Source organism: Pyrus communis, chromosome 10 (assembly GCF_041283825.1).
Source record: "Pyrus communis isolate YQ-2024b chromosome 10, ASM4128382v1, whole genome shotgun sequence".
NCBI classification, from domain to species: domain Eukaryota; kingdom Viridiplantae; phylum Streptophyta; class Magnoliopsida; order Rosales; family Rosaceae; genus Pyrus; species Pyrus communis.
The window spans coordinates 22207515-22272734 of NC_142574.1; the positions used below are offsets into that span (position 1 = coordinate 22207515).

The 65220-nt window shown below is 36.7% G+C and overlaps 6 protein-coding genes across 17 annotated transcripts; 4 read left to right on the plus strand and 2 right to left on the minus strand.

Annotated features, from left to right (window-relative positions):
• Positions 1–301: 301 nt before the first annotated feature.
• On the minus strand, positions 302–2622 carry LOC137727762 (uncharacterized). The gene is made up of 3 exons (XM_068466578.2): positions 1792–2622; positions 913–999; positions 302–773 (listed from the first exon to the last, which is right to left on the minus strand). The coding sequence occupies exons 1-3, from the start codon at positions 2416–2418 to the stop codon at positions 645–647; spliced, it is 843 nt and encodes a 280-aa protein (XP_068322679.2). The 5' UTR covers positions 2419–2622; the 3' UTR covers positions 302–644.
• Positions 2623–6962: 4340 nt separating this feature from the next.
• On the plus strand, positions 6963–15054 carry LOC137728963 (uncharacterized). 8 transcript variants are annotated; one of them, XR_015952310.1, is made up of 19 exons: positions 6963–7160; positions 7456–8145; positions 8514–8714; positions 8814–8897; positions 8998–9057; positions 10085–10129; positions 10246–10445; positions 10563–11057; positions 11298–11394; positions 11496–11675; positions 11789–11878; positions 12335–12397; positions 12491–12565; positions 12694–12744; positions 13328–13405; positions 13722–13840; positions 14076–14183; positions 14304–14369; positions 14463–15054. XR_015952310.1 is itself a non-coding variant. In XM_088677809.1 (19 exons), the coding sequence occupies exons 2-19, from the start codon at positions 7798–7800 to the stop codon at positions 14535–14537; spliced, it is 2451 nt and encodes an 816-aa protein (XP_088533935.1). In that variant the 5' UTR covers positions 6963–7160; positions 7456–7797; the 3' UTR covers positions 14538–15054. The 8 variants fall into 8 exon arrangements, 6 of the variants coding, with proteins under 6 accessions (XP_088533935.1, XP_088533939.1, XP_088533938.1 ...); XM_088677809.1 differs by having other exon boundaries at positions 13722–13856; XM_088677813.1 differs by having other exon boundaries at positions 13722–13856; positions 14516–15054.
• A 2059-nt stretch (positions 15055–17113) lies between these two features.
• Positions 17114–20549, minus strand: LOC137728775 (Transducin/WD40 repeat-like superfamily protein). The gene is made up of 7 exons (XM_068467533.2): positions 19633–20549; positions 19296–19496; positions 18959–19066; positions 18656–18793; positions 18287–18538; positions 17769–18089; positions 17114–17672 (listed from the first exon to the last, which is right to left on the minus strand). The coding sequence occupies exons 1-7, from the start codon at positions 20329–20331 to the stop codon at positions 17505–17507; spliced, it is 1887 nt and encodes a 628-aa protein (XP_068323634.2). The 5' UTR covers positions 20332–20549; the 3' UTR covers positions 17114–17504.
• Positions 20550–25926: 5377 nt separating this feature from the next.
• Positions 25927–32750, plus strand: LOC137727704 (pleiotropic drug resistance protein 1-like). 5 transcript variants are annotated; one of them, XM_068466524.2, is made up of 24 exons: positions 25927–26402; positions 26494–26614; positions 26733–26821; positions 26914–26998; positions 27101–27260; positions 27345–27421; positions 27569–27622; positions 27709–27799; positions 27884–28185; positions 28280–28561; positions 28651–28967; positions 29048–29208; positions 29303–29406; positions 29493–29649; positions 29727–29789; positions 29892–30046; positions 30142–30474; positions 30601–30891; positions 30994–31077; positions 31159–31292; positions 31397–31624; positions 31715–31886; positions 31995–32249; positions 32377–32750. In XM_068466524.2, exons 1-24 carry the CDS (start codon positions 26074–26076, stop codon positions 32632–32634), a joined length of 4302 nt encoding a protein of 1433 aa, XP_068322625.2. In that variant the 5' UTR covers positions 25927–26073; the 3' UTR covers positions 32635–32750. The 5 variants fall into 5 exon arrangements, with proteins under 5 accessions (XP_068322625.2, XP_068322624.2, XP_088533934.1 ...); XM_068466523.2 differs by having other exon boundaries at positions 25941–26402; positions 29727–30046; XM_088677808.1 differs by having other exon boundaries at positions 25941–26402; positions 30601–31077.
• Positions 32751–35153: 2403 nt separating this feature from the next.
• AAS (Pyridoxal phosphate (PLP)-dependent transferases superfamily protein) lies at positions 35154–39679 on the plus strand. Its single transcript, XM_068466525.2, has 12 exons — positions 35154–35536; positions 35938–36010; positions 36169–36399; positions 36545–36708; positions 36826–36966; positions 37151–37210; positions 37345–37509; positions 37888–37944; positions 38078–38142; positions 38931–39054; positions 39169–39306; positions 39392–39679. The coding sequence occupies exons 1-12, from the start codon at positions 35417–35419 to the stop codon at positions 39512–39514; spliced, it is 1461 nt and encodes a 486-aa protein (XP_068322626.2). The 5' UTR covers positions 35154–35416; the 3' UTR covers positions 39515–39679.
• A 16921-nt stretch (positions 39680–56600) lies between these two features.
• Positions 56601–64826, plus strand: LOC137729134 (ABC transporter C family member 5-like). Its single transcript, XM_088678751.1, has 12 exons — positions 56601–56977; positions 57163–59421; positions 59554–59874; positions 59981–60067; positions 60387–61076; positions 61188–61352; positions 61797–62091; positions 62597–62811; positions 63026–63331; positions 63495–63558; positions 63667–63906; positions 64160–64826. Exons 2-12 carry the CDS (start codon positions 57295–57297, stop codon positions 64270–64272), a joined length of 4623 nt encoding a protein of 1540 aa, XP_088534877.1. The 5' UTR covers positions 56601–56977; positions 57163–57294; the 3' UTR covers positions 64273–64826.
• Positions 64827–65220: the final 394 nt, after the last annotated feature.

Sequence of the window (65220 nt, forward strand, 5' to 3'; positions counted from 1 at the left end):
AGCGGGCTGGGTTGCTCGATTTTGCAGGGCTGTTGCGGGCGGGGGGAGGCTCGGGTGATCTGCATTTTTCAAGTGCAGTGACGGCTGAAGCTGCGGCCATTTGGGAAGCGATGGAATTTTGCATTGAGAGCCTGAAGAAGCATCTACTCTCCATAAAGGGCTTCCAACATTTTGATTGTCAGAAAACAGTTAGTCATTTCCATGAACAAACCCAAGCAACAACTTCCTATTAGAAAGAAAAAACTTGTCATTTTCGATTTTCTTTGGGAACCCAAAAGAGCAGGAAAAAAAAAAGACAGTATGCAGGAATGAGGTACCCCGTGATTTCAAGCATATGGGAAACCCAGAAATAATAATTAACCAGTAGAGACTTGGGAAACAACATGCCTCTATACTGCATCTCCACGCAGGGATACCTTGTACACTACTTCAAACACCTATATACTACCAACGCTCCTCACAACCAGCATTTTGCCGAATTACAAGTCAATCACAAGTCGTGTCAAACAGATTTTTTTCGTTTCAAAAGCGAGGGGGGTTCATAACCAGCAACACTGGATAGGAGATGGTTGCTGAAACTGAGGTTGCTGAATGGGAGGTTGCTGAAAAGGAGGCTGTTGCTGACTAACTTTCCGGCTAGAATTCTAACCAACTTTCCGTGTCTTGAATATTTTTCTCCATATTCTATATATCTCTTCTTCATCCGTGGCATAACAATGATTAAAGGTCCAATGTACACATGGTGCCAGCGAGTCACAGACATAACAATGACACTGCATTTTAGAAGGAAGGAAAAAAAAAAAAAAAAAAAAAAAAAACAAAGACATCCGTGGTGGTATATTGTCAAACTCAGGCAATAAAATAGTATTTGATGGAAATTCTATAAGCAACAGCTTGTAAGAGTCAACTCACAAGATTACAGTGGTTCTGGGGCTGGGTAGTTTTGAAAGGGAATTTGGCACAAAGATGTCGTGGATGAGGGTAGTCTCTACATGCTACCTGCAACCAAAGAAACAATATAAGATCAATTAAAGCTGGAAAAGCAAACGGTGCGTCCATTATCCAACTAATACGAAAATTAAGGGGTTAGACAATGTATGGTGCTACGGTCCCGTATTATGAGAAACAAGTTTAACATAAGAAAATAACAACAGCCTGAGAAAGATGAAGTGGCCAAGCAAGCAAACAACACCAAACATTCAAAGGGAACTTCTTCAAACCCATTGAACTGCAATATCAAGGTCACCAAAAAGCAAGAAACAGGTTTTCACTTTTACTATAAAACAAGAATATAAAGATAACTATGTCTGAGAAACAATATAATCCAGAAAGACCAAAACTTGAAATATGTGTAAATCATTCCGATGCATCCACAATCAACTCTCCGTTACGAGAAAGTTAGTCGCGAAAGTTTGAAATATGTGTAAATCATTCCGATGCATCCACAATCAACTCTCCATTACAAGAAAGTTAGTCGCGAAAAGTAGAAAAACAAGTCTTGGATTGTTCCTCTTTCATATGACAGCAATATCATTAGCCTAACCCAAAACTTAATGCCACAACTAATCAGCTTGCTATGTTTTCAAAACTTAAGCACAAGTCGAAAAATTAAGATGCGATAACCGCAACCCCTTCAGTTGAAATTAAATTTCTTTAAATTCTCTAATCAAATCAACAATAAAAAAACTTCCAAAGCATTTAGTTATCTTTCTCTAACTTTCAATTCAGAGTAAATTAAACCAACCAAACAATGCAAATCGTAATTAAACCTAAATCAGGTCGAATTTATACCTGCCCCGTTTCCCCAACTACAAGCAACTCGTCGGAGCCGCTACCCGAATCCTCCACCACCGAAACCGGCTTATCCGGGTCGCCGTCCAAGACCACACAATCATCGTCATCATCCGCCACCGTCCGTTTCGAAGACTTTTGGCTAGGCTTTGAGTTGACCTCACTGATCACCACAATGTCATCGGAATCATCGTCGTCGGTTACCTTGTCGACGGATTCCAGAAGCTCCGATACACAATCAAAGTTGTCCTCCTCATCCAGGTCGATCCGAGGCAGTTGGTCGTCGGAGAGATGCGATCGGGCTCCTTCAGCACAGATTGGGCTCCGAGGTAGCTGGATCGGATCAATTGCAGGAGAAGCATGATGATCGCCGGCAAGAGGGGCAGAGATGCCTTCCCCGGCACCTCGAGAGAGCATTTCCCGACGAAATTTTTCAAGAGAGGCATCGAAGGCCTTGGCGAAGGCCTTTTCAAGGGCATTGTCGATCGCAGTGGCGATGAGGGAAGGTAAAGAGGCGATGATAGCCTCCAAGGAAGCAACGCGAGTTTCCATGGCAGAGTCACAAGTGGCAGCGGATTGGCGGGCGCGCACAGAAGGGAATCCAGGAGTCGATATGGGGGATGCCATTGATGAAACCCTAATCTCAACCTTAACTATTACACATGCAAGAGAGAAGGAAAGAAGACGAAGGAAAGTCACTTTGGTTTATGAGAATCTTTCCCGTAAAGTCACATTCCTTCTTTTAATCTTTACACCATTCATAAGAAATCTAATAATTTAAAACTAGCATGTGGGCACACTCTGAAATTTTTTTATTTTTGTTTTTGAAGTAGAAGGAGAGTGGAAGAGAGTGATAGAGAATGTGAGAGTAGAAATTTTTTATATTTTTTAATTAGAAATATGGTAGGATTATATGTAGATGAGATTTTGAAAAAAAAAAAAAAAAACAAAATTTGATTATGTGAAATTACATTTTTGTCCATATTTCTTATTCTTGTTCTGTTTTAATTAGAATGTTAAATTTGTAATTTCATAAAATTTTAGTTGATAATAAGTATTTTATCTATTAATTAGTAGAGATTATGTCACATATTTAATGAACTTTATTTTATTATTTTATTTCTTTTATTCAAACCCAATTGAACCACCAAACCATGAATATTTTTCCATCAAAAGCCTGAACCTTTTCTTACCGAGGAAGATAGAAGATGGCTAACTACGGTTGGCGTGTGAAAAGAGGATGAGGGTGTGGTGGAAAAGAGGAAAGGTTGTCGAGCAAAAACAATAAAAAAAGTAAAGCTCACTAAATTCGTGTTACAACTCTAAATCAATAAAAAAACATTTAACGATAATATCATAGAGATTAAGATTTTTAAATCAAAATTACAAATCTAATAATTTAGTCGTTAATTATTAGATTATTACTTAAACGTTAATTAATGTGTTTATTTATTATCGATGACACATATTTAATTTACAAATTTAATTTAAAATTTTGGTATTCCGTATTACCTTTTGTTTAACAAACAATATTATTTATGCTAAGTAAGGGGAGTTGGCTTACCTTGACTACTAACAATAATATGATAAGTAAGGGGAGTTGGCTTACCTTGACTACTAACAATAATATGATTCAAATTATTTTTTACGAAAATTGAATTTAACAACTTTCACTTATAAATAAATATAAATATCAGATATTTTTTAAAACGATTTAGACTAAAGGGAGTAGAGAATCCGTATACGTAAGCAACGAGTCCAGAATCGGCGTCAAAAGTCGGTTTTAATAAATAAGAACCGAGAAAAAGGCACGTGCTGATCTGTAAAACCTAGGAGGATTTCCCGCGACTAATTATTAATTATATTTAATTCGGTGCAAATTTGACGGTCAGGATCGTTGGACTTACAACACGACAGCATCGCAACGGCATTTACAGTTTTGTCCGGTGGAAGTGGGGTACTTTCTGCACGCGACACGTCGGATGTTAAAGCCGAAAACATTTCTAGTTAGTGGAAGTTAGTACATGTTTTTAACTTTTTTATAATTGCGTTTTAGGCCTTGAGGTTTTTTATAATGACGTAATTCCACCCATTACTCTCTTATACATAATGGGGAGCCCCCCCCCCCCTTCCTTTTTTTTTTTTTTTTTTTTTTTTTAAGTTATTATTATGCAGTTAGGAATACATCATGGAAATATACATATTACCCATTACTTTCTAATACATCATGGAAAGTATTCATTCTACATTCTTTTATGCAGATAGGAATAGTCGAAGTGGTGACAATGAGCGGAAAAATGAGTTATGATTAAGTTAGAGGCAACTTTTAGAGAAGGGAGGGGAGAGCGACAGTTACAATCGTATAGGATCTCAAATTTGTTTTGAAAGTTATTGCTTTGTAATATTAATATATTGTCATTTTTTTTTGCAGAAAACTATCTTAAGGAGGGGCTCTTTCAATTCCAAAAAAGTTAAGGGGAAATTGGTTAATCTCGCAATCAGCGTCAGAGCATACCTACAATTTCGAACTAGAAGTAGTTACTTGTGTCACCTAACTATCAACTGCCACATGTATATATGGATTTACGTAAAAATTTATATATCACGCACCAACTAAAATTATTGACAATGAAACTCGAACCTTGGTGGGCAACACACAAGGTAGGAAACCAACTAAGCCAACCCTCGTTGACCTCAGCCACTTCCCTTTAATATTAAGCTTCACATAATTTGTAGGAGGTGATTCCATTTAGCAACATACATTTTTTCGTTTTATAGGAATAAGTTGTTTTATTTTATCAAGAACAAAAACATAATCTTAATTAAAATACTCATTATGTAAAAATAATTACAGAGTACAAATAAAAAGGAAACAAAAGAGAACATCAAACAGTCTCTTACAAAATAACTTTCTTTTTTAGTATATCGATATTTTTATACTAGGGAGAGTGAGTTTGGCTAAGTCATACAATGGACAACCTAATTTGGTATCAAATTCGTCATCCACAAGATTCGAACTAAGACCTTTCACTTTCAAACCAAACCGTAATACTGAGCAGCTCTTAAAAAATAACTTAAAAAGTTGCTCCTTCCATTTTAGCAACATACTAAGGATCCAATCATGCGACATTTCTTCTATTAGAAACTGGATAATATATAACAATCCTAATTAACTGAAAATTTGATATTACCCCTTGAAACTATATTTTCCTCTACTAAAACTCATTTCCTTTTGTTTTCTTGAATAAAGCTCATTGACTAGCCTTCAACTAAACAAATTCTTTAATTAAGTTTGACTTTTCAAATTGTGTATTTTTCGAATGCCTAAACTACTCCTATTAATACTTGGATGAGATTTTTGAATCAATTACTTGTTATATCCATTTAATTAATTTTATATATTTTACAAAATAATTCATGTCATTTATTGTATATTCAATGTATTAACTTTCAAATTGTTATAACGTGCCAATTGAAAAATAATAATACTAATTTCATAATTTTGTGCATTACATATATAAGTTAATTTACCTACCAACACAACAATAAACCTAAAACAGCTTCGGCAAATATTCCAATCCCTAATACACAAAACAAAAGCTATATGTTCCGCACAATTCTTACCTACAAAATAGTCTAATTTACCTATTACATCAAACCAAAATTTAAAGGGTCTAGTTTACTTTCAAAATGATCTAATTTACCTACATGATTTATGTGCATTAGATTAGAAGCTTATTTAATTGCCTACAAGCACAAACCCACAATATTCGAACATTATCTAATATCACTAATTTTTTTTTTTTTTTGGAATAGGTAAATTAATTTAAATGTAGGTAAATTAGTATAATATTTTATGAGTAGGTAAATTAATTTAAATGTAGGTAAATTAGTATAATATTTGTATGTAGGTAATTACATGATTCAAAATGCAGGTTTATTAGTATAATATTTTATAAGTAGGTAAATTAATTTGTATGTAGGTAATTACATAATTCAAACAATATTATTTTTTCCGTACAAGATTGTCTTTCTCTTTTAAATTTGGTAAATTAATTTATATATGTTGTTAATATTTATGATACAAGAAAGGTAAAATATCCATATGGATTTAATTGCTCATCATAATTAGGATGAGTAATAACATTTATTGACCAAATTAGGATTCTATGGCATAAGTTGTAATTGTATTGTAATAGTTGGTCATATATTTGTCTATATGGTAGGCTATTTGAAATTTGGATTTTATTTGAATGTTTAAATTTAGATGATTTTTTATTTGGAAAATAGGAGTTTCAAGGGCCTATATCCAAAGAACCCATTAATTAATTATAATATTGTTCGTAATTTCAATTTTGTTAGAAATGCTTCAAAACGGGCAGTATAAATGCTAGTTCTCTTAGACGCTTTACTTTCTTTTTGTAATGTACAACTGAGAGGGGGAAAATCCTAAATCAAATATAAAATTTCTTGCGTAAATTAAACGTTCTTAATCACTTAAATTATAAGTTTCTAAGGAGTAATATCCAATTATATATAATCAATCGGGTGCATCCACGTCTAAGTAAATTTTATTTTCGTATAGAATAACCAATATATATATATATATATATTGTTTTTTTTTTTTTTTTTTTTTTTGTAACGGCATATCGTTTAAAAAAGGCTAAATAGTTAAAATGATCCCTGAGATTTGCATAACATATCACTTTTGTCCCTGAAATTGTCCACCATCCATCATTTTGGTCATTCCATTAACAACACCGTTAAGTGTCCCGGAGCTCTTGACCGGAAGTTTGGGCAATTTTCAAAGCTTAGTAACTCGTTTCTTAACTAAATTCGACCCATAATATTGTAGAACAAAATTATACCATTTGAAAGCCCAATGGTTACCGAAGATGGCTGGAAAATAGCCTTAAAGTTGATTGGTTCGCGAAAAAACTGGAAAACTCACTAGAAATTAGGTAAAATTTAAACGTTCATAAATTCGTCAATACTCAACGAAATCGAGTGATTCTAAAACAAAAATCATACTTCTCGACGAGACGAAGAAAATGGTACCTTTATCGATGGCTAATTCACTGTAGTTTGGCCGGAAAATAGCTCGAAAGTGATTAATTATTTTTTGAGTTAGCCACTTTCAAACCGTTTTCCGATCAAAATACAGTGAATTAGCTGTCGCCACATCCTTGTCCCTTGGGTTTGTCTAACTTCCGCCCCCTGCTTTCACAGACCACCTCGTCCTAAAACATACCTTCCTCTCCTCTCTCTTTATACAACCTCATTCCAAATTTAGCAACTTTCTCTCCTCTCTCTCTCTCTCTCTCTCTCTCTCTCTCTGAAGGACAATCCATTTGAAACCAAACAAAGAGGTACTAATATTTCTCAAATCCCAGCCTAATATGAATTTTTATTTGTTTTATTTATTCATTTTTTCTTATTAATCTGCATTATGATATTTAATTTCCTCATGCGGTTACCATCTGAATTATGCCCCTTCATCTTCTGTTTCTGTTATAAATCAATGCAATCATGATAGCATTCACAAATTTTGAAATTTATTTGAAATTCATAAATGCTTGATTTTTTGCTCTTTCATTTCTCTGCATTATTATTGTGTTTGTATTGAATTTTGTGCTTTGCTTCACATTCTATGGGTACTTTCAGGGTGCAACTTGTTTGCCTGATTAAAAAGTTCAAAACTTGTGTGCAAAACAGTGGAGTTCATGTGGAAAGGACATAATTTTGTGGATTTTGTGAGTAGATTGAATGCTTCTGTGATGTGGATTTTTGCGAAATCGAGGATCAAACACATTTAAGGAGAGAATCCTTTCGGATTTCGTGTTTTTTTGCATCTGGGTCTTGTTATTGTGGGTCGGAATGTTGGAGTGATAAGAAGTAGTAAAATGGGTTGAATGTATGCTGGTTTTGGGATTTTTTAAGCAATGGAGCAACGCGTATTAATTCGGTGAAATGAGCAATTTATAAAGATTAGATTAGGGTTTTAAAATGGAGGGTAAAGAAGATGGGGAAGCATACGAAGAGCGGCCTTCGTTGCCTACTCAGGTTTTGCAGGAAATATCTGAGGAGGCATTTAAAGTGGCAGGGGAAACATTGCAAAATGTGATCTCAAGTAATTCGAGCATGCCACCATTGGCACCGGGGCATACGCGCTCCCAAAGTGAAGTTGTAAGTACGACACACAAACGGAGCAATAGCTTTCAAAAATTGAAAACTCAGATGCAGAAGGCTTGGAGATGGGGTGGAAGTTCACGGGATGGTTTGCGGTTGTCTTTCAATCCTGAGGTTTTGGCAAACCAAAAACGCCAGTGGTATCAGCGTCACTCGAAATCAAAGGTATCCTTTTCTATGGCATTGCTTGATACATTGTTACTACACAAAAATGGAAACACAGAAAACAGAACTTGATTACTCGAGAATTTCATGCTATCGAGTAATAGTAAATTAAGAGGGTTTAAACTTAATCTATTGTGTAAGAAAGTTACCTTTTTCCCACTACTTTGTTTATGAATATAGGTATAGGATTTTTGATTGCATAATCAGACATCAAAACTAGAAAAAGTAAATGATTAAATGTAGCGATTATAAAAATCTTGGAACCAGTTTCACCCGCGATGCTTGAATGTTATTGCTTAAAAATCTCTTTTATTTACCTGGTTGATTGTCTGTCTAATTGCTAAAGTTTTATGATTATGCCGTTCTAGGGCCATATAAAATATACCGAGCCAAGTTCACTCTTTGAGCATTTTATTATTGCGGGGCTTCATCCTGATGCTAACCTTGACACTGCGGAGGATGCATTTATTAAAAGAAAGAAATGGGAGATGGAGATGATAAACTGTGGAATTGTTGACCTTAAATTGCTAGAGCAGCGGGGACCTCCAATTCCTACATTAGAACCTCAGGTTGGGTGTATAACTGCATCAGAAGTTCCCAGGAACTTTGTTTCTCTTCGGCATCCGATGATAATTTATATGTTCCTGAATGTTTTACTGGATCTACAGATACTTTTTAAATATCCTCCTGGGAAGCGGTTTGATATGCGTTTGACAGATTTAGCTTCCTTTTGTTTTCCTGGAGGGGTTAAGGTTCGATATTGCTCATTTTCCATTAATTTTAAATTCACTCATTATCTTGTATTTAATTAACACTTATGTTGCATTGATATAATATACTGTTCTCTTACAGGCACGGTTATTGGAGAAGACTCCATCACTAAGTGATTTAAATCAAGTTGTTTATGGACAGGTACACGAAAACATGTCTCATGTAATCTATGACATATATATTCCTCAACTTTTCAATTTCTCTTCATTTTATCTCGTGACAAAACACAACTTCTTGTAGGGGTTGGTTCAGTTTCAATTGGTTAAATTTTTTGCCAAAACAAAAAATTGAACTGAAATTACTGTTCGGTTCGGTTTTCTTCAGTTTGGTTTGACTTTGGTTCGGTTTTTTTTATAATTATAAAATCTGAAAATTGTTTAAAAACAATTGAAATTGGTCCTATGGAAAAAAAAAAAAAAAAAAAAAGGAAGGAAAAAAATATCGAGATTTTGTAAAACTTCAAATTTGCGTCTCTGACAATATTGTCGTACAGGGGCTGGTGTTCACAATCTAGGTACTAATAGCACAGTAACATAAACACTGTATGAGGAAAAGTAGAGCCTGTAGCCTTTTTATTGCCTTTTCGTTATGCTTCTCCATCTACATTTTCTTTTTCTACAAAATAACCAAGTGAAAAACAAAAGAATACAAAGTGTAACTGGTATTGAACAATGGAGAGTAGGTGACACAAAATTACCTTTTCCTTTTTATTTTTCCTCGCTCATATCTAATGCTAAACAGTTAGGAAATGAGCCACCAATGTGTATCAAGCTAACATGCTTTTTCGCGTGCAGTCGATCTTGCACGTGGAAAGGCAACCATACATGTTGATGGAGAAACGCAGGTGCAGTCCCAACCTGCACTTTTAAAACTAATAAATAAGTAGGGTAACAAGGATATGAGGTTTCAAACATAAGACCCCTGGATATAAAGCTCTGATATTACCATTGAACATCAGAAGCTAAAACAAGATCAATTGTTTTAAAATGGGTCCGAAGTTTAATCAGTTATGTGTAGCCTCGAAAACATTATTGTGAGTCATGTCCATTTAGAGTTTGCAGACTGATTTTCCACTTTATGTTTCATTTAGTTATTTATCGATTAGTTTTACATAAATATTTAAATATAAAACACAGATAGCACTCTAATTATCGGATATTCTCGACAGGAGCATTTAGGCAAAGATGATTTATCATTTATTTTCTCACTCAAGGTATCTTATGTTCATTTTGTCCTCTTTGAAGATTTGTACAGTTGTTATTTCAGCATGCTATATGCATATGTTTGTAGCACACACGGTTACTAAAAAGGTAATACCCTTTTGATCAGGTGGCAGACAATGCAACACTTTATGGTGTTTGCCTACACGTGTCAGAAATTGTTCAGAGGCCTCCTGCTATCTTAGGCATCTCGTCACCTAATTCTCATTCGACGGGAGGACTCTTCCGCTTTTTGGTTTCTGCACCTCGATGCTACTGTGTGCTATCCAAATTTCCTTTTTTTGAGTTACATTACGAGATGCTGAATAGGTGAGTTGTATATTTTTTTATTTCTCTATAATTTGTAAGTATGGTATAGACATTTCAAAGTTTTTATCCTTGTAAAAAATCAATGCATTTCACCGCATTTTACTTACTTGGATGCAGTATCATTCAACAGGAGCGTCTGAAGCGAATAACACAATTTGCTAGTGAAATGGCCCTCAATGATTTTGTCCCTACATTGCCCAAAGTACAAGATTATGATGATGAGTCCCCTGAGAGGGAGTCTTTTGATAATTGGATGGACTCTGCAATACCAGTTAACAGTTCAATTGCACTTACAGTTGCTGGTGCAGGAATCAGACCGGAGGATGAGACTCCACCTTCTTCACTCAAGATATGGGAACTGCAGTCCCCTGAAAGTGTTTCTGCTAGCGAAAGTTCAGATTTTTGTCAAGTACGGTATTTAGACAAGGATGGTAGAAAGGATTCACAATGTTCTGATGACTATGGTTTTGAGGCCTCAGAAACTCGTTCAGAGGCTTCAGAAAGAATATGCGCAATCTATGGAAATGACCATACTTCTCCAGAGGTTGGGACATCTTTCTCCACCAGGAATCGCACATTGGAGCGTCTTGGCAGTTCTGAATCTCTATTCAGGTGGTAAATATATGTCTATCCTACTATTCAATTTATCGTTTTATGCTTTAGAGATGAAGTAGTGGGGTTTTTTTTTTAATGCTATGTCTATATATGCTGCTATCTGAGATTAAGTAGTACTTGAATAGCTCCATTATTAGTTTCAATCTCAATTCTTTATGCCGTGTAAAATAACTTGATGCCTTTGACCCATGTTACCATACAAGTACAAGTTCAATAATCTATTATTATCTTTGGCAGTCCAGCTAGAAGCATGGTATCGGAGGATGAAGACGATGACCTTTCCTCAACGTGTGATAAAGAGTTTGGTGATGAACTAATAATGGAATGGGCTAGGGTGAGTTTACCAACACTGCAATCTTACTAATCTTATTTCTCTATTATTGATAATTTGATTTCCCTTTGACAGTTAATTTTTGTATCAACTCTCTATGATAGGAGAACAAGAACGATTTATTACAGATTCTTTGTGGTTTTCATGCTCTGCCTCTCCTGCAACGAGGAAGTGAGTTATCTTTTCAACCTCTTGAACATCTACAAGCTACTGAGTATAGGCGACCTTCAGTTGCTGCTCTTGGTTTTGACGAGAATAGTGTTGATTCATTTGAAGATCCTGGGGTATTTGGTTGATTACTCATTTTTTAAGGCCTCTCTCTCTCTCTATCTCTCTTTCTCTCTAAATTTTGTTGTATTCTTTAATATTGACTTAACCATACTTCACTTGGTTAAAGGTCAACGTTATGTTAGCTGCTGCTGAGGAAGCGCTCGCACTATCAATATGGACAACTGCAACAATTTGCCGAGTTCTCTCCCTTGAAAGTGTAAGCTCCGATGTTTGCCTTGAGTCCAGCTGGTGTTAAGATTGTAAATAATTTTTACCATTTGGTCCAGATTCTTTTTAAGCAATATTTATTCGCATCATGTAAACGCAATTAGGTTTTTGTTTTTCCTTTGATTCAAGTCCATTGTGAGACTGAAACATTTTGAATCCCGTACCACGACTGACACTGACGTTTATGCTTGAGCTCTTCACTTTTCATGTGATTTACCATATTTTGTGGATTGTTGTTTAGTTACAGAAAAAAAAATATGGGAACTTGTTAGCATAGCTCTTCTGGAATTGTTAGGCATAGGACCCCTTGACATTCTAACCTAACTGCGTATTTGCATGTGGGCTCACTTTTCTCCCTGGAAAAAGAAGTCTATTTTTTTTCCGTCAACCCCTTAGTAAATATTGTTGTCTACACTTACTGATTCATCAGCGGTGTTTTTGCCAGATTTTGTCATTGCTTACGGGAGTATTACTAGAAAAACAAGTGGTGGTAGTGTGTCCGAATCTGGTAAGTAATTGTTTGTATTGGATTTAAGTGCATCAATCCTGAAAGCACTTTCTATTTTCATCGTTTGATCATTTGACACTGCAATCAATGCAGGGTGTGCTATCAGCTACAGTATTATCTCTCATTCCCATGATTCGTCCATTTCAATGGCAGAGTTTAATGCTTCCTGTAAGTTCGATATTATTGCTGAGTGTAAAATATTTGCTTATAGCTAAAACCTTGTTAATTATTTAAGCGATATCATTGATGACATCCTGAAATATATGTTTTTCTCTAAGTTTCTTCAATTTCCTCAGGTTCTACCAGGGAAAATACTTGATTTTCTTGACGCCCCAGTTCCATTTATTGTGAGTTTCGTTTCATTTTTATAGTTGTATTTGTATAATTGTATTTCATTGTATTACTCTCTCGGACCGAATGTTCGACATTCTAGAATTCATCTTTCCAAGTGAGGTGTTAATGCTATGCTAGTATGTGCGGTTAACTTTAAGGCTTGACCAAAAACAGTTCCTTGCTTTGCTTGGATATTCGGTATTCACGAAGTCAGAAATCTAAATGGGATGTCATCATGTCATCTCCAAATTCATATACTTCTTAGGCAGTTCCGCATACAATTTTTTTCTTTGATTCGTTTAGTTTACCTATTACTGAGTCTTGAATATTTGTTTTGAAACAGCATGTATGATTTATGAACTAGGGTTTGAAGTGAAGTGGTAATCCCGTCAAGTTTACCCTCTAGAAATCTTATGATGGTTTTAACTCTCGGAATTATATTCTGTGCCTAAATGTTATATTACTTTCTGGTATATATAGAAAATCCTAATTGTTTTGGCAAGAGAAATCATGTTTCAAGTTCTCACTTAAATTTCGAGGGTTGTAAAAACTGTCATTAATTTTAGTTCAATTTCCTTTGTGCTCGTCATACGGCAGATTGGGATACAACAGGTTCCTGCAGACCTGAAGAGGAAAACGTCGGATCCTGTTCAAGTTAATGTGCAAAAGGATCAGGTTTCTTTTATTCTCATTTAGTTTTTTCGGCTACTTTTTTCCTTATCACTGGCTTTATAAAGAGGTAGTTGTCTCTAGAACGCTATGGGAAGATCTTCGAATTCTTGCATCTTCGAGTTTGATTCAAGCAATGAGTCGATCATTCAAGAAGTCCTTTTTTCTTATAGGGATTATCTCTTCAGAACTACAGAATGCTCAGTTTTTTTTATGCCACCTTAGAGGAATTACAACATATTTTACATTTTTCAGTAATGGCCTGCACTTTTTCACATTAAGAATAACGAGTGTACTTACTATTACTTTGTTGTTCATGCAGGTGAAAATGTGTCATTTGCCGTCACTTCCAAGACATAAAGATCTAGCCACTGAATTAGGGCCCATCCATGCTAGACTGTCGCGTGAAGGTTCATTTGCTCAAAAGCATCCTGTATATAGGTGCAACGAAGTGCAGGTTTACTGTCATACTTGCATGCTTACTGCTTCTGCTCGTGATTCTGCTGGATTTACACTAGGAAACTTCATATTTTATTGCACGTGCATATACCAAATTATGGAAAAATGTTTTAGAATCAATGATTGTTCAACAATATGTTTATCATACTTTTCTAGGCAGTTCCAGCATTTTACTTATCACGAATGCGAATACATATCTTGTTCCTATATGTTTCAGGTCGAAGCTGCAGGCCAGTTTTTGGAAGTCATGAAGAACTATGCGGAGTCACTTTGTTCAGATCTAAGGTCTTACACAATAACAAGTGTACAATCAAACAGTGACAGGGTAGAGAAACTAATACCGTAATTTCTATATTCGTAGAAGTTCTCGATGAAATAAACTGAAACTACCAGAGTACATGGCTTATTACACTTTTGGCATGTAAATCTTTTACCGTCCTTTCAGGTTTCTTTACTTCTTAAAGATAGCTTTATCGATTCCTTTCCGAGCAAGGACAGACAATTTATGAAGGTAACCTGCAATCCTTTCTAAACTTCTCCTGGATCTTTCATTTATAGCCTATCGCCTTTCTTTTATTTCATTTGCAATTTTCGGCTTGTGCAGTTATTTGTGGACACACAGATGTTCACTGTTCTAACTGACTCTCGTTTGTCAAGCTTCGAGAGTGGTGACCCCTAAGAGAAACCTGATACAGAAGTTAAATGAGCACATCATTGAAAGATTCCAATTTGCAACTCAAAGATTTGTCTCAAGGATAACGACTTCTCCAACTGTTGACGAAGGACGAGGTGCAAGTAACTTGGAGGGAAGGGGTGGAATGGCTCCTGGCCCCGTTGGGATGGCCTGCCGAAGGAATTTTATTCAACCTAACATGGTTTGGGAGCTTCTATCTCTGCGAACTGCTAGCTAAAGCTTGCAGCAAATACTTTGCAACATAAAAGTTATAGTCCAAAGCGCAAATCTCCACACCAATATCTATTGCATTGCACACCTGATAGGATCATAATCCCAATATTATACGGGAATATGATGTTCGATGTAACGAACTTCTGTATCGTATCAAAAATCTTGTAAATGTCAATGGACATAAAAGATGTTGCTTCTGATGTCGATAAAACATAGAAGGAAAAAAAAAGGCATGGGTCCTGAAAAATATTGACACTAGTTGTAGCGTAAGCTAAATCATGTTTACCCATACCCTTTATGTCTCCCAATAAATACGTAAGGTTTGTATACTACATAGGGTAAAGTTGTCATTAAAAAGTGGGTGGATAAATAGCAGCGCTCTTTCACATACCCTAGTTGGATCTTTTGTCTCTCTGATGATCCTCCCCCAATCAGAGTAGGATTCTATCCCCTGCAAATTTCCCTTCCCTCCCCTTCCCTTCTATTTGAAGGGTTACGATTAAGCTACGTCTATATCTTGTCTTGACTTCTTTATAGAAAGAGAAGACAAAGAGGAAGGTGAGAGAGAAGGAGAGGGGAGGGGAGGAGAGATGATTGGGAGGGGAGAGGTGGTGGAAAGCTACAGCACTTTTCTTTGCCAACTGAACAAGTGATCTTGCTCCTTGAGGAATGTGAGGTTGAAGGTATCATAAAGTTGCGGGAGTTGCGGGCCTTGGTGGAGAGAAGGTGGAAACCTACAGTACTTTTCTTTGCCAAGGAACATAGCGAGTGTCCTGACTATGTGGCCGGAGGTGGACCAAAAGGCATTGTGCTCAACGGCGATGATCCGCCGGTGCCACTACAGGACAATGATTTTCATTGTTTCATGGAATGCTACAACCAGTGGGAATATCAGCATAGGTTTTTACAAGACCGACTTGGCGGACGGAGCAAATTGTTGATTGATCTTAGTGATGAAGGTATAGTCGATATTGCATCTGTTGAAGAGTTGGACTACCTTTCATGACGCAGGAAAAGTGGAGCAGCAGAAAATGACCATCCACATGATCGGCCTCGAATGCGGATGTGAATAATATCAGTGACTACGCCATGTATTCCGGTTATATCCTCGCTGTTTATACTGAGTGAAACAGTGACTTTTCTTCCGAATGAAATATATAGTGAGGTTTCAAGTTGAAGCGCACATTCCATGCTCAACGCAAAGCCAATTTGGCAGCGTGGCTCACCAAATCCACCCCAAAACCCTCGCGTGCAACATCCCGTCCATTCCCCCCTATCATTCGGGTGTTTTGGCAACATTGTCCGGATCCTGCACTGCCTTGTAGAAGGCCAGGAAGACGGAGGGAAGAGTAGTTGTAGTAGCACGCACATAAGCGAGCCTGCATCGAGTTGCCTTTCCGACAGGGAGCAGTATTCCCAGGCCTATAGAGCCATTATGATGCATGTAAGCATTACGAGGAAGTTGTTTCCCACGAGCGGAATACCAAGATGATGTTACAGAGGCCGATTACACAGACATGGTCCTATATCGGCTCATGGATGAGGTTGTGGTGCTCTTGAAGGACGCCTTCTCTTCTCCCAAAAAAGAGGACAGAAGCTCTGTGGTTCACAAATATTTGGAGGAAGTGAAAGCGGGCAAGACGGAGATTGAGGCGGATACTTTGCTTCCACATGAAACATACGCAATGTTCATCTCTGGAACGTAGGGAAAGTGGCCGAGCTTCAGTGGATGGCAATGGTTGAGGACTTGAAAAAGCAAGGCAAGATGAACAACTGCTTGGCCCTATGCGACGTCATCAACTCGACATTCAAAGTTGATATCCCCATTGCTTTGGGACTTTTGGTGTCTGAATTGAGTGAAGATCCATGGAAAGGGAATGTGATCAGTCACGGCGATTGCCATGAGGTGCATTTTATACAGGGCGAGGATGTTAGGTGCAAGCCACCGAGACTGATCATAGTGGTGAATATTGTAGCACCTGGAAGACTGAGTGTATGAGGTCAGGATGAAGGCTATGGGAATGTGGTGCCACACATTTTGTTTTGGACTTTGTCGGAATACCAAGCCGGCGCAGCCTTGGACGCAGCCAGGGTTGACGGTATTGAGTGGCTTCTACAACATCGGTCTTGCTGAGGATGCTCTTGGACAAGATATCGGCCGAGACCCTGTCGCGGAAGCAGCCACATCCGGCGAAGAGAGGCTGGCCGTGGTGTACTGACACGCCTAAGAAAAAATATGGAGCCTTAACTAGTTGTGTTCGATATCATTGCATGTTATTTTATCTTGAATTTTTGTTTTTTGTTTGTAGGGACTGTAAGGATTGACGGGTTCGAGCTAGAACTAGACATTTCTGCAGACAAGTTATCACTGCTAATTAAACCTTTCCAACATGAGAGAGAGGCATACATATTCTTAACAGCTACCGTACTAGGGTCGTTAACGATCCACCAAACCGTACTAGTTAGGGTCGTTACAATTTCTCATGTTCAAAATGCTTCATTGTACAATGATTCCGAGTTGAAAGTCCAAGATTTGTCTGTCACTCACGGCTTCTGTAGCTGTTTTGACGAATCACAAGGCACAAGTACATTTAGAATAAGGCGTGGAACGGTTTCTGTTTCTGCCGGGGATGGCCTACAAATGAATTCTTCTCAACCTACTATGGATTGGGAGCCACTGTCTCTGTGAACTGCCAGCAAAAGCTTGCGGGAATAGTCTTAAAGGCGAGCTTTCTCAGATCATTTCTCTTCATCCTCAGAGTCTGATTTTGCAAAAACTGTTTCAGGCTGGGTTTGTGCATAAGCTGGAGCAATGTACTTTGGTTCTTTTACTGCAACATCTGCATACTTCAGTATGGCTTCTCTCGGATCTTCGTCCATCCACGTCTCCTTGATCATACCCCCTTGCTGAGATGGGACCCAAAGGATCAGTTTATGTTTTCTGCAGTTAATTAATCCCGGAACTAAAGATAAATACATGTTTAATGGGGAAAAAAACGTTACCTTCATGAGGTACTGGGTCAATAAGCTTCCCTTACTTGCGCCAACTCTGCCACCAAAACCTGGTCCCGTCATGGGGAGTTCAGGCTTATGGGATTTCAGTGGGTCCTTCAGTGCTTTCTCTCGCTCACGCTTACGGCTTGGCTGGTCTCTGAATAAGGGTAGAGCATGAGGGTTGTGAACCACTGGTTTCGCCTCAAAATCATCAAAAGACTTTTTCCTGGGGGCACGCGCAACACAAACAAGGGCTCCTCTTTCACTAAGGGTTGGATCATATAACACATGAGTGCCTCCTTGGCTTTTATCTCCTGATGTTGCAAAGATCTTCAAAAACAAAGGCGTCTTAGATTTTTCATTTTTTTTTTTATTTTGGAAAATCAAAGGCATGTATTTTCTGAGTACGTTTCCATTCTACATAAATTGTGCGTGCGTGCATAAGAATGTGTTGTGCTATTCTCAAATAGACCAACGAGCGTGCTAGACCAGTTCAGAAAATGATGGACTATCAGTGAGAGCATTACCTGATTGAGTTTTGGGTGCCAGGCACACTGCACAACACTACAGGTGGGGGATATCCCAACTTTTGAAACAAGTTCAAGTTTTGCTCGATCAAAGAAGCATAGCAAACCTCCAGTGGTGCTCTCCCTTTCAATGGACGTTCCAGTCAAGAAGAGTTGCTCATCGGGACTAAAAGCTACATTAGTTTGGGCATAGTTGTTTGGGAGATCCTCAAACGCCTTAAGAGGATCCTTCATCTGACGCAAATCCCAAACCTAGTACACATTATGTAATTAGTAGGGAAATACACAACAGAAAGAACAAATCTTAAAGAAGTACATCCTAGACCGCTAATAAACAGCAGTATATTCTTTAGACAGGAAATGCATTACCTTCAATGTACCATCAAGGCTTCTTGATAGTAATATTCTCCCATCCATAGAAAATTTAAGCCCGGTAATATCGTCTGAATGACTATTCTGAACGTGTATATCTGGCCTGCTTCCCCATCCAGGCTTAAGGTTCCATACCTATCAAAATGATACATGCAGTGTGAGAAGAAGCTAATGCAAATATCGAACAATACAAATCTATCTATTTATCTCTCCAAGCAATGCAAACTTCCATTTGTGGGGAGGGGACTTGTGAGCTAATTCACTACTGCGATTATTGAAGTAAGATATTCCAGCCAATACCTGTATAGAACCATCTCCTATACCACCTGCAATACGTTTTCCGTCGCGATCCCAAGCACAAGTGGTGACTGGAACTCTTCCAGGCCGAGCAAGTTTTGGCTTGATTACCTATTCATTGAAATATAGCATCATTTAGTCTAACACATCAAGTTCAGTAACATGCGTTCTCATTAGCAAAAGCAAAACAGAGTAGAAATGAATATAGTGACAATAAACTCAATTAGCAATCCAATATTTTATTACATAAAGCAATTCCAAATTCAGCAATGAATAAAGCAAGTGACGCTCATATTATTCAAAAACATTGCCTTAAAGAAAATCGAAAACAACATCGAACCTGTTTCTGAGTTTTGAAGTCATTGACATCCCAAATACGCAGTGATCCATCCTCAGATGAAGTCAAAATCGTGTCTTTACTTTTAGGATTCCACTCTCCACAAGTCAATCCAGTTATGTGGCCCTTGGTGTTCTTGAGATCACGAATATACATGTCCCCTTTTACAAACTCCCCCAATGTAAGTCCATCACGATCATAAATCTGCAAAATCCGCATGAAATCGAAAAGGGTATAAGCAATGCAAATTGCCCATCACACACCAACCCCAAATGCAGAAAACCCAAATCAAATAATGCAAAACAATAACAGGAAGATGAATTGTAAGGTTGAGCCGCACCTTCGCCGTAGCCGAGCCAGTAACACAGAGAAACCGGTCCGCCGTCGGGCTCCAGCTGATGGTTCGAACTTGGTGGCCTTCTGATGGCTCGAGCTGCCGGAAAGACTGCAACTTTGAATTCATTCCCTGGAAATCGTACATCCGCACGGAGTAGTCGTAGCTGCCTGAAACAACTCGAGACCCAGTGTGATCGATGGCGAGGGCGGAAACGACTTTTGTGTGTCCCTTGAGAACAATCTCATTGCTCACCGGAATTCGAAACCTGTTTACGAAATTCGCCTCCGAATCAGAATCGGAATCGGAATCGGAATCGTCCCTATTGGACCCCGCCGGCGGCCTCGGCGGTCCAATCAACTCACCATCGTCGTCGTCTCCAAGCTCGGATCGCGGCGGCGGAGGGGGCGGTCCAACCATGGCATCGCCATCGTCGTTCTCGTTAGGGTTGGAGTTGGGGTTGGGGTTAGGGTTTTTGGGGGCGCGGATGGAGCTGAGCCAGGTTTGGGAGGAGGAGGAGAGACAAGGGAGGCCGCTCGTTTTGGAGGCGGCGGAGGAGGATTTTTCCGGAGGGTTGTTGCTGACGGAACGACGAGTCGTGTTGTGAATGGCTTCGAGAGGGGTTTGAGACTTAGATTGCTTCCCGAACGAGATAGGAAAAGCAGCTCTGATTCCGTCGTACATCTCTGCCTCGTCGTCCGCCATTGGAACTTTTCTTTGTCTCTCTGCACTACACACTTCTTCTTCTTCGTTTCGTCGTCGATGCCTAAAACGTCGCCGTTTTTCTGGTGTTTTCCGACGGAGACCTGTTTATATGCGTCCAGACTCCACCGCCTTTAACCGGGAGAGAGGGGAATAGCTGGTGGGCTAGCCCAATTTTTGTGTTTTCTCGGACTGAGCCCAAAAATATTTTATTTTTTATAAAGCCCAATTGACTTTTGATACCCAGTCCCTAAAATTCAACTTGGGATGTTCTATCCACGTACGCCCTGTTAATTTCTGTCATTTGATATTCTTCGATTCATTCAATCCGATGGTAAAAAATTAGAAGGATATATGAGAAGTAAAAAGAGATGTGTGGATAGCACACCCCTTTAACTTACAAAATTTACAAGAGTAATGCTAAGAGACCAACTATTTTGTTTTAAATTTGTAAACCATATGACATGACTGTTAATAATTAGATTATTACTTAAGTGTTGATATACGTGCTTATTTTTTTATTGATGACACATCATATGATTTGCAAATTTGGTCTAACACAAGTCTTCCTTGACCATCATCATGTGATTCATTAGCGTTAGAAATCCAAAAATCAAACTCGGGACGTGGCTTGTGGAATACAAGCCTGAAATTCGTCTCCAACTACTGGACCACCCATGGTGGTATATATATATATATATATATTTTTTTTTTTTTTGGTTAACTAAAGTGTTTTTTTTGAAACATCACCATTCATAAGAGGCTTACATGTAAATTGTAATGCTGATATTATTTTGTGATATTTCCAGTCAATAATAATACATGAAGAAACTCATAATTGGTATTATATTATTAGCTCACGAAGCTAATGGTGATATACTTGTTACATGTCTTTCCCATCGCCAGAGATCCTCATCAAATAATAAACATTCACAATCACAATTCCATCTCCACGCTAAACAACAGTTTTCATCATCAGCTGTAAATCAAACCCAAAATCAGTTTCACTATTTCCAAACTATCCAAAAATCAACTCGTACCACGTTAAACATCAGTACACTGACTAGCTACATGCACACAAATTCAATAGATGAAGGCACTTTTCTCTTCAGGTAATTCATTGCTGTCATCTCTTGCCTTCTCTTCTAACACGACTTCTCCATTTTCTGTGTTAATTTCACGATTGACGGGAAGTCGTGTTGGATGATGCGTTTGACTAGGATACCTCCAATGATTGACAATATCAATAACAATTTTCTCTAATGCCACAAGATTCTTGATTAAGTATGTGACATGTCTTCTAGCAGGTGCACCAGCGCGATAATTAACCTTCGATTTCCACTAACTTGAGGCAGTGATGGGGGCATGCTTTAGCTTTCTTAATCTCATCCACATATTCCCCGTCACAAGTGTAATTCATCTGCACTAAGGAAACAATTTTAATTTATGTTTATACCTTTCGTTCTTCAAAATTATCAACAGAAATGTTTTACTAAGTGATCTACGAAGTACAAACACATACCTTCACTAAGTGAAGGAATGGTAAAGGGGAAGCTGTATCGATGCAGCGTAGATCAGAATAGATACCTCAACAAGTGAAGGAACATTACTAAGACGCAGGTCTATAACACTACCTTGATAGACAAATGAAACAAGGTTTGCGTCACGAATCTCAATCCTTTTGAGGTGAACACTTGCATATATCACGAGATACTTCAATGCAATTGAGGAGCCAACAGCTCTTAAGTTAACCAAACTTTTGGCACCAAACACTATTAATCATTCAAGAAATGGACGGTTACACAAGAAGTATTGAAGAGTATTAACAGTCACATCAACATAGCAGAAATTAAGAATTTTTAAGAATTTAAATTCACTATTGTATCCATGAGAGGGATTTGGATCCTCTCCTGACCAATCATCATGGGCCGTTGGATTTTTATCCAACGGCTACAAACAGGAGGTCTTTTTAAAGTTATAATAAGAGTGTAAAAGGGCCCTTTTCTGAGACCTAGTAAGTAGTCGGGATATATTATTGGTAGTAATCATATCTTAAAAAGAATTCCAAGTCAAGTTTTTGAACTCCCTTTTCCATTGCAAATTGATTCCATTTATCAACGGAACTTGTAAACCAACCATCTAGTGGAACGCATTCCTTGAATTCTTCGACCATTGGGCCTTTGTGTTGTTCCATGACACGATTCACCTAATTGATGTATCTATAGATTTCCATGTCTCTTAAATTCCGTTTGAGGGCTATTAAACCTATCACATTTTTATTAAGATGATAGTTACCATTGTTAGGTACTCAAGCTCAAGTGAAGAGCCCAACCCAAAAGATTAGTCCAGTAAGTGGGAGGATCCCAATGACTTAAGTACCACTACATCATTTCTGATGTAGCCGATGTGGGATCATAACATCACACCACCCTTCGGAAGATCCGACGCCCACGATGGCCCTTACTTTGGTGGCTTTCACTCTTAATGGCGGCACATCCTTTGGTCGTCCCGTTAAGGTAGCCATTTTCAGGTCGCCCCCTCCGCAGCGTCGGGAACCTAGGCTCTGATACTAATGTTAGGTACTCAAGTTCAAGAGAAGAGCCCAGTAGGTGAGAGGACCTCAAAGACTAGTCCAGTAGGTGAGAGGACCTCAAAGACTTAAGTACCACTACACCATTTCTGATGTAGCTGATGTGGGATCATAACAAGCATCAAAGTTGAGAGTTTAGTAGACATCCACGCGTACTATACCATCGCTTTGAAAGGATATGTTTTTCTCAAGATACAGTCACCTGTATTAGGAAGATAAAATATATAAATCCTAATGAAACCTAAGAATTTGAAAAATTTAGAGGGTATATAAACTATGGGTGTGTTTTTTCATCTCGTTAAGTTTCATTGGACTGGCTAGGATTACTAGTCAATGTAATCCCATGTTTGTTTCTTGCATGGACTAATTTAAATGAGACTAGCAGGGACTCACGCTGACTATGCGCTTCATTAGCCGGTCTTCGCTAAGGACCCCAAAATTAGGTGGACTGCTAAGACCTTCACCCCTCCCATCTATGTCTTCTTCTTCGCTTCGCCCCTACCCCCACGCTTCGCTCCATGTCGACAGAGACTCCATGGTTGGATCGATGTCGCGGCTCTTGTGGCCTCATGGTGCTGGATCTGGGTTCACCGACTGCCTCAACGTGCTGAATATGGGATCAATTTTCTTTTGGAATTGCCCTTCTTTATGTGTTTTGTTGATTGAATTGTTGTGGGTTTGTTTTGGATTGTCTTATTTGGGGATTTTGGCGTCTGGGTTGGTGAAGTTTTGTGGGTTTTTGTACTTAGGTTTTGGCAATTGAGGCAAGTAGTACCTCTCAGACTTTTAGAAATTTTGGATGGGTTTTTGGAACAGATGGGGGATATGCCCTGCAATTCGATGGGTTTGGAACATATGGGTTTTGGAATAGATGGGGTCAAAGTTGCAAAGTACCTGGAATTCGAGAAGAAGAAGAAGGATATGCTCTTTTTTTATTCATATATTAATTTTGATAATAAAAAATTAAAATATAATAATAATTTTTAGTTAATTCATCTTCTTAGTTCGACACTGCACCAAACACTTCACTAAGTTAGTCCAGCTTAGTTTATTCTAAGCCAGTTCAGTTTAGTTCCTGCAGCTAGTCCAGTCCGAGATAGTCCGGTATAACAAACGCACCTTATATGCATATTGGTTATATACACACCACTAAATCTACATATTTATAGTTATACTTTAATATGCCTTTTAACCAAGATCAAAATCAGTTCTTCAAAGGTGGTGTTGTTCATATACTAATTTTTATCTTCCACACACTCTGTTAATTTATCTCTTTTGATTCTTTTCAATTCATTCAATCTGACATCTGAAAATTGAGAAGAGTGTGAAAAGTATCTCTCTGATTGACTAACTCTCTTAAAGTTGTGCTTTACCAACCATTTTTGTTAGCCAAGTCTCCTTCTCTTTCAACCATTTTTGTTAGCCAAGTCTCCTCTTCTTTCTACAAGCAATTTCGGGAAGGGGAATTTGGGAAGTCTGTACCATTGAACTCTGTATCTGTAATTCATCTCCAACCCATTTCTGTATCTGTAATCCATCTCCAACCCATTTAAATCGTATGTGCGCCGCCGGTCCCACTTTATCCAATAATTCATGCAAAGAATTGACCTCCCAAATTCTACCCTCCACTTACCGTTGACTCTCTTTGTTTCAGTGCCGGCCTCAAATTTAGTCGGTATAACCGTGTTGCTCACATGACCAAAATATGTAATAAATAAAAAGTTAAAAATCCGTTGCATTTTGCCCAAACACATTAATAGCTTAACGCGTCTTACTTGCTCTAAAATCTTGATTTAGATAACAATTTTTCTTTTATCACTTAATATTACGGTAAAATAATATTTATTTATATATGAGAGGTTTAATGGTCAATTATCGCCAAAGACGGATTCGAACCACATTATTATGGTTCGCTTATTGTGATACTTAGTCTAGTACCTCATCTCCGTAGTGTAGATAATATTATTTGTTCAAAAAAAAAAAAAATTTCTCTCAAAGGGGTAATGCTAGAGAGACCACATTTTTTCATCAAATTTTGTAAACCAAATGATGTGGATGTTAATGATTGGACTATTACTTAAGTGTTGATTAATATGCTTATTTTCTATTGGTGACACATTATTTGATTTGCAAATTTGGTTTAAAAATTTAATCTTCCTAGCATTATCCCTCTCAAAGTTCGATTCCTAATTTTCCATTGATCATAGTAATTAGTGTTAATATATTTGTATGCGTATATGACTACGTGAATGAAATAGAAACTACACACTTATTAACAGGGTCGGCCCTGAGGGTGGCAGCCGTCTAGGCTCCCACTCCTAAGAGACTCACATTTTATATAAGACACACATATATACATGTGTGTGTATATATAAATTAATTTTACAGACTTTGAGTCATTGTCTAAATATATACAATAGCCCATTGCCTTTGCAGAAATAAGTTTTTCAAAGTTAAAGTTGATAAAATCTTATCTTCGGTCAACTATGTCACAAAAGAAGATTGAATGAGTTAGATATTTTTCAATTGAAAAAGTTGCTAAACTTAATGAGTACATTTACATATGAAAATGCGAGATATGTAATATTTAAGCAATATATTTTTTTGACGAAAATCAGAAAAATCTCGGCCTCTAGTTCAAAGCTCGCCTAGACATATAAACGAATATTTTTTTTTTTTCTCCTTTTGGGTGTGAATGTTTGAATTTATGGTTTATAGATAGTGGGAATTGGCAAGTCAAAAAATCGAAACCCTCACATGGTGAAATGGGGCCAACAATTTTGACCAAAAATATAGGGTCAACAATTTTGGCCAAAAAAAAAGTGGGCCAACAACTTATGTTATGACATTAAGAAAAAACATAACTAATGGTAATGATATGATTACCATCCATGATGTCCCATGCCAACACTAAACTTTCGATCATGACATGGAGAAACCCCATGAAAGTTTTATCTCACGTTAGCATCTTATCCTCCTATAAATTCAATGCTGCAAAAGCTAGAGAAAGTAGCCAACCAAACAACAAAGCCGAAGTCTTTTTCCATCAAACTTTTTCATAAAGTCTGGAATTTTGGAGGGAAACGAAACTTGGGTTCTTGTTGGTTTTTAATTTCAAGCTACTAGCTAGCCAAGTTCCAAGCTGTTCTTCTTCAATGGAGATCAGTTGTGATATTCAGAAAGCTGGCCACAGTTTTAGACGAAGTGGTTCTTCCTTCTGGATTGACAATGGCAGCGGAGTTTTCTCAACGTCTTCGCACGGAGAGGACGATGAGGAAGCTCTCAAATGGGCTGCCCTTCAGAGACTTCCAACGTTTCAGCGCTTGAAGAAAGGCCTGCTCGCTACTCCTCAAGGGGAGACCAACGAAGTTGACGTGAGCAATCTTGAAGTGAAAGAAAGGAAGAATTTGATCGAGCGGTTAGTTGGAGTAGCCGAGGAGGATCATGAGAACTTCTTGTTGAGACTCAAGAACCGCATTGATAGGTGAGAATTCAAAATTTTCGCAACTCTGCGTGTTGCCATCTTCTCGGTTTTTGATAATGATGGAGGTTCTTTTACTTGGTTTTTATCTCAGAGTTGGAATTAATCTTCCGAAAATTGAAGTTAGATTCCAGCATTTGAAAATTGCAGCTGAAGCTTATGCAGGAAGCAGGGCTCTGCCTACAGTTTTTAATTACTGTGTCAATTTAGTGGAGGTAAATGATTAACTACTAGAGTTCCAAGTTCTCCATTGCATGTTTGGACCCGTCTGATAACCATTTCATTTTTAGTTTTAGTACATTCTTACTGAATATTTGTTTTCGGCTTCCTAAGGGTTTGTTGAACTCCGTTCATATTCTTCCTAGCAAGAAAAAGCACTTGTCTATCCTCAAAGATGTTAGTGGGATCATTAGGCCTTGCAGGTGAGAGAACGTTGCAAATTTGGTTCATCTGTGTTTTGTGTTTCGGTCGGAAAATAAAATCTGACTTGGTTGATCATGTGTTTATTGTACAGAATGACACTGCTTTTGGGTCCTCCGAGTTCCGGAAAGACCACTCTCCTGTTGGCTTTGGCTGGAGAGCTTGACCGGGATCTTCAGGTTAAACAACACGAAATCTGGGTTTCTGATTTCCGGTTTTAGCTTCAGGGGTTGCTCTTGGTTTTTGTCACTCGTTTATCTGAGAAAAAAATTGTTGTGCAGTTTTCAGGACGTGTGACCTACAATGGTCACGGCATGCATGAGTTTGTGCCTCAGAGGACTGCTGCCTATATCAGCCAACATGATGTTCATATGGGAGAATTGACAGTCGGAGAAACATTGAACTTCTCTGCAAGATGCCAAGGGGTCGGAGACCGTTATGGTGGGTTTAGAGAACTGACTTCTGTTCAATTTTCAGAATCAAACTGATGACTCTATTAATCGTTGTTGGTTTGAATTATGGCAGAGATCCTAGTCGAGTTAAGTAGACGAGAGAAAGAAGCGAATATTAAGCCGGATGCAGACATAGATATCTACATGAAGGTGAGAAACAAGAAAAGCTACTTAGCAGAACTTAGATATCTACTTGAAAGGTCAATTAGTTAGTTAGTTAGTTAGTGTGTTGTTAATTATGTTTTCGGAATAATCAACAATTTACGTACTGTTAATTCACTGTTTCGGTTAATATAGGCGGTGGCATCAGAAGGCCAGAGGGTACAAGTGGTGACAGATTATACACTAAAGGTAAAATCACCTTTATATTTTGTACTAAGAGAAGGATTTTCTGAAAATTACCCTTTATTGATCAGAAATTCATTTGATTTTTCCAGATTTTGGGATTAGATGGATGTGCAGATACCTTGGTGGGGGATAACTTGATAAGGGGCATCTCCGGCGGACAAAAGAAACGACTCACAACTGGTAGAAACATAATTCTAGTTCTTAATAAAACACATGATTTTCAAAATTTTAAGCGAGCGATTTTGATTAATGAATTATATATAGGTGAGATGTTGGTTGGACCGGCTAAGGCATTGTTCATGGATGAAATATCTACGGGTTTGGATAGCTCAACAACATATCAAATCGTGAATTCGATCAAGCAATATGTTCACATTCTCAATGGGACTGCATTCATCTCACTGCTGCAACCAGCACCTGAGACTTATGAACTATTTGATGACATTGTTCTCCTTTCTGATGGTCACATCGTGTACCAAGGTCCTCGTGAAAATGTTCTTGAATTTTTCGAATCCATGGGGTTCAGATGTCCTGAGAGGAAAGGCGTGGCGGACTTCCTGCAAGAAGTATGTCACTACATAGATGTGGTTTGAGCATTACACATAAAAGTGTCATATTAATTTTCCATGTGTGAATAAATCATAATATTGAATGTTGTAGGTGACATCAAGGAAAGATCAGGAGCAGTATTGGGCAAGCAGAGATGAGCCTTACAGGTTCATCACGGTCGAAGAATTTGTCGAGACATTCCAATCGTTTCACGTCGGGCGCAAACTTAGAGATGAACTCGCAATTCCATTTGACAAGGCCAAGAGCCACCCAGCCGCATTAACAACAAAAAGATATGGCGTTAGTAATACTGAACTGTTGAAAGCTTGCTTTGCGAGGGAGTTCTTGCTCATGAAGAGGAACTCATTTGTCTACCTTTTCAAGCTTGCCCAAGTAATGTTTTCCTTTATTCGACTTACTCCATGCTTCGTGCAAACTTACATGTTTTTAATCTTTATTAAAAGTTTCCTTATTTTCTTTAGCTCTCAATCTTGGCTATGATTACAATGACATTGTTCCTACGAACTGAGATGCATCGCAATTCAGTAGATGACGGGGTAATTTATGCTGGTGCTTTGTTCTTCTCCCTGGTTGCTGTTATGTTCAATGGACTGGCAGAGCTTTCAATGACTGTTACAAAGCTCCCGGTATTTTATAAGCAGAGAAACCTCCTCTTCTTTCCGCCGTGGACATATACCCTTCCCTCGTGGATCCTAAAGATCCCTATCACCTGTGTTGAAGTTGTGGTTTGGGTATTTATGACCTATTATGTCATCGGATATGATCCAAATGTCGGAAGGTAAAAATAACTAGAAAATTCTCCTACCTTTTTCATGTTTTCTCCATCCGAAATGATAAATATTTATGCACATTATGCAGGTTGTTTAAGCAATGGCTTCTACTCCTACTCATTAATCAGATGGCTTCGGGGTTGTTCCGATTCATTGCTGGAGTTGGTAGAAGCATGACTATTGCAAGCACATTCGGATCGTTTGCACTTGTCATGCTTTTCTCCTTGGGTGGTTTTGTTCTGTCAAGAGGTATAACAGTAAAAAAAAAAAAAAAAAAACTTACTGTTTCATTACATACTGGTATTTGAACTTGTATATTTATCTTTTGGTTTGGATGGCGCAGTCGATATAAAGAAATGGTGGATGTGGGGCTACTGGATATCGCCTTTGATGTACGGACAGAATGCAATAGTAGTCAATGAGTTCCTCGGAAAGAGTTGGAGACATGTAATTCCTTTGAAAATTCATTTCAAACATTCTAGTTTTTGTGTTTTGTCCCCAATTCATATTCTAAGTTCTTTTTTACCTTGAAGGTTCTTCCGAACTCAACGGAACCATTAGGAGTCGCTGTTCTGAAGTCACGCGGATTCTTCACAGAGCCTCGTTGGTATTGGATTGGCGCGGGAGTATTGGCTGGATACATGCTTATATTCAACTTCTTTTTCACTTTGGCTCTCACTTATCTAAAGCGTGAGTACTTTCGTCTTAATTCTTTGCATCAAATCTTCGAAGCGACAGTTAACTCAGAATATATAAACACTGTGCAGCAATTGGGAAGCCACAGGCTGTTAAGTTGGAAGATCCTATCTCGACTCCTCAAATTAGTAGAGGTAATATATCTTACATTCATGGATGTAGCTTTTGTGTGCAATTGTCTATCCGGCATAAATTTTTTGATCTTTTTGACAAAACCAAATTTTGTGGGTGTACAGAAAATGGAAATGGAAGTAACTCCTCCAGGTCTTCCTCAATTACAAAAGAAGCTACTAATGACGCAAATGGTAACAAGAAAAGAGGAATGGTCCTTCCGTTCGAACCACATTCCATCACCTTTGATGAAATCACATACTCCGTGGACATGCCACAGGTGATGTATATGCAACCAAAGTAAAATGTGTCTGACACTTGACAAGCTTGTGCAAATCCAAAATTGTGACACATTTCTTTGAATCGAAATTGCAGGAAATGAAGAATCAAGGTGTTCCCGAGGATAAACTGGTGCTTATTAGGCGTGTGAGTGGTGCTTTTAGGCCTGGTGTTTTGACAGCTCTAATGGGAGTGAGTGGGGCTGGTAAAACAACTCTAATGGACGTACTAGCCGGTAGAAAAACTGGAGGATATATTGAGGGAAATATCACAATTTCCGGGTACCCAAAAAAGCAGGAATCGTTTGCCCGGATTTCTGGATATTGTGAGCAGAATGACATCCACTCTCCTCATGTTACTGTCTATGAATCCTTGATGTACTCAGCATGGCTGCGTTTATCTTCAGAAATCGATTCTGAAACCAGGAAGGTTGGTATTCGAGCTTTGTAAGCTTAAATTTAATTCCTTATGAACTGATGGAAAATTAGGTCCAGTTATTAAGGCAACTACTGGCCTCATTGTCATTATGTTTCATAAACTTGAACATGATTGCAGATGTTCGTTGAGGAAGTTATGGGACTTGTGGAGCTAAATCCGTTGAGGCAAGCACTAGTAGGGTTGCCTGGTGCGAGCGGTCTTTCAACTGAGCAGCGTAAGAGGCTGACCATTGCGGTTGAACTAGTGGCTAACCCCGCAATAATATTCATGGATGAACCGACTTCAGGCTTGGATGCAAGAGCTGCAGCCATTGTTATGCGAGCAGTTAGGAACACCGTGGACACTGGAAGAACAGTCGTCTGCACCATCCATCAGCCAAGCATTGACATATTTGATGCTTTCGATGAGGTGAAAATCAAAATCTTCTTTGATACAAATTGTTTGAACTTTGAACTCTATTTTGACTGGTCTTTTCTACTCGAGTATGATATATGTAACATATTGTTGCAGCTATTCCTACTGAAGAAAGGAGGACAAGAGCTCTACGTAGGACCATTAGGCCGCCATTCTTGCAATTTGATCAAGTACTTTGAGGTATAGTGAATGAAGAAATTTCAAGCCTTGATAGCTTTATAATTGTTGAAGGTTTTCTAATGCATGCACATTAATATCTAGGGGATCGATAACGTCAGTAAAATTAGGGATGGCTACAATCCAGCAACATGGATGTTGGAAGTCACTTCGTCAGCCAAAGAAATAGCTATGGAGATTGATTTTGCTGAAGTGTATAAGAAATCAGAACTGTACAGGTTTGTTTATTACCTATTGGCCTAAGAAACCATTTACAAAAGAATGTCTCTCTTCGTAAACCAGATTTGTTGAGAAAATGTACTTATATATGGCATAATTGCAGGAGAAACAAAGCACTTATTGCAGAACTAAGCAACCCTGCTTCTGGTTCTAAGGATCTTCATTTTCCTACTCAATACTCTCTGCCCTTTTTATCCCAATGCGTAGCTTGCTTATGGAAACAACAATGGTCCTATTGGCGCAATCCGCCATACACGGCCATCAGGTTGATCTACACAACCATCGTAGCATTGATGTTCGGGACAATGTTCTGGAACCTTGGCTCCAAAACGTAAGTCACAATGCCTCGCACATAAAAGATAAATATATTCTAACCAATATGTTTTGCTTCCAAATGTAACTGTGAAACTTTTGAGTACAGAACGAAAGAAAAGGATCTCTTCAATGCAATTGGTTCAATGTACGCTGCTGTTCTCTTTCTCGGTATCAAAAATTCCACAACGGTGCAGCCTGTTGTGGACGTCGAAAGAACAGTCTTCTACAGAGAACGAGCTGCTGGAATGTATTCTGCCTTGGCATACGCCTTTGCACAGGTGACTAATCATACATTTTACCTAAGACTAGCCTATATTAAATTTAATTTATACGATTACTTGCATTATTTATCTTATCTTATGCCAAGTTTCCATATTTCGTTGCAGGTTACAATTGAGATCCCTTATGTTTTTGTACAAGCCCTTGTCTATAGTGTCATAGTTTACGCAATGATCGGGTTTGAATGGACTCTGGCTAAATTCTTGTGGTACTTATTCTTCATGTATTTCACATTTTTGTACTTCACCTACTATGGCATGATGGGAGTGGCCTTGACGCCGAACCAACACATAGCCGCTATAAATTCCAGCGCATTTTACGCAATATGGAATGTCTTCTCGGGGTTCATAATCCCACGGACTGTAAGTGTTGCTTTGCCCTTAGTTCCTAACTTATGCAGGCTTTGATGTCCGTAGAAGTTAAAACATATACTGATGTTTTATTTTCTGATCCTGCAATTTTCATTCGTGTTCATTTCGCCAACGGCAGAGGATTCCTATATGGTGGAGATGGTACTATTGGGCGTGTCCGATGGCCTGGACCTTGTACGGACTGGCTACATCGCAGTTTGGAGATATACAGGACGAGCTCGAGACGGGTGCAACAGTGGAGGAATTCATGAGGCAGTACTTCGGTTTCAAGCAAGAATTTATCGGAGTGGTTGCAGCTGTGGTTGTTGGATTCGCTCTACTCTTTGCACTTATCTTTGCCTTGTCCATCAAGATGTTGAGTTTCCAGAGGAGATGAATATTTTGTTGCTTGTACATCAAGAATGCAGGAACTGCTTTGATCTTATGTGCAACTTTTTGTAATTGGTCAATCCCTTCCTAAGTTTATAAATGTTATAATTCTTTTGGTACAAACACTCCAATGAATGGAGATAGAGCTAAGATACAACACTATCATAGCATAAATATAAACAATTTAATATTAAAATTGAAGTGTTAGATTTAGTATTTAATCCGAATTTTATAAAAAAAAAATATTTCTTTTATTCAAGTTAAATTCTAATATAATTTTAATTAAGTACTAGAGAGAATTCAAACTTGAGTACATAGTAGAGAGCACACTCTTCTAACCAACCTCTTTAAACTAATATGTTTAATCAACCAAAAAAGGGGGCGTTTTGATATAGGCGCCTCGTTTTTTAATTTTTTAGATTAAACATACGCTCCTTTTGAAAATTTGATCAAACATTTTCCTAAAATTTTGGTTATTAATTTTAGTTTTTCACATAAGTTCAATTTTGTTTAGAATTTTAGTTTTTCACGACTTCTCTTGGACATTTCGTTTTTTTTTTTTTTTTTTTTTTTCCTATTATCCCTATGTTTATGCATTTATTATCCATCTTTATGCATTTTTTTATTGTTTGTTATGATTTTTACTTTTTTTTTTTTTTTTGTGAATATAGTAGGATATTTATAAAAAAAAAATTGTTAGATTTTATTATTTAGAAGACCCAACACATAATAAAGATTTGTTTGATTATATAGCTACATCTAATTACCTATAATATAGACACATTTAATTTTATAGTGGATTTGATTTTTTGTATTTCTCGGTAAATTTGGAATGTAAATGTTCCAAAAAGAGTTATTTGATAGAGACATTTGGTTTTGTGGTACATTTGGGATTTTTTTTGTTCATTTGGAATCTAAACGTACCAAAAAGGTTATTTGACAATGGGCACACTTGGTTTTATGGTACATTTGGTTTTTCTGTACATTTGAAATCTAAACGTACCAAAAGGGTTACATAACAATAGGTACATTTGGTTTTATGGTACATTTGAATTTTTGGTACATTTGGTTTCTCGGTACATTTGAAATCTAAACGTAGCAAAATTCGATACTTTTGTTCTCAAATGTACCATAAATTTTAAGTATATTTTTTTTATATATCTATATGTGAAAAAAATATGTATTGAAGACTTTTTATTGAGACATTTTTGATGGAAGGATATTTTTTTTTTTTAAATACTGATAATAAGGAAATGAGGAATTAGTTAATTAATCTTTTATTTATTTTATTAAAAAAATATCATTTAACGCGTAGAAGGGGATTGACGAAATTAAATTCCTATATTATAGGCAATAGTTGCTAAGCTATCTTATGCCTCTACATAAATGCATTTAAATTAATGATATGGAAATTAAATAAATAGAAAATTATTGAGATGACAATTGATCAAAGCACCTTAATCAAATCTTTAAAAGGGATGAATGTTTAATCTAACAACTATAAAAAATATATAGGGCATTCTAATTTTCCCGTTTAAATATGATTACCCCATTCTAACTAATACCGAGACTTTTTGTGGTAAAACCCCACACCTGATGGACTGGGCAGGTGGTAAAGTTGGGGACATTATCGGTGTCGTTAGAGTGAGACCCCTGGGCTCGTTGATCTAAAAAAAAATTCAACATGGTATCAGAGGCCTCGGTTATGGGCTCGTCACAAGTAAGTGTGGGCTTAGAAACAAGCTTGGATTCTTAACATAGAGCCAGCTCTCTGAGTTTTTAAAGGGCACTTCCTGAAAAGACTGAAAACAAGTCTAGACTCCATTGGAGCCGACCTCTGAGTTTCAATTGCCGATGTGTGGACCTTCACGTGTGAACCACTAAATGAGGTTACACGTGAGAAGGCGTGTTAGCAGTCTCACATCGGTGGAGGTAAAGAAAAGCAATAACTTTAAATAGGATTACCCCACTCTAATTAATACCGATGCATTTTTGTGGTAAAACCCTACACCTAACGGATTGGCCAGGTGGTAAAGTTGAGAATAATATTGGTATCATTACTCATTAGAGTGGGCCCCCTAGGCCCATTGATATAAAAAATTTCAACATGGTATCAGAGCCAAGGTTCATGTCTGTGCAAGCTAATGAGCTTGTCACCAATAAGGAAATAATCCAGGACTCTTAACATAGAGCCGGCCTCTGAGTTCCATTGAAAGTAAGTCTGGACTATTAACATAAAGCCGACTTCTGAGTTTCAATTGGCGATGTGTGAATCTATGCGTATAAACCACTAAATGGGGTTACATGTGAGGGGGAGTGTTGAAATCCAACATTGGTGGGTGAAAAAGAAAATCATGGGTTTAAATATGATTACCCAACTCTAACTAATATTGAGATATTTTTTTGATAAAACCTTACATCTGACAGGTTGGACAGATGGTAAAGTTTGAGAGAGTATCAATGTTATCAAAGTGAGGCGCCTGGGACCACGGATGCAAAAATCCAACATGCATATCGTCCACACTATTTCCTTTGGGTAGCTTTCTTTGATGAATTTGTATGCCGTGGAGTGGATGATTCCCTACCGTCCACTCAGCAATCATAACACATTCCGCTCCAATTTCTCAATTTTTTAGAAAATTCGAATTGAATCTTTGAAAAAAAAAAAGAGAAGCGATTCATCTTCTCATTTGTTTTTATTTTTATTTTTTCTTGGAAATCCAAGGCATCTTCATCTCCCTCGTTTTTCTGCCATAATTTTGAGGAACAAATAAGAAAAACAGCAGAAGATGAGTGGGTTGAAGCCAATGGACGCTGAGCAACTCAGAGAGAATGCCCACAAAATGGTAGATTTCATTGCTGATTACTACAAAACCATTGAGGATTTCCCTGTCCTCAGCCAAGTTCAGGTTTCAACTCTCAATCCCATCTCTCTCTCTCTCTCTCTCTCTCTCTCTCTCTCCCTCTCTCTCACAGTTTTCTTTTACGAGCAATATTCCACTTTAAACTAATTTATACCGTTAGAAGGGGATTCAAACTCGGTGCACTGGGTGGTTGTTGTGTTGCACATCCTTTCAACCAATATGGCTATGCACACGCGTTCCTTTCTCTCTTATATTTTAAATGCAAAGCCAATTTGAACTCTGAAGAAATCTCTATTTCTTCCGTTTATCAGTGTTGGCATTAGGTTTTGTGAAAACTTTTCAAAGTTTGAATCTAAGTATTGGAAGTATTCCACATATATTGGCACAGATGATGACTCAGTTAATTCAAGTTTTTCCGTTGTTATAACTTTAGTCGCATTTTGCAGCCTGGATATCTTCGTGATCTTTTACCGGATTCTGCGCCTACTTATCCCGAGTCTTTGCAACAAGTTTTCGATGGTGAAATTTCTAATAGGGTTCTTATGTTCTAGATTTCCTTGCATACCTATTGCAAATGTGTATACAAAAGAAAATTCATGGCCTGATTATATATGTTTGATTTATATGACTCATGTGACATAAACATATGTGAAGAGCAAACTTTTATGTGGTTGCAGACATTCAGGCTAAGATTTTACCAGGGGTAACGCATTGGCAGAGCCCAAATTTTTTCGGATACTACCCTTCAAACAGCAGTGTTGCCGGATTCCTAGGCGAGATGCTAAGTGCAGGCCTTAACATTGTGGGGTTTAGTTGGATAACTTCTCCAGCAGCAACTGAACTTGAAATGATCGTCTTGGATTGGTTTGCTAAAATGCTTAAACTTCCTGAAGAATTTCTTTCAGCAGGTGAGATGATTGTTCTCTATACAACTATATTTTTTTAATGAATTTCTCATAAAAAATTGTGCTTTTTCTCCTTTATCAATAGATGAAGAAAGATATTTCTTCAACCGTTGAGCTTCTGGACTTATAGTCAGATATATTGTTGCAGGACAAGGCGGTGGAGTGATACAAGGCACAGCTAGTGAAGCAATTCTGGTTGTACTATTGGCTGCTCGTGATAGGATTTTGAGGGCAGAAGGAAAAGAAGCCCTTGAGAAGCTTGTTGTGTATGCATCTGATCAAACACATTCAGCTTTGCAAAAGGCTTGTCAGGTACCTTCCTTATGTGCTCTAGTATCAACATATTTGTATATATTGTAAACACTTAAATTCAGCTTGCTATATTGATAATATCTTTCATTTTTAATGATTTTTATTGTTTAACGGCAGATAGGGGGAATCCATCCTGAGAATTGCAGGATGCTGAGTACCGATTCCTCTACTAACTATGCCCTTTCTCCCAATGTACTTAATGAGGCGATTTCAAATGACATCGCGGATGGTTTAGTTCCATTTTTCTTATGTGCAACAGTAAGATACAAAGAAACTTCAGATCCTAAGCATGTTTCCATTTTGTTCTTGAAATGTTCATTAACGGGATAAATTTTGGTTTAAAAACAAATATTCGAACTATTTAGAATAATGGAATAAGTTTACCACATTCATAAAATTAGAATCCTAATTAACTAAAGAAACTTTGCATCTGTACTTTTAGGTTGGTACTACTTCATCAACGGCTGTTGATCCTTTGCTAGAACTGGGAAAGATTACTAAGGTAACAAATGAATCGTCTAATCTGCTTTATGGTTTATCAATTTTATGCAAAAACTCTTTTAATACAAAGATCGTGTACATTAAACTTTTGTGACATACACTTGTCCATAATTGTAATTCTTTGCATTTTCTCAGAGCAATGGAATGTGGTTCCATGTGGATGCTGCATACGCTGGTAGCGCTTGTATATGTCCTGAATACCGACACCACATTGATGGTGTTGAAGAAGCCGACTCATTTAACTTGAATGCACATAAATGGTTTCTTACGAACTTTGATTGTTCGCTGCTCTGGATCAAGGTATGTCATTATGCGGTTGTGCACATTGTTCATCTGCTAATTACTTTGTAGTACTTCCTCCAGGTTTTGCCAACTGCTACTCTCTCTACGATCCACATGCAGTTCTGAAGAAATTGCGCAATACCATTATCATTTTCTGCATTCACGATATGAACTTTGAGAACTGCCCAAATAGTTCTACATGAATTGTACTTCCATGCAGTCAACTTGTAATGGAAACGTGTGATCCTGTGGGAAATTAATATGCTCGTTCATTAATTGTCGGAGATTTAGCATGACAATTTTGCCTTGTGACAAAATATCTGTTTTGTGTGACACCGTTTTGCTATCGTTTTCCAGTTCTTGTGATTGATTAATAGACTTATTTACTTATAACAGGATAGAAACGCTTTGGTCCAGGCGCTGTCTACAAATCCTGAGTTCCTTAAAAACAAGGTAATTTTCTCCTAAATTATCTTCTTTACTATTAGCTATGGGTATTTCACACTAGCGTTTTCTCCCTTCTGCACTTCTTCCCTTGTTTCCATCCCTTAATTCTCCCTTGATTATTACGTTGTCGATCCTGCAGGCCTCTGAAGCAAACCTGGTTGTGGATTACAAAGATTGGCAAATTCCACTTGGACGTCGGTTTAGGTGTGCCTTTGAACATTTTTTTCACATATATAGTTAGATTGGTCTTTTGAGTACTCAAAACTCATATATGCCACCTAGTTGGGAGAAAATCAATATATTTACTTTCGTAAGGTTCCCAAACGCGGCAATATAACTCTCCGTTGTACTGCGCTCAGTGACATTGGGTTGTCTTAGCTCTAGTTTGGTACTGAGGTAATTCTGGAAAAAAAACCAAAAATACAAAGCTGTAAAATCCAGCTTCGAAAAACCAGTTTTTTTTCACATCTGTTTTACATAAAAGTTTATCAAACACTATAATACAGCCTTTTTTTTTTTTTTTTTTTTTTTTTTTTCAAAAGCACTTTTACAAAAAAGTTTACCAAACACTCTGCTGCTTTATTTCATAATTGCTTATTCTCACAGCACATTAGAAACAGTTTTTTTTTCAAAGCATAGCAATACCAAACCAGCCCTTATTAGTACAGAGATCATTTAGAGTAGAATCTCTCTCTTTAAGAAGGTAAGCTAATGTCGAGCCTGGTAGTGTGGACTTATAACTAAGTAGAGGATTAAAGTGATTTGTTGCTTGGATGAAGCCTAACTAGGTGAGGTTATGATGGTCTTGGTCTGTTTGGTGAAATCACACAATGCGCATCCTTAAGCCCTCGGGTTAGTAGGGTCCCCCATCCACCATGATTGGACACCTAATAAAAAAAAAAAAAAAAAGTAAAAAAAAAAAAGAATGTAAGTTAATAAACTAACACATTAAAGCTAATATCTGAGTGTTATATATCGACTGCTGCTTCCAGATCACTAAAACTATGGATGGTGCTAAGACTTTATGGTCTGGAGAATCTACAATCCTACATAAGAAACCATATCGATTTGGCTAAATGCTTCGAAGATCTTGTTGCTCAAGACTCCAGGTTTGAGGTAATTAATGGTATTCCTAGTGAAGTTTCTTGTTTGACTACTATATTTCATTACAAGTTGAATGCTGCAATATTATGAACATTTACCTTGTTGATAATTCACCATAACTGGCAGATTGTTACTCCCCGAATATTTTCGTTGGTTTGTTTCCGTCTTCTACCCCCTCACAACGATGAAACTTATGCGACGAAACTGAACCATGACCTACTAGATAATGTAAACTCGACTGGAAAAATTTTCGTTTCTCACACGGTAAGCTCACTATTTGGTATCGTTGACACCTTTTTTCTGTTGTAAATTCGCAATTCCTGATGATACCAACATGTTATATATGCAGGTCTTGTCAGGAAAGTACGTATTACGTTTTGCACTAGGAGCTCCATTGACTGAGGAGAGGCATGTGCTTGCAGCATGGAAGCTTTTGCAAGAGGAGGCTTCTGCCCTCCTTGCACCTCTTTAGTTTTTAGCATATGATTTATTTCTGTCTAACCCTAAACTATATTATGCAAATGTGGGTTATTGGTCAAAGCAGTGTGACGGTCTCTTAGTATAAATTAAAGTAGTTTTAAAAAACTATATAATAAATAAAAAAGTGCTCAAAGCTCTTATTTATACAAATAAGAAATCCTAAGTAAATTTACAAGAAGAGCGGTGGAAGTGAGGGGAATAAATAAGAAGAATTAATGGAAAGATCTTGAAAGTCAATATAACTTAGGGTCAGTTGATAACCATTTTTTTTTATTTTTTGGCTTTTACTTTGGTGCTTGATATATGAGGAAATATATGTGAAGAACAGTGAAAACCAAAAACTAAATACGAAATGGCAGTCAAACAAACCCTTAAAATAGTTTTTGGCTTTTGATTTTTAGTTTTTAGTTTTCATTTTACGTACTGTCTTATACATATATTCTACCTTTGTCCTCTATCAGTCATCCACTCTAGCTTTTACATCCCTCCTTCCTCTTATGTATTTTTCAAAAATAAAAACTAATAACTAACATGAACAATAACTAATAACTAAAAATGAAATAATATTAGTTATGATCTCTGAGATTTGCATAACTTCTCATGTTGGTCTCTGAGATTTGAAATCTATATGATTGGTCCCTAAGGATGTAGTCAAATTAGGATTTGACATGATTTTAATGGACTTTAAAATCAGAGGGTAGTCAATTAGGGTTTTAGAAAATGATTTTAAAAGACTTTGAAATCATGGTGTAGTCAAATTAGGATTTAAGAAGATTTTAAAAATACATCCAAATCCAGAGATAGTCAAATGAGATTTTAAAAGACATTTTTAGACTGATTCTAAATCTATGGGTATTCAAAAAATAAAGATTTGTTAATATTTCATGAAGAAATGGATTTCATTGGATTTAAGAGCTTGAAGTATATATACCCAACACCAAATACAATCCCACCTCAACCCCTAGGATTTCTTTCAAGCTTATGTTCCATTCTCTCTCTTCGGCCCTCACTTCTCAGCCCTAAGCAGCAAGAGAACTACTTCACTGGTCCATATACTGGTGAATCAATACTCACTCGCACATCTTTGACCCTTTCCACTATTGTTCTCTATATTTTTATGCCTCAATTTGATAAAGGGTCGGTTAAACTCATTGAATCTGCCATGGAAGTGGTAAGTTTGTCAATAGAGTTCCAGATTGACTTGAGCTACGGAAATATACCATTTCAAATCAAACCCAGACGTTTGATTACCAATCCAATCTGCAAAGTAAGACCAAAATTCAAAACCCACCATCTATAATGTAAGAACATATCGACCCACTGGTAAAAAAATCAAAACCAAAGAAGAAGAATTTGATTTGCACCTAAAAATCCAATTGAATCACTCGACCATGCTCCGAATTGAATTTGAATAAAAAACAATCATTTTTCAAGTAGACAGAAAATGGATAAGACAATTAAAAAGTGTAAATTGGGTTGACAGGCCGGCTTGAAAAAGAAAGCAGCCGCACAATCATGTTTTAGGGCACGGAGGGAGAAAATGGTTTTTCTTTTGTTATTTGAAAAAAAAAAAACAATCTAATAAAGATAAATGAAAAGAAAAGACTAATGCAAATTCATCAAAATCTACAAATAAAATTCATACAAATCCACAAAAATCTATAATATAAATTCATATAAATCTGTCAAAATCTATATAGAATTGTAAGTACATTAAAATCCTTTGAAATCTGTCATTTAAAAAAAAAATCAATTAAAATCCTCTAAAATCCAAATTGACTAAACCCTCTAAGTTTGTCAACTATCAATCATTTTGATTATTTCGTAAAAAAATCTCCATTATACAAGAATAAAATGACCAAAATGCCCTTAATTTTTGTCAAATCATTTTGGTCTATTATTTATTAAATTGAGGGTATATTTGTCATTTTGATCCTTATTTAACGTAATATTGAACAGAAAGACCAAAATGATTGATGGTGGACAATCTTATGGACCACTTCTATTGATTTCAAATCTCAGGGACCAAAGTGATGTGTTATGTAAATCTCAGAGACCATTTTGACTAAAAACCCAATAATATTCAAACAATGGAGTAGAAATCAATATTCTCTTTTGTTGCATCTTCCAGCATGAATGGTATATCTGTTTCCTAGTGTGTCTCTGTTTCCTAGCCGACACACTTCTATACTAACACAAACACTCGTTTTAAAACATTACACGGAAATAATCTGATTCATTCATTTTCGATTCCTATTTGAACCTGTTTGCAGGGTGATGGTAAAAGTTTATTTTTCAGAAACTGCTACCACTTTTTATACGAAACTGTTAGCTTGAAATACGTTCAAAATACATATCGAAATGCAGTAATTTTTAGATTAATATTTGATTTGTGGAGTAATAAAATTACAGATGTTTTATCTCAAGCTAAAAGAAATCATTAAAATTACATATCGCAATGCACAAGTTTAATGTGCCAGTGCCATCACATTCACTTCAACAATCCAAATCATATCTTTTCGTTTGGTAGATTTTGTGGAACACGTTGCTTCCATCTTTTAGACAAATGTTAACCACATATGTCACTACCAACTTTCACTATCGATCTTTATCACAATTGATCCCGTGTATATAATAATTTTTTAGGTAAATTACATAAAACTACCTTAATTATTGGGTCAGTCACAGTTTCATACTCCGTCTTTAAAAAATTTCAATTTCATACCTCATCTATGAATTTGTTACAATTTCATATCTTCCGTCAGTTGTCTGTCAATTCCTCCATTAAATATTAACATGGCTTGAAACAGGACCCACTTTCTATTAAAAAAGTAATTAAATATTAAAAAAAATTAATTAAATATTAACTAAATATTAAAAAATAAAAAAAAACCAAAAAAAATCCAAACCCACACCCAGATCCCCTTCCCATCTTCCCCATTGACATGTGTTCCTCACCCTCCTCGCCCTCCCTCCCCCCCCCCCCCAACAAAAACCTTCCTTCCAAACCCAGAACCCCACCCCCACCTCCCCCGCAACCCCCCACCCTTTTTCTCTCTCTCGAGCCTCCCAACCACCTCCCTTTCCTCCACTCTTCGAACTCGACCCCTCTCTGCCCAACCCGACCATCCATCTAGACGACAATCCCAAACCCCCCTCACCACTAGTAGCAGCAATGACATCATGATTGTCACCAAGATCGTGATCCACATCGTTACACCCAGATTGTGATTAGCTCCAACTAGGGTGAGCAAGATAGGTCTAGTGAAGGTAATGGTCGTAGAGCTCCTAGTACTCAAGGACCAGTTAAGGTGGTCCGACTTCGACGAGAATGAAGGGTTAGGTGGGGTGCGACGATCTGGACAATCTGGGTTCAGATTTGTTTCTGATTGTTTTTATTTTATTTTAATTTTTTAAGTTTTGAATGGGAGGGAAGGTGAAGAGAGTGGAAGAGATGGAGGTGGTTGGGAGAAGAGGGGTTGCAGGGGAAGGGGGTCGGGTTCTAGGTTTGGAAGGAAGGTTTTGGGGGGCGGGGAAGGGGATCTGGGTGTGGGTTTGGATTTTTTTTATTTTAATTTTTGTTAATATTTAGTTAATATTTAATTAATTTTTTTTAATATTCAATTAATTTTTTAATAGAAAGTGGGTCCCGCCTCAAGCTACATCAGCATTTAATAGAGGAATTAACAGACAACTGACGGAAGGTATGAAATTGTAACAAATTCGTAGATGAGGTATGACATTGACATTTTTTAAAAACAGGATATGAAACTGTGATTGACTCAATAATTGAGATAGTTTTATGTAATTTAACTTTTTTGTCGACATATAACAAAATTATTGTTACTTATTTCAGATTCTTATTTTTATAAATTCAACATCAACGGCAGAAAAGGTCCGCACTTTGGTGATAATTGCATGAAAAACTATTTTCTAGCTAGGCATTTGCGGCATGTAGAACGTTCATATATGTGTGTGAAAAATGTTGTCCCTTATCCTTATGCATGTTGAAGAGCGCTATCACCATCACATTTATGATTGGCGAAAATAGAAAGCAACATTTCACAAGCCTTGTGGTTGGACGGACGTTATATATGGTACCCTAACCCTACCCTTTTTCCTGCCGTACAAAAATCGGGGTCACCTTGATCATGATTGGCATCTCACCGACAATGAATATTTGTTACTTCTATCATTGATGCCGTGTGTGACATCCCACATCATTCAGGGGAGTGATCCTTGTATGTATATTCTCATCTCTACCTAGCACGAGTTCTTTTTGGGAGCTCACTGGCTTTGGGTTCCGTAGAAACTTCGAAGTTAAGTGAGAATGGGGCTAGAGCAATCTCATGATGGGTGACCCACTGCGAAGTTGCTCGTGAGTTCCCAAAAACAAAACCGTGAGGGCGTGGTCGGGGCCCAAAGCGGACAATATCGTGCTACGGTGGTGGAGCTGGCCCGGGGAGTGATCTGCCTCGGGCCGGGATATGACAATATGGTATCAGAGCCTAACCCTGGTCGTGGTGTACCGACGAGGACGTCCGGCCCATAAGGGGGGTGGATTGTAACATCCCACATCGCCCAGGGGAGTGATCCTTATATGTATATTCCCATCTCTACCTAGCATGAGGCCTTTGGGGAGCTCACTGGCTTCGGGTTCTATAGGAACTCCGAAGTTAAGTGAGAAGGGGGTTAGAGCAATCCCATGATGGGTGACCCACTGGGAAGTTGCTCGTGGGTTCCCAAAAACAAAACTGTGAGGGCGTGATCGGGGCCCAAAGCGGACAATATCGTGCTACGATGGTAGAGCGGACCCAGGAAATGATCTCCCCCAGACCGGGATGTGACACCGTGTGCACTACTCTCTACAGAGAGAGCTCAAATCTTTGATTTCATGATCGTCTAAGCTTAAAATGGCAGGGTCTACCAGAAGAAGTTTAGATAATCACATATTAAAACTTTGAGGTTTGATAGTGTAAATAGCTAGATTATATATATATATATAAAGTGTAATGAATTCCAACAGCAAAAGCGGCATAGAAATGAGTTCTTCTACAATAGGCTGGGATTGACGTCAAATTTTAACATATACATCGTTTACATACATGTATAAATAGTGTTATGAGTTTGTCATCGCTAAATTTTCAACAAAATAGAATGTCTAAAACTAAAAGTGATGAGTTTTTAATGTAAATTTTAGAATCATATGGATTTAGTTGTGCATTTATAGCTACTCTTTAAGATGTTGCTTGTTACCGCGACTAAACGGGATAAGAAATTCAAAGGCAAACAAACTCATGAGTAGCGTCGTAACATGTTGAGATTATGCTCTTCAAAAGAATGTCGAGATTATACTCTTCAAAAGAAGAACACGTTATACCGTGTGATGCAATCTCTGTCCGCACACTGATCAATACTTTTGTTTTGACGCTTTTGACCATTACTAGATTCAACCATTTGGATAAGTATGATGCCAAGGCAAAGTCCAAAACCAATGCAGCTGGATGAAGCTGCACGTTAACCATTCTTAAGGCTGGTTTGATATTGCTGTACTTAAAAAAAAAAAGTTGATTCTGTTGTACTGTAAGAATAAGTAATTATGAAATAAAGCAGCAGAGTGTTTGGTAAACATTTTTGTAAAAGTGTTTTTGAAAAAAAAAGTAGTATTATAGTGTTTGGTAAACTTTTATGTAAAATAGATGTGAAAAAGCCGGTTTTTCAAAGCTAGGTTTTACAGCTTTTTGTTTTTGGTTTCTTTTCACCCAAAACTGTGAAAAAAAGCTGAAGTTGAATGTTTACCAAACACCAAAACAGTTCCCAGCTTTTTTTTATACCAGCTTTTTTCAGAATCACCTCAGTACCAAACCAGACCTTAATCAGCCCATGGACCTAAAACAGTTCTCATGCATTCAAGTACAAATTTTTTTACTTAAAAGTTAATTTATCTATATTTAACATATAAATTCAGGTAAATTATTTTACACACAAGTACATATGGGAAGTGTTATTGGCACTCCAAAAATCTCATTTTACACTCCTCACAACTGTATTTTTCTTTCCAAATATAAAAAGTTTGGAATGTAGAATGAGATTTTTGAAGTGTCCATAACAATTCTCATACATATAATAAAAATAAGGGTTATTATACAAAATGGTCCCTAAGATTTGCATGATCAATGGAAATGGTCATTGAAATTGAAAATCAATAGAAATGGTCCCTGAGATTGTCCACCATCCATGATTTTGGTCATTACGTTAAAAACTCTTTGGGCAATTTTCAAAGCTTCATAACTTAATCGATTCTTAACCAAATTCGACCCATAATATATCAAAATGAAGATAAGAAAGTGTAGAACAAGATTATACTATTTGAAAGCCCAATGATTGCCGGAGATGGCCGGAAAATAGCCTGAAAGGTGACTGGTCCGCGGGAAAACTGGAAAACTCGCTGGAAACTGGGTAAACTTTAAACGTTCATAACTTCTTCAATACTCAACGAAATCGAGTGATTCAAAAACAAAAATCATACTTCTCAACGAGATGAAGAGAATGATATATTTCTTTACTGCTAACTCGCTGTGGTTTGGCTGGAAAACTACTCGAAAGTGGCTAACTTGAAAATGGTTAGCCACCTTCGAGCCATTGTCCGACCAAACCATGGCGAGTTAGCCTTCAAAAAATGTACCATTCTCTTCATCTCATCAAGAAGTATTATTTTTGTTTTTGAATCACTCGATTTCATTGAGTATTGAAGAAGTTATGAATGTTTAAAGTTTACCCAGTGTCCAGCGAGTTTTCCAGTTTTCCCGCGGACCAGTCACCTTTCAGGCTATTTTCCGACCATCTCCGGTAACCATTGGGCTTCCAAATATGTATAATCTTATTCTACACTTTCCTATCTTCATTTTGATATATATATATAGGTCGAATTTGGTTAAGAAACGATTGAGTTACAAAGATTTGAAAATTGCCCAAAATCGTTTTTAACGGAAGGACCAAAATCATGAATGATGGACAATCTCAGGGACCATTTCTATTGATCATGCAAATCTCAGGAACCATTTTGTATAATAACCCTAAAAAAAAATGTGCCCAATATATGTACTAATACATGCAAGATAATTTACCTACATCATTTCTTATTGTTATTTTATTCAAAATAAGTGAAGAAAGTTAAGGTTCCATCATAAAACAAATTGGCAATATAGGGAGTAGCCCAATCTCTTATAAACCCATGCAAGGTCCATTCTTCCATCAATGTGAGACTTATTCTCAACAATTAGTTTACCTATATTACATATAATTAAATAACTAAATTGGCAATATAGGGAGTAGCCTAATCTCTTGTAAACTCATGCAAGATCCCTTCTTCTATCAATATATGACTTATTCTCAACAATTAGTTTACCTCTATTACATATAATTAAATAACTAAATATAATAAATAAATTATTTTACATGCAATAATAATAATGTTGCCAACATATGTAACTATTTCAAATCCTCCCCCTTTAAATTATTGTAATTGTTTCAAATATTTTCTTTTCTTTTGTGAAGTTAGGCCCACCCATACCTCTTAGTATAAATAATATTGTTTATTAAAAAAAAAAAAAAAATTAGGCGAAGTTTTATTTAGGAATCACGATGAATCTAGGTCTACAGAAGCTTTCAAAATGCCTCTTTATTAGCTAGCTAGCTGGCTAGACATTTGTGACATGTGGAAGATGCATGTGCATGAAAATGTTGTCCCAACTGCAGGTTGGGGAACCTAACACCATCACATTTGGTCCTTTCTTGGTCCCTTCCACTTTACACTTGGACCACAAATGTACATCAAACCTTATATGGATGGAAAAATCAAAGGCGTCAATTATGAGTTTACTGGGGTTGGACGGACTTTATGGTATCCTACCATAATTTCCAGCTGTAATCATTGTAGAGAGAGTAAGAATGAGGATAACCGCTTTCAGCGCCCAATATTAAGGATTCGAAGCTTAATAATTCATAATTGACAATGGAGCTCAGCCATATATTTTGTAAGGAACACTTGTATTCTTTTTTCTTTTTCTTTTTTTTTTTTTAAATTTTATTTTAACAAACGATATTATCACACTAAGAGGGTTGGAGAGTGGGCTAAGCCTCACAATGAGCTAGTAATAATGTGATTCAAATTTGTCTTTGGTGAGAATCAAACTTAAGACCTCTCACTTATAAGTGAAGAGGAATATTACTAGACCGTAGTACTAAGTGGTAACTTATAACTTAGTTGATTAGAATGGTTTTCTTGGCATGAAAAGTTCAGTGTTCAAATTCACCCTCTCCTCCAACATCGTCTGGTTTAAGGAAAAAAAAAGAGAGGATGTATGATGACACTTCTACCAAATGATAGTAATCACAACTTACATTTTTAAAGTTTGATGGACTGAATATTTAGTGTTGTATTTTTATGCGCAAGTGGAAGTGAAATTTTATCAAAGTACTAAGTTATCAACGACACGAAAGTAAAGAAGCAAACAATCTCAAAATAAGAACATAAGAGATTGACGTGGTTAAGCCTACTCCACGGGTGAAGCATGACGGGGAATTTCACTAAATAAACGAAGAAAACAAAAGAGTTTAACTCTTACAATCCAGATTCCACAAACTACAAACCCTATATAAAATGAGTAGAGAACAAAAAAATATACAGAGGAGATTCTCCCAAATATCAATGTCGCATGTGAAAACCAAGAAACAAACAATCTCAAAATAAGAACATAAGAGACTAACATGGTTGGGCATAAAACTTACATCCAAAGGCGCGACCATGGAAATTTCACTAAACAAACAGAGAACACAAAAGAGTGTTTGACTCTCAACAACCTAAATCTCACTATTTACAAACCCTAGATCAAACGAGTTGAGAACTCAAAACAAACGGAGGAGATTCTCCTAAATTGTTCACTAAACTCTCAAACTCACAAATTAACTCTCACAAACTTGCCACTCAAATAAGTCACGAATTTTCCACATACTTATGCCTCTAAACAGTGATCTCCACCCTGAAACCAAAAGAGAGAAAACTCTTTAAGCTAATGGCGACGACACACCACAATAATCTAACTCCTAAGGTCCTATTAATAGAGTATATGACTTCTACAATGAGAATCATAATAGGAAGTAAATCCAAAACCTAACAGGCAAGGAAGTCAAATCTTATCCTAGAAAAGAGTCCCGCACAACAACTTAGAGTTAACTATCCTCCAAAACATTACCAAACAATTGAAATTATGTAGAGGTATCTTCAAATCAAACAACATTCTTTTATTATATATGTAATTTATTTTGCATGTATTGCTACATATATTGGACACATTTTATTATCATAAAATATATGTAAATAAATTAAATTTGAATCAAATAACATGTATGTGCATTGAATTTATAGCATTAATGCCCTTTCTTTTTTTCGTCGGTAAATAAATTCATTCCTTTCATTCAATCTGAAAATTTTGAATCAAATAACATCAATGTGCATTGAATTTAGGGTTCTTTAGATATAGACCCTTACAACTCTTATTTCCTATATAAAAACCACCTAATTATAAACATCCAAATAAAACCCAAATTTAAAAGTGATTGCCATGTAGGAAAGTAATTGACCTATTAATACAAATATTTACAACTTGTACCACAATATTCAAAATAAATTAATAAATATTATTGCTGACCTTAATTACAATGAACAAATAATTTTTTGCATATTATTACCCCTAACACACACAAACATACACATATATACGTTCAAATGTATATAGTACTACCATAAGCTCAATATATATATAGTTTACCTATATATATATATATATAGTACTACTATACGTTAAAAAAAACATATATATATATATATATATGTATGTATGTATGTATGCATGCACAGTACTACATATATGATCAAACATATTATACTAATTAATCTACCTATATGTAAATTTATGATGAGCAAATAACATATATTTTGTAGGTATTTTATTTTGTGTGCATCATCATATATATTGGGCACATTTTATTATTATATGTACAAAATAATGGGTAAAATGGTATTGAATAAAATAATTTTTTTTTATTTATTTATTTTTATGTAGGTACATTATTTTGCATGTATTTTGCATAAATTGGGTTTGCTTTATTACGTAGGTAAATTATTTTGTATAACATCCCACATCGCCCAGGGAAGTGATCCTTAAATGCATATTCCTATCCTTACCTAGCACGAGGCCTTTTGGGAGCTCACTGGCTTCGGGTTCCGTAGGAACTCCGAAGTTAAGCGAGAAGGGGGCTAGAGCAATCCCATGATGGGTGACCCACTGGGAAGTTGCTCGTGAGTTCCCAAAAACAAAACCGTGAGGGAATGGTAAGCCCAAAGCGGACAATATCGTTCTACGGTGGTGGAGTCAGGCCCGGGAAGTGATCCGCCCCGGGTCGGGATGTGACAAATTTGGTATCAGAGCCTAACCTTGGCCGCGTGTGTGCCGACGAGGACATCGGGCACCTAAGGGGGGGTGGATTGTAACATCCCACATCGCCCAGGGAAGTGATCCTTAAATGCATATTCCCATCGTTACCTAGTACGAGACCTTTTGGGAGCTCACTGGCTTCGGGTTCCGTAGGAACTCCGAAGTTAAGCGAGAAGGAGGCTAGAGCAATCCCATGATGGGTGACCCACTGGGAAGTTGCTCGTGAGTTCCCAAAAACAAAACCGTGAGGGAATGGTAAGCCCAAAGCGGACAATATCGTGCTATGGTGGTGGAGCGGGCCCGGGAAGTGGTGCCGCCCCGGGCCGGGATGTGACATTTTGCATGTATTTTACATATAGTGGGGAAATTAATTTGCTTTTTTTTAAGCAATCTAACATTTTAAAATTGGAATAGTAGGTAAATCAAATAACATTTTCTGTAGGTAAATTATTTTGCATGAATTTTTACGTATACCAGCCATGTTTTTTTTTTTTTTTTTAATTTTTTTTTAATTTTTTTTATATGTGTGTGAAATAATTTACTTATATGTAAAATATAATTTGTTGACTTAACTAAGCATGTATTATTACATATATTAGGCATGTTTTGTTGTTATTATATATTAGGCAATAAATTTATTGTTTCTATTTTCGTAAAACCATTAATTCTACCTTACAATCTATATGGAACTAATTGTGTACATCAAACATTCAAATAGGGGTGTTTTGGGCATCAAAAATTTTTAAATGTGTAAAGTCAAATATAATTAATGAATTTCCTGATGTGGAATCTAGTCAATGAGTTTTATTTGAGGAAAAAACTTATGACAGATTTTATGTAAAGAAAATTAAATTTTAAGGGTTAAAGTCATATTTTCAGTTGAATTTATAACATATAATGCCCTTTCTTTTTTTGTTTGTAACCCGTTTTTCAATAGGGAAAGTTTATAAAAATAGATTGGCATTAATTCACATAATATGCATATAATTAATTGTAGATAACACAAAAGTAACATGCGCAAAGTATAAGTCAAAATAGCAAGTGGTCATTTACCATAGTGGTAAAAAGGTGTTAAGCTCTTGCATGACAATGTGGGTTCGAACCTTATCGGTGACTAATCTAACAAAATTTATTGTTTGACAAAAAAAAAAAAAATATATATATATATATATATATATAAGTCAAAATATAATTAGTGGTATTTTAGATATTCACGAATTACAAAATTTGTAAAGTCAAGCTTAACTAATAAATTTACTTATGTGCTGCCTGTTAAAAACTATATCGGGTTTTAGAAAAAAAAAAAGAGAGCATATTTCAAGGGCTAAAGGCCTATTATATCTACATTTAATCTACTGCACGTATACAAAATGTTTATGCATGAAATTGTCACTATTCAAATACGTATTACATCCTAATATATTCCGTAAATTTCTGGTAGAGTGGAACGACCGATCAAGATTACGAAGTAATTGATTTTGTAGTTCATGGCACACCCATAAGTGGGATATGCATGGAATTCAATGCTAAATTAACTGAGAGGCAAGAATAATATGTCAATATTATTCTGAGAAGAACACGTACGTGAACATGTGAACTGTATGATAGATGCAATGGTTGTTTGTTGAGTCTTCGATCATTATTGTGCATGGACAAGTAGCTCAACCATTTGGATAAGCACGTACGAGGACATAGTAATAAACTCCAAACCCTAACGCGGTTACTCAGCTGGGATGAAAATGCAAGCCACTTACGTGCATATGGATTAGCCAATATCTAATTAAGATTATGGAAGTGTTTAACTCCTCCTTAATCCTCAATTAGCCCACAGAGTCGTGGACCTTCCAACCGAAAAAAAAACATATCAGCACGGCTCACAGGACTCGTACGTGGGGACATATATTACGACGTACCGACAAGAAACTGCATGCAATAAAATATGTCACCAACAAAATGCAAACGTGATACAATTCGCTTCTCGTATATGTGCATAGGTCGGTTGGTGAACCGTGTGAGAGATGTACAAAATCAAAATGGTCAATCATCTTCCGAAATATAAAAACTTTATATTATACTAATATATATATATATATATATATATGTATGTATGTATGTATGTATGTATAGACAAACAATTATAGTTTACAATATTTGAACCTACTGCTTCATCTAACAAAATAAAGACTAATGTCTTAAACCAAATAATCATGACATGTATTATTAAATTTTATGGAGTTTGAAAGACACAAAGGTGCCGTCCTAATTGAAAACTGTTGGTCCAATCTAGAGGGGTGAATGTGAATAGAGAAATGTTACGGAAACTCTCTTAAAAGTGGAACTCTTCGCTATCTTATGTTTTTGGCACAATTTTCCTGTCATTTTTATAAAATATTGTGCCAAAACTACGAGGTAGCGGAGAGTCTATAGAGAATATCACTTCGAGAGAGTCTCCTTAGCATTTCTTGTGAATATATGACAGCTCTTTACAACTTGTGTGAGCTTAAGTCAGCATCAATCCAAAGACATAGAATTGAATTCCGAGTTCAAGAAAGGCTGTTTAGACGTTTAAATAGTGATGGATACCCAGTGGCTAACTTTGTGAAGATCGTAAGTTTTAATGCCAAATGCTTGAATGGCAAATGGTTTAACAAGAACAATTAAACACCAACTAGCCTTAAGCTTGTTGTGCTACTCTCTTTACTGGTTAATTAATTGCATGGTTAGCAATGAATTAATATGTAGCATTATAAACTACTGAAAATGTCACCTTACATCTTAAAATTCAATTTTCTTTACGCTAAAACCCACCATAAATTTTTTTTCAACAAAAATCCAATGACTAGGATCCAACTAAGCAAATTTATTAAACTTTGCACAATTTGTACTTTTGGGTGCCAAAAATACCCCTAATAACATTTGACTTTAGGTTATTTACTTGTTATCAACATTTGTTTTACAAATTAATCTATACACATTGAGTTTGTGTATGCTTCAAGATCTTGTAATGGCTTAGCCCATAGGATATTGCTCAGTTTGCCACTTCTATTAGTTTGGTTCGAGGAGCCCTCTTGATCTCATTCAAAACCTTCTTGTCCAAGACTTGATAAAATATCGATGTTTCACAAAAAAAAAAAATTCTATACAATTAAACGTCTCATGCATAGGACGAAATAAATTATACAAATTGAAAAAAAAAAAAAAAAAAAATTAATGTCATGATTTGAATGCATATATATTAACAACAAAATTACATTATATAAGAAAATTAGTTTTAAAACACATAGTATATATGTATATAATAACAATACAACGTGCTTAATCTACGTGATAATACAGGCAGAAACATGTTATTTAATTCAAAATTAATTAACTATATTTTACATATAAATATAGATAAATTATTTCAACGCATATATACAATAAAAAGTGCCTATTATACGTAATAATCCATGAAAAATAATTTAACTACAAAATAAAACAATAGTAATTGCTTTTATTCTTATCAAACAATATTATTGATTGTACAAAGGAATTTTTATCATGCAAAAGATACCTTCTTTTTTTTTTTTTTTTTTTTTTTTTTTTAATATGGGTAAGGAATTGTTACTGACACTCAAAAAATCTCATTTTGCACTTTAAACTTTCTATAATTAGTAAGAGAATTACACTTGTGATGAGTCTAAAATGAGATTTTTGGAGTGTTAAGAACAATTCCCTATGGGTAAACTAATTTATAAATGTTACTAAATTTATGATACAAGAAAGGTAAAATTCCATATAGGTTTAATTGCTCATCATAATTAGGGTGAGTAGTAACATTTATTGACATAATTAGAATTTTATGGTATAATAATAATTAGTTATATATTTGTACAGTCTATTGAAATTTGGATTTCATTTGAATGTTTAAAGTTAGGTGGGTTTTTATTTAGGAAAAGGAGTTTTAAGAGTCTATCTATGAAGAACCCTAAAAACTATTTAGAGCTCAGTACGTAAAACCACAAAATGTACCAATCAAATGGATGTAAAAGGCCGCCATGAAACTGAGAGGGCAGCCTATTGAGTTGAGCTTTTTGGTGTATAAAGTTTGCCTTTTTTTCTTTTCTTTTCATAACATAGCACAGTAGTATAATTAGAAAACAATTAACTTTTATTTTTGGTTAACAATATTTTTTTTAGAAAAAAATGTACGATGTTCATTAACGATAGAAATACGTACAAACTTTAAGAATTTGATACATATAGTGGATCTCGATAAAAATCTTGTCGAAAATTTTTAAAAAGGAATAGTTTGATTCTCTATTTGAAGTGGATTATATATAACAACTATTTTGAATTAATAACAAAGAATAAAGCTACTTTATTCTTCTTCGTTGGGATTACTTTAATTATGCAGGCGTCCTTGCGTGCGTTGCCTATAAAATGCCATGCAATTGGGAGACACATAAAATGTAGCTCACTTGATGAGCAATTGTTTCACTGAAAACAAAATGAGTGCATCACATATTCACAGTCAGAGATCAAGGCCCAGAAATTATAAGAACTGTCACCAAAAATTACAAAAGCAAGTGCCCCCATTGCCACGTGCTTGTCAGCTAGAAAGAAGTTTGATCATCCTTCACCTCAGGCCACAGCAGCTGGGGGCCATACCTAGGGAAAACCACAAAAGTCTCCTGGTGATTTTGTCATCACCTTCATAACTGCAGAAGCAGCCAACTTAGTATGTTCAACACAAAAAACAAACACAATTTTCTCATGGCACCCCAACCCATGATTTTTTGAATCCCTGTTGATTTCAGTTTCATGCATTACGTATGCCAGCGTGCTACTGGTACCCAGTTAACATATATGTACCTATAATTGTTTCTACAAAGCAAGATTTATAACTCTTCATGCGTTTGCTAATATGTATGAAATTAAAAAAAAAACACGTGGTTCTTACACTACAGATGGTAATTAATCTAATACTTGAAAAAATCGGGATTAATTTATTAAGCGGGCAATTGTTATGATACATACTCTCTTCACATATTAATGAATTCCTCCATTTTGAGTATGTGAATATGCTTTATGTTGTGGTAAGTTTACTTATATAGAATGGATAGTGAAATTATTCAGCTTCTTGATTTGCATACAATTTCTAAAACATGGTGTTGGAACCGTTCAAATTCATGATTTTCCTTTTATTTATTGACACTTCTGAATAAAAAAAGGAGTGAATTCATTAAAAAAAAAAATCCATATATCGGAAAATTTATGGATCAGATCAACCAAGCTTCCTCTTTCCCTTCTCTCTGGTTGATGACTTCTCTTACTAATTAAATCACTAATGACGGTAGTGGAGAAGAATATTTGGGATGCTCAAAGCCTCAAACTGAAAGCAGTGAATCTTATAACAAATATTTGATCAGGTACCTGATTGAGAATATTTAAGGTGCTAACAGCAAAGCCTCAAACTCAAATTGTAGTCAATATCGGAATAATATCGAAATATTAGTAAGAACCCAAACAAAATTATCATCATGGCATCAGAGTCATATTCAATATTCTCATTAACAATCCTACGACCTAACACCACCCAAAGTACTCACTGTAAAGTGTAAACAAACAAATATCTGTCTCTCTCTCTCTCTCTCACACACACCACGAAATGGACTGTCCACTCATAATCTAGTGTTTTCTTGTTTGATGAGATCCCCATCATGATCTCAACAACAAACACATCTAAACACAACTAAACATGTCAATAATAATAATAATAATAATAATAATAATAATAATAATATTCTTTTTCTACAATTTTCTTTACCAACAACATATTCTTTATCTACAATTCTCTTTCTGAAATCACACTCTACAAACATGTACATTTACACATAAATAATAGGGTTTGCAAACTAATAATAAACAACCAAACATAGTATAAGTTGAAAATTAAAAAACTAGTAATAAGCAAATTGTGCAAATTTGAACTTAACGGGAGAGGCAAATATTATCCATAAATTTATTTGAAGTGTTTGAAGAATTCATAATCGGACCGCTCAAATTTTAATCTTTATTTAAAAATCATTCCTATAAAAAGCATTCGAATCAGATTCAAACAATTAAACTTGCCTAAAAAATCTCTTTCTAATATCATACACACATGTCTCTAACTCTACAAACATGTACATTTATATAAATAACAGGGTTTGGAAAACTATAATAAATAAAGCTTAACATAAAATGAAAATTAAAACCTAACAATGAATTAACAAACACCGTAGACTTCGTCCAATTGGTTGGAGTAGTGTGACCCTCAGCATACAAGTTCAAAATCTGTACTATATTTTGGATAAGTTTGAAGTAGGATATTACTTGTATTAAAAAAAAATTACTAAAAACAAGAATAATAAACAAATAACTTTCCTATTTTCAAAAGGAAAAAGATAAATACACATTATTTTTTTTCTACACACTAAATAATTTGGTTATTGTTTTCTTTTTCGTTTGATTTGTCAATTAAAAAAAAAAAAAAAGAGTGCACGAAAAAATTGGCATGCAGTATAAAGTAATTTCACTCATTTTGGTCCCTCCTTTTCCTTCCTCCTCCATCTTGCTGTCATGAAGGCAGTATAAAGGCTCTCTCCTCGGAAACTTGACATGCAGTATAAAGGCAGAGTATAAAAACCATATAACAAAAAGAGAACGAAGAAAAAACCCCATAAACAAAGACCCTCTTTTTCTTCTTTCTCTCGACTTCCGCACGTTAAAGCCCCCAGCTTTCTCAATTCTCATCGCCATTAACGTTTTCTGTGTCAAATTTCAGTGTAAAATCTTTGTGGGTTTTGTTCAATTTTGCGTTTAGAGAGAGAGAGGGAGGGAGGGAGAGAGGCAGAGCTTGTTGGGCAACCTCCATCACAGGCTTGCCTCAGCACATACCTCAATCGGTTCACGCCATTGAATCAAAAAAATTGCAGGCAAGTTTTAATTTATGCAAAAAAATTTCAGGCAAGTTTTAATTTATGTTTTGGTATTCTTCCGTTAAGTTTTCGAATTTTCGTCATCGTCTTTGTCGCCTTGTGCGTGTGTGTCTCTCTCTGAATTGCGTGTTGTTGATAAAAATCTGTATCTGTTTGTTTCCATGTGCAATGTGTCTCTGCAGAGTATCTCAAAACCCAGATGGTGAAATGCCCTTCTCTATCAAACAATTCGATCTCTCCTCTTCTCGCTTAGTAGCTCACCATCGACTCACTCTTGTCAATCTACTCCTGCATAAGTTCCGCTACATCCAATAATGGGTCCCACTCTCCTCCTCCTTCTCCATGGAAGCACCTCCTCAGCTCCTTCGTTATCTCCAGCAACTCAGCAATGGTCGATTACCCTTTTAACAGCTCTGCAGGCTTTGCCTGTTTTGGAGCTGGCTTCAATTCTCATCAATTTGGTACTCTTTGTTGGGTTCCTCTTCGTCCTCTCAGCTCGACAGGCGTTTGCTTGTCTGGGTAGGATTAGAATCTTCAAGGACAATTCGGGTTCGAACTCGAGCTCAATTCGGCATAATAGTGCTGTGGATGGAGGAACTCATGAGATTAGAGTTGGCAGAGACTTCAAATTTTCCGTCTTTTGTTGTTTCTATGTGTTATTTGTGCAAGTTTTGGTGTTGGGTTTTGATGGGGTTGGTCTGATAAGAGAGAGACGTAATGGGAATGTTGTGGATTGGTCTGTGATGGTCTTGCCTGCTGCACAAGCTTCGGCTTGGTTCGCGCTGAGCTTTTCGGCGCTGCATTGTAAATTCAAGGTGTGTGAGAAATTCCCACTGCTTTTGAGGGTCTGGTGGTCAGTGTTATTTCTGATTTGCTTGTGCACTTTATATGTTGATGGGAGAGCTTTTGCAATTGAAGGATCGAAACGCATGAGTTCTCATGTTGTGGCAAATCTTGCTGTGACACCGGCTCTAGCGTTTCTTTGTTTCGTCGCGTTTAGGGGTGTTACTGGTATTCAAGTTTCTGGACAATCGGATCTTCAAGAGCCATTGCTGGAAGAAGAAGCAGGGTGTCTTAAGGTTAGCCCTTATCATGATGCTGGGCTTTTCAGTTTAGCCACACTGTCTTGGATGAACCCGCTTCTTTCAATTGGGGCAAAGAGACCGCTTGAGATCAAGGACATTCCCCTTCTTGCGCCACAAGATCGAGCCAAAACCAATTATAAGATCTTGAATTCAAATTGGGAGAAAGGTAAGGCTGAAAACCCTTCAGGGCAGCCTTCTTTAGCCTGGGCAATTCTCAAGTCCTTTTGGAAGGAGGCAGCTTGTAATGCTGTATTTGCTGGATTGAATACTCTTGTTTCATATGTGGGTCCATTTATGATTAGCTATTTTGTTGATTACTTAGGGGGGATAGAGACGTTCCCCCATGAAGGGTATATCCTTGCTGGTACTTTCTTTGCGGCAAAGCTTGTTGAGACCTTAACGACCCGGCAGTGGTATCTCGGGGTAGACATTTTGGGTATGCATGTAAGATCAGCTCTAACGGCAATGGTATACCGAAAGGGACTTAGACTTTCCAGCTTAGCCAAGCAAAGTCACACTAGTGGAGAGATTGTTAACTACATGGCTGTTGATGTGCAAAGGATAGGGGACTACTCTTGGTATCTCCATGACATGTGGATGCTTCCTATGCAAATCATTCTTGCCCTCGCAATTTTGTACAAGAATGTTGGAATTGCTTCTGTTGCGACATTGATTGCCACCATTATTTCCATTGTTCTTACTGTTCCAGTGGCAAAGATACAAGAAGAGTATCAAGACAAGTTGATGACTGCCAAGGATGAAAGAATGAGGAAGACTTCTGAGTGTCTGCGAAACATGAGGATTCTCAAGTTGCAAGCTTGGGAGGACAGGTACCGGTTGAAGTTAGAGGAAATGCGCGGTGTAGAGTTCAAGTGGCTGCGCAAAGCTCTCTACTCTCAAGCTTTTACTACATTCATGTTCTGGAGCTCTCCTATATTTGTTTCAGCCGTAACATTTGGTACCTCTATATTCTTGGGTCACCATCTAACTGCAGGTGGTGTTCTTTCTGCTCTAGCCACTTTCAGGATACTTCAAGAACCACTCAGGAATTTCCCTGACCTTGTATCAATGATGGCTCAGACAAAAGTTTCCCTTGATCGAATTTCTGGATTCCTGCAGGAGGAAGAGTTGCAGGAGGATGCAACAATTGTCCTACCAGTAGGCATCACAACTACATCAATAGAAATTGAAGACGGTGTCTTTTGCTGGGACCCTTCATCACCCAGGCCAACGTTATCAGGAATACAAATGAAAGTGGAAAAAGGGATGCGTGTGGCTGTTTGTGGAATGGTTGGTGCTGGAAAGTCAAGCTTTCTCTCTTGCATCCTTGGTGAGATTCCGAAAATCTCCGGTGAAGTAAGTTGGTATTTTTGAACTTTTGGTTCTGTTTTGGATCTCATGTTTTCTTTCCTTTCATGGAGTTGTTTTCCTAGGATGAATATTAAGTATTAATATTCCCAATACTTGTTTCTTACATTATCATTTCAGGTAAGGCTATGTGGCACTGCTGCTTATGTTCCTCAGTCAGCGTGGATACAGTCTGGAAATATTGAAGAAAATATTCTTTTTGGCAGCCCAATGGATAAACCAAAGTACAAGAAGGTTATCCATGCTTGTTCACTGAAAAAGGATTTGGAACTTTTCTCACATGGAGATCAGACCATAATTGGTGATAGGGGTATAAATCTGAGTGGTGGCCAGAAGCAACGTGTGCAGCTCGCAAGGGCGCTGTATCAAGATGCTGACATTTATTTACTTGATGACCCCTTTAGTGCAGTTGATGCACACACTGGGTCAGAGTTGTTTAAGGTTAGACTTGCTGATAGTATCACTGATATCACAATTCAGTTGAAGTGGTATTTTACATATATTTACATTGATTGATGGCTAAGTATATTATATTGGGGCGATGCAGGAATACATATTGACAGCATTAGAAGATAAAACTGTGGTCTTTGTGACCCATCAAGTTGAATTTCTGCCTGCTGCTGATTTAATACTGGTACTGTCTTCAAACCTTTGATATACTGTTTCTGAATTGAAGGGTCCATGCTGGCATTGATAGTCTGTAGCTTATGTGTATAAGGCCAGTCACACTTTAGCAGTTGTACCATCTCTGTTGGCTTGGAGAATCTTTACTTATGTTGTTCTTTAAGTTTATTGCAACACCTTCTAAGTATTTTCTTTTTCCTTTTTCTTTTCCGTACTTTCTACTTCCCTTTCCATTTATTCCAAATTTAGTTTGCTATATCTGACTTTATATATTCTATTATATGTGCTTTTGAGAAGTCGTCTGTAACCTTCATTTTCTGTATATGTAGGTTCTTAAAGGAGGCCGCATCATACAGGCAGGAAAATATGATGATCTTTTACAGGCAGGAACTGATTTTAAATCACTAGTCTCAGCTCACCATGAAGCAATTGAAGCTATGGATATTCCCAATTATTCATCGGGAGATTCAGAACAAAGCTTGTGTGCAGATATTGGGCTCCGAAAAAATTGTGATAAACCTAGCAGCAGTGTTGACTGTTTGGCAAAGGAAGTGCAAGAAGGTATGTCAGCTTCACAGCAGAAAGCAATTAAAGAGAAAAAGAAAGCAAAGCGCTCAAGAAAAAAGCAGCTTGTCCAAGAAGAGGAAAGGGTACGAGGTAGAGTCAGCATGAAGGTCTACTTTTCATATATGGCTGCAGCATATAAAGGATTGCTGATTCCACTCATAATCATTGCACAAATAGTATTTCAGTTCCTTCAAATAGCTAGTAGTTGGTGGATGGCTTGGGCAAATCCCCAAACAGAAGGAGACCAACCGAAAGTGAGTTCGATGGTCCTCCTTGTTGTTTACATGGCCCTTGCATTCGGAAGCTCTTGGTTTATATTTGTTAGGGCTGTTTTGGTAGCTACATTTGGTCTAGCAGCTGCTCAAAAATTGTTTGTGAAGATGCTTAGAAGTGTGTTCCGGGCACCAATGTCTTTCTTTGACTCTACTCCTGCTGGACGGATCTTGAATCGTGTAAGTCACATTTTTTTTGGAATTCAAGTGATTTTTTGTTTGTGACAAATACCTAATTCACATACTTCTTTCGTTTGCATATATAATTATTGCATTGTTTATTTTCTATAGGTATCAATTGATCAAAGTGTGGTGGATCTTGACATTCCTTTTAGACTTGGTGGGTTTGCTTCAACGACAATACAACTTATTGGTATTGTTGGTGTGATGACAACAGTTACCTGGCAAGTTTTGCTGCTTGTTATTCCTATGGCCATTGCTTGTTTGTGGATGCAGGTAATTAAACTTTTTGCCCTGAATTTGTTGTGTTAACTCCTATTTGTTATTTAGAAAATGAAGATAAAAAGAAGAAAGGATATAACTCACTGTTAGTGCACTTCCTCTTGGTAGTTAAATCAGATTTTAGAACTTTAATCACGTAAGATCTTCAAAAAATTGTTCTCTTTTTTTTTGTTTTTTTTCCTTCTTTCAAGAGATCAGGAGCGTACAATTTCTTATATATTTTTGTTTCGAAATATATAATATTTATGTACTATGCACCATCTAATGGTTGCTACTGCAAAAGATAAATCATATTGTTTGTGATCAGTTTCATCACTTTGAGCAATCTTATTGATTGTCCTTTTATCACGCTGTGTATATAAATCTTTGAGCTAATTACTGTATGTTACGTTGTCAAACCTACTTTATTGTACCTAATGTGAGCATTCTTCGATACAGAAATACTACATGTCTTCATCAAGGGAACTGGTCCGTATTGTTAGCATCCAGAAATCTCCAATTATCCATCTTTTTGGCGAGTCAATTGCTGGAGCTGCCACTATAAGAGGATTTGGACAAGAAAAAAGGTTCATGAAGAGGAATCTTTATCTTCTTGATTGCTTTGCTCGCCCATTCTTCTGCAGTATTGCAGCTATTGAATGGCTCTGTCTGCGCATGGAATTACTCTCAACTTTTGTATTCGCTTTCTGCATGATTTTACTTGTGAGTTTTCCACATGGGAGTATCGATCCAAGTAAGTACATGTCTTATACTTTTATCTGTATGTTATCATGAGATTTGAGTCCTGTAAAAACATAACTTGAATATGAAATAGCATTGCCATTCTTAAGATTTGCTTGGTCTGAATGATTGCCTCCATTTCGAAGCGTGCACACATATATGAACAATCTTTGACTTGGTTTATGTGGGAGTATCTATGACATTGTATCTCTTGCATGTTAACCTGATTGAATCTCTGAGCTCATAATTTCAACCATCATTATACTAATTTTGATTTCGCATTTATTAATGAGCTTTGATGTGCATTTTACAATTTGTAATGTAAAAAAAGCACCCTTTCTGCTAGCTTAAGAAAACTGAGCAGGTTTGAGAACTGGATTAGTGTTGATATTGTCTAAAGTTTAGTTGCACGAAATAATTCAGATGATTAAATGGCGTGATGGGACAATGACAAAGGATTTGAGTTTGCAGATTATGACAAAATGCCACATCTAATGGTAATTGGTTTTTCCATGTAGGCATGGCTGGCCTCGCTGTCACATATGGTCTGAATTTAAATGCACGCCTATCACGATGGATACTTAGCTTTTGCAAGCTTGAAAACAAAATTATTTCCATTGAAAGGATATATCAGTACAGTCAAATCCCAAGTGAAGCTCCATCCCTTATTGAGGATTCTCAACCTCCATCTACATGGCCAGAGAATGGAACAATTGACATAATTGATTTAAAGGTATGCTGCTTGCAGTTCAAGCTCATCCGATCTTTACATGTGCTCCTGATTAACGTCAGGGATAAGTTTTTTAGCTGTGCCTATTCATGATGTTGGGGACAGGTTTTATTATGCATAAGCTTAATTTTGGAATTATGTGTAGTTTTGATATATATCAAGTATTGCAATTGGATTACGAAATGATAACATTTCTGCTTCCTTTTTTCCTTTGAAGGTTCGCTACAAGGAAAATCTTCCTGTTGTCCTTCATGGGGTAACCTGTAGTTTTCCCGGTGGAAAGAAGATTGGAATTGTTGGGCGTACTGGAAGTGGTAAATCTACCTTGATCCAGGCATTATTTCGACTTATTGAACCATCAGCTGGGAGGATCGTTATAGACAATGTTGATATTTCGACGATTGGTCTTCATGATCTCCGAAGCCGTCTCAGTATCATACCCCAGGATCCTACCTTATTTGAAGGGACCATTAGGCTCAATCTTGATCCCCTTGAAGAGCATTTGGATCATGAGATTTGGCAGGTTGATTGCCGTTGCATGTCCTATCTTTTTCATTTGGAATATGACTACATCCTCTGGGATTCAAACAATTTTTTTTTCACCTAAGCAGCAGTATTTTTCAAGAATTTGTACATGCGTGTATTATACACATAGTTCCTAACTAAGGTTGCCTTATTCGGTACAGGCACTTGACAAATCTCAGCTTGGAGACGTAATCCGTGAAAAAGAGCAAAAGCTTGATGCACCAGGTATGAATGAAATCTCTTACACATCCAACCCTATAAATAAAGAAACTAGAACGTCTTGGTTTGGGTATATGGCTACCAATGAGTTGTATTTTTATGTTGAAATTGCAGTGCTGGAAAATGGAGATAATTGGAGTGTGGGGCAGCGGCAACTTGTTTCTCTCGGAAGAGCATTGCTTAAGCAGGCAAAAATATTGGTGCTTGATGAAGCGACAGCATCAGTTGATACAGCCACAGACAATCTCATCCAGAAGATTATTCGTACAGAGTTTAAGAACTGCACCGTGTGCACTATCGCACATCGTATTCCAACCGTCATCGACAGTGATCTAGTATTGGTACTCAGTGATGGTGAGTAAAATGATTTTTTATGAATTTCCACACCTATTCATCAATGGAAGGAAAATAGTCTAAACTCGTGACTGAAAATAAAAAAGTTCCTTCTCTTGAACCATAATATATAATGATAAAGAAAACTGTGTCGAGTTTTCATATGGTTCTTTGCTTCTGCATTTTTTGGGAAAGGTTATTCTTTGGTGCTTCAGGGAGGTTTTATAGGGATTCATGCAGTGCTTATTAACCTAGACATTTGATGTTTTTGCAGGTCGAGTTGCAGAGTTCGATACTCCTACACGACTATTAGAAGATAAGTCATCCATGTTTCTAAAATTGGTAACAGAATATTCCTCTAGGTCAAGTGGCATACCAGAGTTTTGATTCGGATGTCATGGCTGAGAAACTTTGATTCAAAGGCAGCAGCAAGAGCAGATGATACAAAACAGTTGATGCCACGTTCCTTGCTGCTGCTGCATTCGGAAAATTGAAGACAAATGGGAAGGATAAGGGCGCACATCATTGTATCAATGCGGAACCCCATTGGAGGAATGTTGTTTCTAATTCATCCCACAAGCCAAATCGGGGAATTCTTTCATTGTCAGTGTTCTTGTTCGGACAAATAAGTTAGGTTGGCGAGGGGTGTAATAAAATGCGCGAGAGAGGCAAAGACGGGAGTAGATTTGTGCGTAATCGTGTTCAATAATGTAGTTGTTTAGATTGACGCAGTAGGTCTATTGACTTACTTAGGGAATAGGTGCAGCTGGGTTAGTCAATGTTTTTGGTTTCAAGCGAAGATGGGTGAATGTTTGTTCCACAAATTTTGGTAGCAAAAGAACAATGTTAAAGACCCTAATGCTAGAATCTCAATCCCACTTTTTTGTTCTTGTTTCCTCACAGATAACTCTGTTTTGATGTATATATTAACACTTCGGCTATATCACTTATTCAGATTGAAAGTCTAACAACATAACAAGTTTAAAAAACTTCACAACAGAAGTTCTATTGTGATGTGATCAAGGCTACACGTTTAAATCAATGAATGTTTAACGTTATTAAGTTGGTATGTTATGTTAAACTATCGTACACATGAGTGAAAATTAAATCACTTGTCTAAGTTAACTGTTTGACAACATAATATGTTTAAACTATTTGAAAAAAGGAGGTCGTTCGATTCAGATTGACAATATATAATGTGAAAATGAGCGTATTTTCTTATGATTTCGACTTTGAACCGGCTTCTGACCCTTTAGATTAGTTCAGAGTAGAATGTCGGTTTTATTTAGAAACACAAAAGGAAAAATGAAAAAGAAAAAGAAGAAGTGGGTCATT

Coding starts and splice junctions, on each gene's coding strand:
- LOC137727762 (XM_068466578.2), bottom strand. CDS start 2,418: ATGGCATCCCCCATATCGACTCCTGGATTCCCTTCTGTGCGCGCCCGC. Junction 1,000..1,791: donor TAGTTGGGGAAACGGGGCAG/GTATAAATTCGA, acceptor CTTTGGTTGCAG/GTAGCATGTAGAGACTACCC. Junction 774..912: donor CCCAGAACCACTGTAATCTT/GTGAGTTGACTC, acceptor TCTAAAATGCAG/TGTCATTGTTATGTCTGTGA.
- LOC137728963 (XM_068467778.2), top strand. CDS start 7,798: ATGGAGGGTAAAGAAGATGGGGAAGCATACGAAGAGCGGCCTTCGTTG. Junction 8,715..8,813: donor TTCCTACATTAGAACCTCAG/GTTGGGTGTATA, acceptor CTGGATCTACAG/ATACTTTTTAAATATCCTCC. Junction 13,406..13,721: donor TTAATGTGCAAAAGGATCAG/GTTTCTTTTATT, acceptor TTGTTCATGCAG/GTGAAAATGTGTCATTTGCC.
- LOC137728775 (XM_068467533.2), bottom strand. CDS start 20,331: ATGGCGGACGACGAGGCAGAGATGTACGACGGAATCAGAGCTGCTTTT. Junction 19,497..19,632: donor CTGGCTCGGCTACGGCGAAG/GTGCGGCTCAAC, acceptor CGGATTTTGCAG/ATTTATGATCGTGATGGACT. Junction 18,539..18,655: donor GCCTTGATGGTACATTGAAG/GTAATGCATTTC, acceptor AATGTGTACTAG/GTTTGGGATTTGCGTCAGAT.
- LOC137727704 (XM_068466522.2), top strand. CDS start 26,074: ATGGAGATCAGTTGTGATATTCAGAAAGCTGGCCACAGTTTTAGACGA. Junction 27,800..27,883: donor AAAGAAACGACTCACAACTG/GTAGAAACATAA, acceptor AATTATATATAG/GTGAGATGTTGGTTGGACCG. Junction 28,562..28,650: donor ACCTTTTCAAGCTTGCCCAA/GTAATGTTTTCC, acceptor TATTTTCTTTAG/CTCTCAATCTTGGCTATGAT.
- AAS (XM_068466525.2), top strand. CDS start 35,417: ATGAGTGGGTTGAAGCCAATGGACGCTGAGCAACTCAGAGAGAATGCC. Junction 36,709..36,825: donor CTTTGCAAAAGGCTTGTCAG/GTACCTTCCTTA, acceptor GTTTAACGGCAG/ATAGGGGGAATCCATCCTGA. Junction 37,510..37,887: donor GTTCGCTGCTCTGGATCAAG/GTATGTCATTAT, acceptor TACTTATAACAG/GATAGAAACGCTTTGGTCCA.
- LOC137729134 (XM_088678751.1), top strand. CDS start 57,295: ATGGGTCCCACTCTCCTCCTCCTTCTCCATGGAAGCACCTCCTCAGCT. Junction 59,875..59,980: donor CTGGGTCAGAGTTGTTTAAG/GTTAGACTTGCT, acceptor GGGGCGATGCAG/GAATACATATTGACAGCATT. Junction 61,353..61,796: donor TTGCTTGTTTGTGGATGCAG/GTAATTAAACTT, acceptor TCTTCGATACAG/AAATACTACATGTCTTCATC.